The 72089-nt window shown below is 43.4% G+C and overlaps 1 protein-coding gene across 1 annotated transcript; it reads right to left on the minus strand.

Moving 5' to 3' along the window:
- Nucleotides 1-27556: 27556 nt before the first annotated feature.
- Nucleotides 27557-43080, minus strand: LOC133799598 (disease resistance protein SUMM2-like). The gene is made up of 2 exons (XM_062237601.1): nucleotides 42921-43080; nucleotides 27557-28506 (listed from the first exon to the last, which is right to left on the minus strand). Exons 1-2 carry the CDS (start codon nucleotides 43078-43080, stop codon nucleotides 27557-27559), a joined length of 1110 nt encoding a protein of 369 aa, XP_062093585.1.
- Between the last annotated feature and the right edge of the window lie 29009 nt (nucleotides 43081-72089).

Below are 72089 nucleotides of genomic sequence, written 5' to 3' on the forward strand. Positions count from 1 at the left end.
AAAGAGAGCTCAAGGGAAGGGACTCTTTTGGCTTTCGGTTAATTGAAGTTATACACTTACGAGAGAATTAGAGCTATTGTATTATGATTTTATTATTTATCCCTCTCAGGTTTGTGAAACTCAGAGAACCCTAGTTCTTTGATCACTCCTTTGAGATCTCATATCAATAATAACTTAAGTGGACGTAGGTCATTACCAGTTCTTGGGGCCGAACCACTATAATTTATTGTGTTCTTTACTGTTTTTGTCATTATATCCATTCCAACACACCTATCCACATCAAGCATTTTGACTCCGTGTCAGTTGACCAAAACGAGGGTCAACACCAATCAAAGCTTCAAACTCAAAAACTCAAAACTTAAAGCTTGGATTGCCTCCGATTAAGTTGTCTCCCAGATTAATCTTTCGTCTAACAAGCTTCTAATCTTCCCTAGAATTGTTATTACTCTAACCTTGTTTGAATCTGAGTCCTAAAACTCGAGTTTCCTTTGAAAATGCTATCGAACGTTAAATGAGAGAACATGAGAGAGAAAGAACTATACGTTCTCTTTTTATGTTTTTGACAAGTTACTTCGAGCTTAAGCAACCTCAAAAAAATCCCAATGCTCGGGGTCCCAAAAACGCCCCCGAGGATAAAATAGTTAAAGTCCCCAGAATTCCCTCATGATCTCACTAACTCCCAATATATCATCAAATAATAATTCCCATTACCCAATATCCCGGTAATGTACTAAATACCCAATATACCCCTTGACTCACACAGAGTAAAGTATGGGTCCCATTGTGACTTTCCCACTAGCATGTTCCCTAGGATCGTCTCGTGCCGAGTAACCCAAATATATCCACATTATAATGTTTTCCACACATATATCACATATATGCTAAATATACCCTTAACTGGCCAAATTACAAAAATTTCCCTTTTAATCAGAAATGGGCCCACATGCATATTTAATACACCTAAACATGCATATCAAGTTATATTATAATATAACTCACATAATCATATAATGATACACATAAATATCACATAATTTTCCATCTTGCCCCCTAATCAAGGCCCTAAGCCTTATTAGGTAATTTGGGACATTACAACTATCACCTCCCTACAGAAATTTCGTCCTCGAAATTTTATCTGAGCAGCTCGGGATATAGATCCCGCACATATGATTCTAGTTCCAAGGTCGCTCCCTCGACCTTACTGTTTCAGTGTAATACCTTATCCAAAGGTATAGTTTTGTTCCTTAAAACCTTGTTTTTTCCGTCTCATATCTAGGCTGGCTATTTCTCATAAGATAATTCTGCCTCTAGTTCCAGATCCTCATAACTTAACACATGAGTCTTATCTAAAAAATGTTTCCTCAACATGGAAATATGAAATACATTGTATATGGCCAACAGTTCTGAGGATAAGGCCAATCTATAGGCCACCTGACCGATCCTTTCTAGGATTTCCAGCAGTCCTGCTAAACTAGGGCTTAACTTGCCCTTTTTCCCAACTCTCACCCTTTTCCATCGTGATGCCCAAAGGAACAATATAGTATTCCACTTGGAACTCTACGTTCCTTCATTTCAGATCAACATAACTTTCCCACTTACTTTGAGAAGCGAGCATCTGAGCTCTAATCTTTTCAATAGCCTCAAGGATCCTCTAAACTACCTCAGTATCCAAATATAACATCTCACCCATCTCATCCCAATGAATGGGTGATATTCATTTCCTACCATACAACATCTCATAAGGTGCCCTTCCAATAACTGGATAACTCCCTCTAATTTACCATCAATTTGAGGATAATAAGTTGTACTGAACTCCAGCTGTATACTCATCACCTTCCGTAACCTTCCCCAAAACTTGGAAGTAAATACAAGGTCCCCATCTAATAAGATAGACCTCTAATTCCATGAAGGTGTACTATTTTTCTCACATAGATATCTGCATACTGGTCAACTGCATTGCTCATCCTCACTGATAAAAGTAAGCTGACTTTGTATACCAGTCCACAATGACTCGAACTGAATCATGCTGGCCCATCGTCCTGGGTAGCCCCACCGCAAAATCCATCACGATGTTCTCTTAGTTCCACTATGGAATACACAAAAGTTGTAATGGCCTTGCTGGTTTCTAATACTCTGCCTTGACCTGCTAACAGGTCAGACACTTTGCCACATATTCAATTACGTTCCTTTCCATCTCAGGCCACAAATATAAAGCTTTCCGATCTTGGTACATCTTCATGGTGCTTGGATATAGAGAATAAGGGGTAGTATAAGAATCATCCAGAATCTTCCGTCAAATCCAAGTGTCTATCGGATCCCAAGTCTGATCCTTATACCTCTATAAACTCATACTTGACACTTCATAGTCCTTAGCTAATACAGCTAACACATTCCCTTCAATACTTCCCATTTGTGGGTCACTCAACTATTTTTTTTCCTTTGATCCTCTCTTCAAGAGTAAACTCAAGGATAATGTTGGCCAACTAGCCCACTAGTAACCCTATTCCAGCTCTGGTCATATCATTCAACTGATGTGATGCATATGCAATCACCTTTTCTGTCAATCAAGTGACAATCCTCGAGAACTCTTCTACAAAACACCTGTAATATCCTACCAATCCAAGGTAACTCCTAATCTCTAAGGCGTTCCTTGGCCTTGGCCAATCTCTGACTGAGAGTATACCAAAGTATCATCAATAAAGACGATCATAAACCAATTCAACTAATCTTTGAACACCCTATTCATCTGATCCATAAAAACAACTGGGGCATTAATCAAACCAACAGACAGGACTAAAAACTCCTAATGCCCATATCTGATATAAAAGCCAGTCTTCTACTTATCCTTCTCCCTGATCTTCAGCTGGTAATGACCAGATCGAAGATCCACCTTGGAGAATACCATCTTACTCAATAACTGAACCTTTAGCTCCTACAGCTCTGCTAAACCTGTTCAATACAGTGCCCTAGACCTGGTTCCATCCTTGGCACCTACATAATCACCACTCTATCTCTTTGTATAAAGGTAACCCTGGAAAATCCCCTGAAACATAACCAGAAACTCACAGACTAATCCAGTCTATCCTGGTCCCACTGACACGAAGTAAGTGGTATCCACCACACTAGCTAAGAATCCTATGCATCCCTTCTGCAATAGACCTTTAGCTCTAAGTACATATTTCATAAGTATATGGGGTCCATGCACAGTGCCAACAAATACAAGGGTTTCTCACCCTCAAGCCCAAGGGTTACTATCCTTTCCTTGTAATCTATCATTGCCCCAAACTTGGCTAACCAATCCATATCAAGGATCATATCAAAGTCGGTCATAAAAAACTCTATCAAGTTAATTGATGAGTCCTTTGCCACCATAATCTAACTCATATCTTTGAATTACCAATAGGGTACCAAATTCTCATCAAAACATATCCATATAATCTACATATCAAGTCTATATCTCTCTCAAATGCAACAAAACAAAGAGCAACATGGCATCAAAACCAATCAACATAATATGAAAAATAAAACCAGGAAGCTGACCTGTCACTACTGAGGAACCAGCCTAAGTCTCAGTCTCAGTTTCTGACCCTGACTGCGTAAGAGTGAACACTCCAGCTGGAGTCGAGCTGTCCGTCCCCTTTGGCTCATCCTTCCTTAGCTCTGGGCAATTTCTCTTGAGGTGCCCAATCATCCTACATAAGAAACATGCCTTTGCTCAGCATCCCCCCAGATGACATCTCTTACACCGAGCGCATTTAGGGTTTAGTTTCCAATCCTCATCTTTGCACCGATGGCTTACTTGAGCACTTCGGAACCCATTTTTTAATCCAGAGGTATCGAATACATTGATAACTTTTCTTTCTTGATCATTGGGACCTCTACCCCTGCTTGATCTAATAAACGGAGGTATCACTGCTTGAGCTCCGCGCTCTTCGACACTCTCCCTCCAAATATCATTTCTTGTGCCCTCAACAATAAGGGCCCTACCTACTACCTGAGCATAGTTAGAGATCTCATGCACTAGGGTGACTCTAATGCCCTGAGCTATTCTGGAATTCAATCCCTGGATAAATTGCTTCTTTCGAGCCACATCTGGGGGTACCATATCAAAAGAAAACTTGGCCAACCCATCGAGTCTGCTAACATACTCTGTTACTATTGTATTTCCCTGAACCAGGTTCAGAAATTCATTTGTCTTAGCAGTCTTAACTACATCACAGTAATATCTTTCATTAAACAACTGCCTAAATTCTTCCCAATTCATTGTAGTTTTATCTCGTGTTTTGGATACCACTTCCCACCATGCCCGGGCATCTTCCCACAACATATATATAGCACAGATCACCCTATCGTGACCCACCACCCTCATACTGTCGAGGATGGAATTGATCATGCCCATCCATTGCTCAGCTCTGAATGGATCTAGACCTCCCTAAAAAATTGCAGGGTAATATTCTTAGAATCTTTCACAAAAGAAATTCCCATCTATTCTCAACCCTAGGCTAAGCCAATACTGGTGCCATTCTTGGAAAAGCAAAGGAAGATGTGTTCCCTGACAGAAACTGCTGTTTTAAACACATGATCTCTTCCTCTTGCCTCTATAATCTTAATTGCATATCTATAAACACCCGCTGCCAATTCTGAGGGGCAGGCGGAGGGCTCAGGCCCTGGCTGTAATTCCCAGCCTCAGTGTAACCACCACTAGGTCCCATTAACTGCCTTGGGTACATAACCTCTAATTAATTTTGTAGTCAATAACTTGACCCATTAAGCATGATGAGTAAATTAACAAGCCTTCCCCACGAAAATAATCACACAGCACCACATTCACATACCACTGTGGAACTAAAATACATGCCCACCACATTCATGCATCAATCAATAACCCCTGCTCTTACCAACAAAATCTCATGCTCTTAACTCTAGCATGCAGATAACACATTTATATATTCATTGAGCAGGTAATCACATAATCATATCAATAGTCAAGAGTTAGACCCTATCAGAATCTCATGCTTCCTAATAAGGCATGCAGGTAAAGCATTTATATCCTATTTAAGCAGTTAAACACATAACACATAAATAGTCACCATACCTTGAGTGGAGCTTGTCTTTAGTGATGAGTGCACATGCCCACCTTGTCTTCAAGAACCTTTAACCTTGGCTCGCTCTGATACCAAGTTGTAATGCCCTACTACCTAGGGACTGTTACACTGTGCATTTTAAATAGTGCTAAACACGCTAAACGAGTCATTTGGCCATAATCGTGTAACTAAATGTGGTTAACGGTTTAGGGTTAAATTTTTTGGTCAAAGATATAAACGTTTCACTAAAATGTTTACTGTATACATGGGATCCCAAAATACATTTTTGTTGTACCCTAATTTTAGCCCGAGTTCATTCACTCAGCTCGGGTACAGCTGGCAAATAAATATACGGAGAAATAACCAAGGGAATGATATCTGCTTATTATCCACATGGACAACTCCAGTTTCATATGGTCACGCGTGGTGTTAGACGTCCTAGGTTTAACCCGAGCTACAGACACGAAGGCTGTGAAGCGCGAGCTCAGAATATTAAAACAACTGTTGTAGCACAAGCTTGGAGGAGATATCCAACTCGTGGTAGTTCTAGTATATTGCATATCTGCAGATCCCCAGAGACTCGGGATCCTTTTATACATATATTTATGACCAAGCTGTCATATTTAATATCCCAGATATTAGGAGTACATTTACCTTGTGATCAGATCATATCCTAATATAAATGGGAATTATTTGTATTAAATGTAATAATTATGTAAATGCGTGATTGACTCACGTCTGTCCATGAAATTCCCTTATAAATATTGGGAATATTGGACAAGAAAGGAGACCATTTTTTTTTTTCTATAATATCGAAACTCTGCAAAAATAGAGATAGTGAAACAACAATAATATAGACTCGTGGACTAGGTGGATTTTAACCACTGAACCACGTAAAAGTTATGTGTTATTGAGTGAATTCATTTATTTTTCATTACGGTTTATTAAGCAGTAATCTACCTGTATTATTTCTTAATACACTGTTGGCAAAAAACTGCGTCAACAATTTGGTGCTTTCATTGAGAGGGAAATTAGTGCTTCATCAAGATCCCAGTCGATTCTCATCATGGTGCTCACTCGTTCAATGCACGATAATGAGATAGAACAGCCTGGTGGGCAGGAGGCCCATCATACTGCTGTTTCAAACGAACATGGCTCTGAGATCCAGCAGCGTTCAGGAAAACAACTGGCGGGTTATGGCGACACTGGGAATTCAGCGTCATTGCCACCAAATCCAAATCCAGACTATCTAACTACTATCAAATTGGAAAACATGCAATTGAGTAGCCATCTTGCTAAGGCAAACAGGAAGATTGAGGAAGTTTTGGCTCAGTTACCCCCTCTTGCTACCGACGTTAATGTTGGAAAGAGGGAAAGTGGGTCTCACAAGTCCCACAGAAATAATCAACCCAAACCAAGTCGATCAGTCAGGATTGCCACCCCAAGTTCTGTACTGACAGGGCATGATCGCCAGAATGCTTAACCTAGTGGCCATCATAGGGGTCATCAGCATGTCAGTCGGTCAATTAGAATCGCAACCCCAAGTTTGGTGCCTTTTTCACAGGTCCCTAGGAATACCCATGGCAATCCATGGGGAGGGGCTAGGACAGGCTCATAGAGTTAGAATGTTCTAGCAAATCCTCCCATGTTGCGATTGGAACATCAGGCCCAGAGAGCTAGAGATAATGGGGTAGAATAGAGGCGGGCTAATCTAGTTCACCCTGATGGGACCCAGATTTCCTCACCAATAAGGCATCCCCCATCACCTATAAGACATCTGATGCCACCTCATCCTACACGGGACATTCCAACTTATGGAGACAGTAGGAGAAATCCTCCCCCATCTGCCAATACTTACATCCCACGGACACGTGTTGAAAATCCAGATCCTTGGTCCCAACCGCGAGCTGTAAGCTTCACAAATGGGAGTTACTAGACCGAAATTTGTCGTAGTGGTAGGTCCGAGGGAGACCTAAAAAATCAGTTGAGTTCAGCACAAAGCCCTCGGTACGAATTGCAACACGATTTTCGAGATCGCTTGAATTTGAAGAGAAGGAATCCAACTCAAAATAAAGATGTTAGTTATACTCGACAAGAGCGAGGTCTGTCCATAGAACGTGATAATGGGAATGACCCACCAAACCAAGCTCGAGCTTGGAGGGACAATAACCCATCAAACACATACGATAGGATGAGAGCTATCAAACAACCCCCAGGTAACCTAGGGACCAGAGACCAAACCCGCGAGAGGCTAGCTATGATGGAAGAACAAATGAAGAGACTTTTACTGGAAAAGATAAAGACGATTGCGACTCAAAGGATGAGCTCGAGCCTTCCACTCCAAATATTACGGCGGCCACATATCTGGTAGGTTTCAGAATGCCACACTTGTCAAAATTTGATGGAGATGGAGACCTGTCAGACCACCTCGGAATGTTTAACACCATGATGATGGCCCATAATGTCAAACTCGATCTAAGGTGTATTGTATTCCCTGCAACTCTGGTCGGGCCAACTAGGTAGTGGTTTAAGCAGTACAAGAGACACTCCATAAGCTCATGGAAGAAGTTTTCCTCTGAGTTCAAAAAAGCATTATGAGCTTCACAAGTAGCTCGAGTTGAGGCTGATTCATTGGCCAATGTAAAGAAGCAACCTGGTGAAACATTGAAGGCATATCTAAGTCTGTTTTCCAATGTTGTTGCACGAGCTAGGGATGCTAATGATAGTTCTAAGCTCATGGCACTAAGGATAGGAATCCTCGTCGGGGGAGACATGTGGCAAGAAATCCAAAGGAAAGGAGTTAAGAGTGTGGACGAATTCTTGGCCTGAGCTCAAGAATGGATTAACCTAGAAGAGGCAAGAGCTTCCTTCGCAGAACCATCCAGCTCCCTGTCCAGCCCGTTGGAGTGGTAACAGACGTTGCAGCTACAACTGAAACCGTTACCCATAATAACCAAGGGGGGATAACAAAAGGAAGGGAAATGGTGAGGGCGACCAGAGTGGAACGAAGAAAAATAAGTCTGGGGGGAAATTCAAACTTGTTTATGCTACTTGTACCGACCTAACAAACACTAGGGAGCACATCTTCCTGGAAAATTCTACTCGCCTTCTGTGGAAGAAGCCAGAACCGTTGAAGAACCAGAGGGCGAAGAGAGTTTCTTCAAAGTTCTGCCGATTCCATAATGATATCAGTCATAACACTGATGACTGTCGACAGCTGAAGGATGAGATCGAAACTCTCATTAGAACGAGACCTTTGGCTCAGTACGCCCGAAATTGGATGGTCCCTAATCAGCTCGTTGGACCAAACCCTCCGCCAGTCCCCGAAGCTCCAGTAAGTCAAACCGGAGCTCAAGCGAATTAGGAAGACCCTCCTCTGGTAATAGGGGGAGATATAGCCACCATTTTGGGAGGACCTCTTCTGGCAGGCACGAGCAGCGGGGCCCAGAAAAGGTACATTAACGAACTGAAATCCCATAACGGAGTGGAGTTCATTCCGGAACAACGATTATCAAAACAACAATGATTGGAAAAATAACCAATCATTTTTACAGAAGAGGATGCTAGCCACGTCCAATTCCCACATAGTGATCCCTTGGTCATAACCATTCAGCTCGCCAACCGGAGGGTCCGGAGGACACTAGTAGATAAGGGGAGTTCTGTGATTCTACTTTTTAGGTCCACCTTGGAAAAAAAGGGTTGTCTGTAACAGAATTGAAGGCGGCCTCAATGACTTTGTATGAGTTTTATGGTGAAGGGTCAGCAGCCATCAGGTAACATTGGGAGAAGGCTCACGAACTATCTCCCAGTTACTTGAGTTCATGGTAATTGACTATCCAGCTGCATACAATGAGATTTTGTGCCGACCTGCGTTGAGGGCATTTGAAGCCATAACCTCTATCCGCCAGGTAGCAATAAAATTCCCCTCAGCTGCGGGAATATGCACCGTCAGAAGTGATTAGCTCACTACCAGAGAATGCTATAACATTTCTACGAAGGGAAAATTACAACTTGGGCAGCAAGCTATGGTCATAAATGACGGAGGCGAGGAGTCCTGGGAAGTAGAAGTTACTTTCGGGACGGAAGAACCTCAGCAAAAAGAGGACAGTAACAACACTCAACATGATGACATTGACCCACAGATAGGCGAAGATAGGTCAGAACTCCAAGCTCTAGAGGAGATCAAGGAGGTAAACATTGACCCCAATGAAGCTTCAAGAGTCGTAAAGATTGGGAAGAATCTTAATGATAAAAGGAAGAAGGAGCTGGTCAATTTCTTACAAGAGAATCTAGACGTTTTCACCTGGTCACATGAAGATATGGTGGGAATAAGCCCGGGTGTAATCATGCACACTTTAAATTTGGACAAGAACGTGCATATAAAATCCCAAAGATGGAGACGCTTGGGAATAGTCCGAGCTGAGGCCCTTGAGGAAGAAGTATCTCGACTACTAAAGTGTGGGTTTATCCATGAAGCAAAATACCCGATCTGGGTTGCCAATCTCGTTCTGGTCCCAAAGCCAAATCGGAAATGGAGAACCTGCATCGACTTCTCCGACCTGAACAAAGCTTGTCCTAAGGATTGTTTTCCACTACCAAGGATTTATAAGTTGGTAGATGCCACGGCAGGTCATGAGCTCATGTCCTTCATGGATGCATATCCTGGATATAACTAGATCACGATGAATCCTGCGGACTAAGAACATACTAGCTTCATGACCCCAAGTAACGTATATTGTTATAAAGTCATGCCCTTCGGGCTAAAGAATGTCGGAGCTTCATATCAACACTTAGTCAACAAAATGTTCGCTAATCAGATCAGGAAAAGTATGGAAGTGTATGTCAATGATATGCTTGTCAAATCAAAGATTTTCAATAACCATGTATCCGATCTAGAAGGATGTTTTGGAATCTTAAGGAGGTATGACATGAAGCTGAATCCTCAGAAGTGCATGTTCGGAGTGGCATCTGGAAAATTTCTGGGTTTCATAGTCAACATGAAGGGAATAGAGGCAAATCCTGAGAAAATCAGGTTGTTGTTAGAAATGCCCTCGCCCAGGTCGCGTAAAGAAGTTCAAAGCCTGACTAGAAAGGTGGCAGCTTTGAATCATTTTATTTCAAAATCTACTGACAAGTGCCTGCCATTCTACAACTTGCTCAGGGGAAACAAAAAATTTGAGTGGACTGAGGAGTGTGAACAAGCATTACTCGACCTAAAAACGCACCTAGCCGAGCCCCCAGTGTTATCTAGGCCCATGTTTGGAGAACCTCTGTTCCTTTATTTGGCCATGACAGAAAATGCAGTCAGTCCCGTGTTAGCTCAAGAAGAAGAATGTGCTAAAAAATCAACATATTATATAAGCAAGAGACTTCTGGGAGCTGAGTTACGATACCCACTGATAGAGAAGCTGGCATTCTGTCTGATATTGGCTTCCAGGAAGCTTCAGCCATATTTCTAGTCCCATTCAATCAACGTCGAGACCGACCAACCTTTAAGGCAGGTATTGCAAAAACCTGAAACGTCGGGACATCTTTTAAAATGGGCTATCGAGCTTAGCCAGTTTGAGATATTATACGTGCCACGGACCTCAATCAAAAGTCAGGCCCTTGCAGATTTTGTGGCTGAATGCACCAGATTTCAAGAGGAGCTCTTGAAGGAACCTGTGCAGAAGTTATGGAAAATCTTCATGAATGGATCATCAAAAGAGAACGGATCGGGAGTTGGGATCATCTTAATATCCTCAGAAGGGCATCGATTTCATACATCTCTAAGATTTAGATTCAAGGCATCAAACAACGAAGCTGAATATGAGGCTTTGCTATCTGGGCTGAGAATGGCAAGGGAGCTCAAGGAAAAAGTCGTCCAATGTTATAGTGATTCTCAGCTCGTGATCAATCAGGTATTGGGATAATACCAAGCTTGAGGTAAGAAGATGGTGGCCTACCTAGCTAAGGTGAAGGGAGAATTGTTTGAATTTGAGTATATTTTTGTTGAACAGATACCTCGCGAGAAAAATTCAAATGATAACACCTTGGCACAACTTCCCACCACAAAAGAAGCTGAGACATTGAATGTAGTGCCAGTAGAGTTCTTGAAGAATTCGAGTGTGATAGAAATGATAGAAGTAGAAATGATCAACACAAGACCGACCTGGATGACTCCCATAATGGAATACCTTACAACAGGAAGGCTACTTAGCGATAGAAAGGATGCAAGAAAAATAATTTATCATGCTCTGCGATATGTGATAGTGGATGGGACCTTGTACCGACGTGGTCATTCATTGCCTCTCCTACGATGTGTTCTGCCCAAGGAAGCTAAAACCATTTTGCAAGAAGTGTACGAAGGATTTTGTGGAGATCATGCTGGGGGGCAAAACCTAGCACTGAAAATACTAAGGCAAGGCTATTTTTAGCCCACTCTAACAAAAGACTCAATCTTGTATGTTCAGAAGTGCGAAAAATGCCAACGTTTTGCTAAAGTTGCTCGAGCTACTCTAGTTGAGCTAATGATGATCTCATCCCCATGACCATTCGCAGTATGGGGAATCGACCTAATAGGGTCCCTACCTATGGGAAAGGGAGGAGTTCGTTACGCGGTGGTGGCGATCGACTATTTCACGAAGTGGGTAGAAGCCGAACCTTTGCCAACCACCACTTCAAAAAGAGTCCTAGACTTCATGGTGAAGAGTATTATATGTAGATTTGGGCTTCCTAAAAAGATCGTGTCAGACAATGGGACACAATTCGACAGCGATCTCTTTACTGATTTCTGTGAAAAATATGGCATGATGAAGAGTTTCTCCTCTGTAGCATATCCGTAGGGAAACGGTTAGGTTGAGGCTGTGAACAAAACCTTAAAGGTAAGCCTGAATAAGAGGTTAGACAAAGCCAAAGGACTATGGCCCGAACAGATCCCGCAAGTATTGTGGGCCTATCGAACTTCTCACAGAACCTCCATGGGGCATACTCCTTTTTCCTTAACTTTTGGAAGCGAGGTCGTGCTTCCAGTCGGAGCCATGGTAGCCACTGACAGGAAAAGGACATTCAACCAAGAGAAGAATGATGGACTACTTAACGCATCCCTCGATCTGATTGAAGAAAAACGAGAAGAGTTGCAGTTACAGCTCGCCCATTATCAACAAAAAATCACTCGCTATTTTAATTCTAAAGTTAAGACGTGTAGATTTTGATTGGGCGATTTGGTTCTCCGAGGGGTATTTCTAGCAAATAAGGATCCCAAGGATGGTGTTTTAGGCCCAAATTGGGAGGGACCATATCAGGTCGTTGAGGTTTTGCGTGAAGGAACTTTCAAGATAGCTCAGCTGAATGGGGAAGTAGTCCCACAGACCTAGAATGCCCTACATTTGAAAAAATATTATCAGTAGTACCACCATCAATGTAAGGCTTATTTATAAAAGCCATTTGATTAAATAATAGATGGATTATTAAATAATTTCCTTTTTAGAATGTATTAGTTCGTGTTCTAATGTTTGTAAGAGAAACCAAGAAAGTTTCTACATTCTGGTCACTTGGGGGGCACATAACCGGAGGTTGGCAATATTAAGCCTGCTCGATAAGATTAACCAAGCTTGGAAAAATTGATTATTCGATGGCTCTTTAAGAGCTCGAGTTTTCAGTAAACCTAGCGCGAACTAAGTTTAAATCATTTAAAATCCTGGACATAACCAGGTCTGAAATTTAGAAGCTTGGAAATATTGATTATTCAATGGCTTTTTAAGGTTCGATTTTTCAATAAACTAGCGCGAACTAAATTTTAAATCATTTAAAATCCTGGACGTAACCAGGTCCAAAACATAGAAGTTTAGAAAAATTGATTATTCAACGGCTTCTTAAAGCTCGAGTTTCAATCAACCTAACGCGACTAAGTTTAAAACATTAAAAACCCTGGATATGACCAGTTTTGAGACCTGATTCTTGACAGGTAGGGTACAAATAACCAAACAAAACATGGATATAACCAAGCGCAAAACATGGATATAACCAAGCATGATAAAATCTATCCCGATCTAAATATCGATTCCTAAAATCTCGAATGTACAAGTCTAAGGATTCATAAACATGAAAGATAGTAAAGGAAAGATAAATGAATAAAAAAAATATGTATATTGAAATAAAGCAAGCAAATTATCACAATGAAAAACCTCGAACTGAGCCCGAAGGCAATTGTTTAATATAAAAAAAACTATTAAATAATTACAAAGAAAAATAAATACAAAGGAGATCAGTGGGTTCCATCAACTCGCCCCGAAGATTTGCCCTCCTTGCCATCTCCCTCCGCCATTTCGGATGCATCGCTAGTCCTCGATGGTTCTTGCAAGAGCCGAGCCTTAAATTTTGCAAGGTATGGATCCCATAGCCCGGGTCCCATGAAAGATAAGTTCCCATCCGGATTGAAGGCCCAGTAGTGGTACAGCATCTCTTCCATGGCCAACGATGAGGCCGCCTTTTCTTCTTTGACTGCGGCCTCGGCCTCGAGCAAATTTGCTTTAGCTTCATCAACGTCGGCCTAAATTTGTGCAGTTTGAGCACGGGAGGTAGAGAATGCAGTCTTTGCAGCCTATTCACTTTCTTTGGACGAGGCAAGAGCAGCCTTGGAAACAAGCTCATTCTTTTGAGCAGCCGCCAAGGCAGCTTTGGCGACATGCTCGCCTTCTTGAGCTGCAGTCATGGCGGTTTGGGCAGCGTTCAGTTCAGCTCAGAGCTCATCATTTCTAGCCCTGGCACAGGCTATGCTACAAAACTGGGCCAGGGCAGACTGCAAAAGAACAAAACAAGTCAGAGATATACAATTGGTCACAATAAAAAGAAAATTTTCACCAAGTAAGGAAAGAGAACTTACAGTGAGGTTCATCCCCATAGATGATTCCATGACATTCTTCGGGCTGCGCTCCTCGATGGTCCTCAGATCCCTTGAGCTGGCCTTATAGGCATGCCCTATCATATGGCTCATAGTTTCGTAAATGATACCATGAAAGGCTTCAGGGATCTTCTCCAGGTCCTGAGAATCTACTATTATTCAGACGGTGGGAGCTGGGATGGTGGGAGCTAGGGGCTCAGTTTGTATCACTTGAGCCTGGGGAGGCACGAAGTGAGGCGGAGGAGGAGGAAGTTACTCGGTAGTGACCATAGCCACCAGAGCTGACTCCTGAGTTGAGCTCATCTTCTTATTTTTGGCGGGAAATTTTGAGGTGTTTCCCGCTACAGAGGTGGCCTTCTTCATAAACTTGGGCTTCTTCACAATGGGGCCTGAGCCAGCTTTCTTAGTCTGGAAAGCAGTTCGGAGATCGGGGGCTCCTGGTTGTTCCTTCTCCTCGCTTGAAAAGAACAAAAAGAGTTAGTTCACAAAAATAATGTTTCAAAAAGCATTTATAAAGAAAGAAAGAAAACAATGATCCTACCCTCCAGGCTGGGGGAGGAGTCTATTATCTCCAGCTCGGGTGTTTTGGCTGGAATAGGCACGACTGCTAGCCTTGGAACTAATGGAGGAGAAGGGGAGTCTCCAGTTAATATTCCTGGGATCCTAAGGGGTTCAGGATTAGGTCCTTCCTCAGGGCTGGATTCATCTACATACTGTCTAAATCCAGGGGCAAATGCACCCTGGAGCAAAGAAGGCCAGGTCCTACTATTGGTCCCATACTCCTAAAAAATGGCGGATCTAAAGTTTAAAGTGTTATCAACTACGATTTTGCCCTTAGGATAACTGCTGTCATGGCGTACCACTAGGTGGTCTACGCACTGGAGCAGGGTTATATTTCGATATGGGTTATAGGGATGACGATGGAGGAGCTGGTTTGGATTAAAACGAACTAACCTAAAATCGGCAACAATCCTATCTAATTCCCTAAAGGGGTGTATGGGTTACCTTGGACGGAGGGGTTGGCTGCTGCCCCTGATGCAACTAGTTTTAGATCGGGTTCTCGGATAGCCTCGGGAGCCTGCCTTTTTCGCACTAGAGGCACCTCATCCTCTTCATCCTCCTCGTCCTCAATGACTGGCAGGGCCTCTTGAGAGGATGGAAGCTCGGGGATCACAAGAAGGGCAGCTCGATTCCTCAAGGCCAGTGTTTAACCTTCACCGATCAACTTGCAAGCCAGCATTGTGACGTCATTCACGACCTGGCGGTAGTCCTTCTCACTGGGGAGAAGCCCAGACAACTTCTCATTCTGACCCCTGAGAGTCACAGACTTTCCCGTCCTCGCAAATATGGCGGCATGAGAAACAAATTCAGTTAAGACAAATAAATATATCTTAAATGAAAATTCATGAGCTGAAGTCACAAGGATGGAAGAGTTACAAGGTCAGTTGAAGTAGCAATGTTCACAATTTTGGAATCCATTCGACATAAAGAACAAGTCTTTATAGTCGTTTGAACGACTGGGAAGCTTGATGATGGAGGATGAGTTAGGGAATCGCGTGAGGAAGTAGAATCTATCACAACATCCCCTCTGGTAGAGGCTTGCATTGAGGCAGAAGAAATACAAAATGTCTGCCAGAGTGGCCAGAGTGGGGACCTCCCACTCATGTTTCAAGAACAAATACTTCAACCCTACCAAAAGTCTATACGAATTTGGGGAGAGCTGAAATGGAGCCAGCTTCATGTAATTTAAAAAATCCGCGAAGTACTGTTCCAGAGGGAGGAAGGCCCCAGCCTTAACATGCTCGTCGCTCCAAGCCACAAAGTCGTCTTGGAGAGGGGAGCAGCTCCGTTCCCTTTCGAACGCAGGTCGAACGAGGAGAGTTACAGTTTCGACCTCTATACTGTGGCTCAACATGATCTTGTTCACTCTCCCCTGAGTCGTGAACTTTGAAATGATATGCTCAGCCTCGAAGTATGCATTGGGATCGACCACGATCTCCTTCTCCACCACCGGACCGAAGTGCGGGATGGGAGATTTTGGGGCGATCTACTTCCCTTTGTTCTTCTGTTGAGAGGACAAGTTCGAAGCATTCTTCTTTGGGGCGTTCTTCTTTTGAGGAGCCATCAGATCGCCTAACGACAGAATGACCTAGTTAGCAGGCGACCTAATAGGATCTAAAACTATGACGTGAAAGTATGAAGGGAATTCCATTATGATACACGAGCTAAGGTTAGCAACAGCCCCATCGCGTGACGCCACGCAATATCCTATGCTACGCGCCTCGGTTTCCTAACAAACCCCTGACATTTAGGGATTCGTGTGTCAGAATGTTATACTACTACTTTCCTTGGGAAGCGGTTTAGTGCAAAACCACCCAAGAAAATGTAACCTCTAAGCTATCTGGTTCTAAACCTAAAAACCCTTCATTTCCTTTACCCTGAATGGGTATTCTTTGAATTTATGCACCATTAGGATTACCCAAATTTACCCAGAAATTTCCCAGTTTTATGAACGTTTTATTTCTAAGACATTTTTGGACTCACCCATTGATACTAAGAACATTTAGAAATAGCCTACCAGTGACTACAATAAGTGTTGATGAACATGGTGAAGAACAGACATTCCATTTAAAAAAAAAAAAGAAAAAACTTTTCAAACCAAAGAATGAGATACTTACAAGAAGTGTGTTCGTCGACGGTAAGATGTAGACTCAACAACGGGATGCTCCTAGAAAGCTTCTGAGTGACTGGGCACAATGGACGACTTTTTGGGATTTTTTGGAGAGAAGAGAGGCTTGGAAGTGCAGAAAAGGAAAAGTTTTAAATGAAAGGTGGTGAAGTTTGAAATTTGGCCATCCTATTTGTATGTAAATTGTGTAGATTAATATGAGCCATCTGATTGGGTTAGTTCAAGATCCAAGGGCCAAACGTGGACTAAGTGGATTTTAACCACTGAACCACGTAAAAATTATGTGTTCTTGAGTGAATTCATTTATTTTTCATTGCAGTTTATTAAGCACTAATCTACCTGTATTATTTCTTAATACATTGTTGGCAAAAAACAGCGTCAACACATTCAAAAGGTTAATTACAATAACAGAGTTACAACCTACCAACCTAAGCAGTAAAATAGGTTTTGATCTTAGTTCCTCTTTAAACCCTCGGTCGTGGTGGTTGAGCAGCCGCATATGTACACATCATCACCTAAGCTCTCCAACTCAAGGATGGTCCAGCTTTCTTTTCCCTTTACCTACACCACATAGCACCCTTGAGCCGAGGCTCAGCAAGAAACTTAAAAATGCTCATAAGCAGTTAATAACATGTTACCAAATAATAATAAGCATGCCTAGCGGTAATAAACCTACTCATGCATGCATACGAGTACAAATAAATGATTATGGAGTCATTCTGGGGCTTGGAGCCCTAATCAGATGACCATAGAGTCAACTTGGGATCCTTTGCCCTGTCCTCTGTATAACCAGCTTTGGAGCTGATCTAGCGTACTCGACGCTAAGTATTCTCCAACCAATAGATCGGTCAAGCGTATGATATGCTCCTGGTTAAGCTAAACCATATGGACCAGTGCTCCACGCTATTGCCATGCTTGACTAACAAGTCAATGCCTTACGATCGACACTCAGAGTGCTATTGCCGTCCTTGACTATTAAGTCAATGTTTTACGACCAGCACTCACCGTGTTATGTCGCCCTTGACTAATAAGTCAATGCTAAGATATGGGACTAATAAGTCACCCCGGGTCCCTTAGCCCTATCCTCTGTATAAGCGTACCTGGCACTGACCAGCACTCCACGTGTTAATGTCGTCCTTGATAAATAAGTCAATGCTTTATGACCAACACTCACCATGCTAATGTCATCCTTGACTAATAAGTCAATCTTTACGACCAGCACTCACGTGCTAATGTCGTCCTTGACTAATAAGCCAATGCTAGGATATGGAACTAATAAGTCAACCTGGGACTATTACCCTATGCTTTGTATAACCAGCTTTGGAGCTGATCCAGAGTATCTGACACTGAGTTTTCTCCGACCAATAGATTGGTCAAGTGTATGATGCGCTCCTGATTAAGCATAACCATAACGACCAGCGCTCAATGCGCTATTGTCGTCCTTGACTAATAAGTCAAGCCTTCTCAATAAGATAATGCAAACAGACATATATCATATGTAAAATATCCAGATACAAAGCATTCAGCATGCTTAATCAATAATTATAAGTATAATCATAATCATGCACATACTCAGGCGCTCATGCCCTATTCAAGTTCCTGTTCAACGATTTAGAATCACAAGCATAATAATAATCATGCACATTCATAGAGACTCAAGCTCTGATCAATTCTATATTCAACATTTAGGCCATGTCATATTCACATGTAGCACATATTGGGTGCAGTTTTCTTACCTTTGGTCAAAGCATAGGTTACCAATGAACGACCCTCGAGCACGATCCTGTTTCCGAGCCCCTAATGATAACCTAGTCACAACCATGATACAGAATCCCGTCAATAGCAAGTAAACATAGGCTTTCGGACTGAGTCCTAGCCACTGGGACATTGAATGCTACTAAACTCGGTAGTAGGATCGATCCTGAGCCCTTAAGTTTGAATTCTCGCACTCAAAACCTCAGCAAGGCAAAAAATCCCTTAAGCGCCATGAACCCCAAACATTTGAGTCGCGACCCGTTCAAGTCAGAGGCCCGACCCTCTTCTCTGCCTGCACTAGCGCCATGGCGCCCACTCACAGGCGTCGCAGCTCAAAAGCCTCACAGCCACCTGCTTCTTGTTCAACCGATTTGAGCCACGGTGCCCCAAGAACAAGGGTGCAGCTCGACCTGCAAAACTCAGATTTTCTTCGTTTCTCTCATGCACAATCCCTCCATAAACCTATTCAAACATACCCAAATCTCAAAAACAAAGTTCCCAATTATCTCAATGGCCCAAAACCAATAAACCTAAGCTTCAAACAACTCAAAAACGCACCAAAACATAAAATCCAATCAAAGATTAAAAACTAAAAAACTCAAAACTTAAAGCTTGGATTACCTCTGATTGAGTTGTTTCCCAGTTAAATCCTCCACCTAACAAGCTTATAATCCTCCCTAGAATCATTATGACTCTAACCTTGTTTGAATCAGAGTCCTAAAACTCGAGTTTCCTTCGAAAATGCTATTGAACGTTAAATGAGAGAACATGAGAGAGAAGGAACCGTACATTCTCTTTTTATGTTTCTGACAGGTTACTTCGAGCTTAAGTAACCTCAAACAAATCCCAATGCTTGGGGTCCCAAAAATACCCCCGAGGGTAAAATAGTTAAAATCCCCATAATTCCCTCTTGATCTCACTAACTCCCATTATATCATCATATAAGCATTCCCATTACCCAACATCCCGGTAATGTACTACATATCCAATCTACCCCTTGACTCACACTGAGTAAAGTATGGGTCCTGTTGTGACTTTCCCAGAAGCTTGCTCCCTAGGATAGTCTCATGCCAAGTAACCTAAATATATCCACATAATAGCGTTGTCCCACACATATATCACATATATGCTAAATATACCCATAACGGGCCAAATTATGATAATTGCCATTTTAATCAGATATGGGCCCATATGCATATTTAATACACCTAAACATGCATATCAAGTCATATTATAATATAACTCACATAATCATATAATGATACACACATATATATATATATATCACATAATCACACAACTTCTATAATTTTCCATCATTTCCCCCTAATCAAGCCCCTAAGCCTTTATAGGTAATTTGGAGCGTTACAAAAACTCATTTTCTTACAAATTAAAATTAATAAATAAATAAAACAACTAACAATTAAATTCACATAATTCCTACCAAACAATTAAAATAATTTATAACACTTAACAATTATTAATAAAACAAAGCACAAAATTAATTAATCTAAAAAAATATATATTTTGGTGCACTATAATTCAAGTTTAGATTTTACCTGTGTCTTACCAGATTTCAAATCTGTCTCAACAGGTGGTGTCCAACCAGTCAATAATGATCTCCAAGCCTTTTCATCGAGGGATTTGATAAAAAGTTGTCATCCTTACTTTCTAGTATGGATAGTTTGTATCATTCAGCAATGGAGGGCGAGTGATAGATCCACCTTCTGCAAAGAAAGACATTTCACAAGAAACAAAACAAACGGAAAACCATAAAATCTCACTAAGAGTTTAGTGACCTGCTCTGATACAAATTGAAATTTCGTATTTTAATGTTTACCAGGTGATTAAAATAAACAACTTAATAGATTATTGAATAGTGATTAAGTTGTTTTGACAGAATCAGAATCTGATCTAAGCCAACTGTTTGAATAGATTATTACAGAAATAAAAAAAAACGAGTATAAAAATATCCACACCAGAGATTTTTACGTGGTTTGGAAAACCTAGTCTACGGGGCCACGCCCAGAGATGAAAATGATTAGTAAGGTATCACAAAGTACAAAATCACAATTGACTTATACATAAATAGACTCCTATACTTATGCCGCAAGATTTTGTACACCCTTCAAAAGTCCAATTTCTTGATGAAAACACCAACACTCTTGTTAATGAATGCTTTCTTCCTCCTGAAGAAAATCTTAGCAAAATCTTCTCTCGAAGATTGTTGAACTCGTTATTAATAGATAACACCTGTTTCTACACGAAATAGATGAATACAAAAGTAAGCTACACTGCTCCTAGATACTAGATTAAGATATCCACTCTTAATCTCACAAAAAGAACTCTCTCAAAAATACAAATAATATTAAAAAATGAGAAGTGAAAGAGCTAAAGATTTGTAGCTTCTTAGTCCTTTATTTATAGCTGAAATGGTCTTTCAAAGCAGTCCACGAAATTTGCAAAACTCAATTAAAGAATCATACAAATTGTTTAAATAGAAAATTATGTTTGTCTGCTAGATTTTGTTTCGACAGATTAGGAAACTGTCTTGACAACTTGAATGTACCTAGACAATTAAAATGACCATATTCATTGTGGGACAAGAAACTTTCCCAAAAAAATTGAATTGAAACTCATAAGTTGCTAGGCGTGCGTAGAATCCTCTCTTCTCTCCCGCGATGAAGAAGAAGAAGGTTACTCGAAAGCCTGTATCTCGAGCTCGAATTGAGGAGCCCCCTTCAAACCAGGAATCCACGATTGTGAATGAATCTCAAAATAAGGAACAAGAGCGGATTGTGCATTCAGAGTTAGACTTGCTAACACAAATGATTGAAGAAAAGGATCTGGTGTAAAACCCATTATCGAAGATGAATGAGAGCTATGTCTGTGGTAGTGGTCAAAAGAGCTCTGAGGAAGAATTGCTGAAGACGAATTGGGCTAAGGAAACTGCGAAGGAAGACTTTCAATCTTCAGCTCAACCTCATTGGGCGAAACTCAAAGAAAACACATCAGATTAGTGTGGTGGCCAAGCTTCATTATGAGGAACCGATAATGAAAAATGGAAAGCGATTTGCTCAAATTGATATGGCAGAGGTTGCAGAGCAAGCACAAAATTGGAGCTCTGCGGTGATATGTATGGTGATGGGAGCTAATCCCCCATTTGTAGTTTTTGAAGGCTTTGTTAAACGTATCTGGGGACACCTTGGCATTGAACGAGTTGTGTGGATGAATATGGGACTCACCATTGTCAAATTCAAGGATGAGGCTACTCGAGATTTAGTGCTGGAAACTGGAATTGTGCAGTTTGACAAGAAATCGGTTATAATGAGACCCTAGACTCAAGATTTAGACACAGTGAGGTTAGTTCATTCTGTGCCTCTTTGGATCAGATTTCCTAATCTAGGACTTCAATATTGGGGCCAAAAATGCCTTAGTGCCTTAGTTAGCACTATAGGAAAACCAATTATGGTGGACAAGTTCACTAAGGAAAGATCTATGATTAGATTTGCTAGAGTTTTGGTTGAAATGGAGATAACAGATGATCCCCCGTTTGTCATTTACTTTGTGAATGAGAAAGGCCAAGTGCAAGAACAGTTTGTTGAGTATGAATGGCTCCCCATCAAATGCAACAATTACAAGGGATTTGGCCATAACATGGCAGAATGCAAGAACAATGGTCCAAAGATTTGGGCAAAGAAGAGTGTGATTGAAAAGAAGACTGCTGAAACTAATGTTGTAACTGAGATTAAGGCAACTGCTGAAATATCAGGAGATTCAGCTGGGGATCCTATGGCTACTAAGGAATCTGGAGAGAAACAAGATGAGGCAGGGGTAGAGATTCAAAGGGTAACTAAGGAAGGGGGAAATACACAGGAAAATCTCTTAACTCCTGAGCAAGATAGAAAAGAAAATTGGGAGATTCCTAAGAGAGTTAGGAACTCAAAGAGTATAGGGCAGTGAGTGATGACTGATATAGATAAAAGACAAAATGCTTTCAATGTTCTTCAGGGATAGAGGAAAGGAGAGAAAAAAGGGAAATTAACCCACTCAGAGGTTGATGGACTGCTCCAATATAATTAGTTGGAATGTAAGGGGTATGAATAAGAGGGATAAGTAGTATGCTATCCTGAGTCTCTTGAAGATGAATAAAGTTGGAATTGGTGCCTTATTAGAGAATAAATTGAAGAAGGATAAAGTTGATGATATGATGGCTAAGTTGTTCCTTGGCTGGGATTATTATAGCAGTAATGTCACAAAAGGAAGAATTTTAGTTATTTCGCAGAAGTCTTTTATCAAAGTTCAGGTCCTGATGGAACACCAACAGTTTATTCACTGCTTGGTTAAACTAACAGGTATGCAGACGGTTTTTTTGGTCACATTTGGCTATGGCCTTAACACCATGGATGAGAGATTGGAGATGTGGAAGGGTCTTTCTTTTACACCTTTACCTGAAAAACCTTGGTTGATTGTTGGAGATTTCAATGCTATTTTTAACTTTGATGACAGAGCTGGTGGGAAGACAATAAGTGCTGCTGAGATTCTTGACTCTATTGCCTGGCTAGCTCAAATTCAGATGGCTGCTCTCAAGAGTATTGGCTCTAATTATACCTGGCCCAATAAGCAGGATGGATTGGATAGGGTATACTCGAAGATTGATCATGCTTTTATTAATGAAGATTGAGTGGATGAATTGCCTAACGCTATTGCTGAATTCCAATGGGATGTTAACTCGGATCACTGTTATTGCCTTATCAAAACTCACAAACATGAAAATTTGGGCACAAAACCATTTATATTTTTTAATCTTTGGATTGCTCACAGAGGGTTCAAGGAGGTTGTTAAGGGTAACTGGAACAAACCTATGGTAGTGAGGGGATTACAGGGTGTGATTAAAAAACTGCTTCGGCTCAAGCATGTTTTGAAAGCATTCAACAGGGATGAAATTGGAGATGTAGAGCAGGGATATCATCAAGCTAAAGGTGAATATCAACTGGCACTAAATAGTGCTCAAGCTTCCCCAACAGATATCTTAGTTCAGGAGGCTGAAAAGCTTGCAGCAGCCAGATATCAACATCAATCTGCTATGTATAGAAGCTTTTTGATTCAACGTAGCAAAGTAACTTGGCTACAGAAGGGTGATGACAAAAACTCGTACTTTCATGCTTGCATTAAAAAAAGGAGAGAGGTGAATCGAATTGTTTCATTTAAGAATGATCAGGGGGTTGTAATTGATGATTACAACGAAGTTGTTCACCATTTCCTGAACCATTTCAGAGGATATATGGGAAGCACCAGTTCAGCAATGAGTACTATTAATTCTCAATGCATTGATCTTGGTCCTTGTCTGGATATTGAGATGCAGCTGAGACTTATTAGGAAGTTTAGAAAATCTTATGTTAAAAAGGCTTTGTTTAGCATTCCGGGCACAAAAAGTCCAGGGCCTGATGGCTATGGCTCTGAGTTTTACAAGGCAATGTGGCAGGACATAGGTGATGAAATCTCTGAGGCAATTCTTGAGTTCTTTAACACTGGGAAGATCCCTGCAGAGCTTAATGAAACAGTGGTAGCTCTGGTTCCAAAAATTTATATGCCTAGCAGTGCGGTTGACTACAAACCTATAGCGTGCTGCAACACTTTATATAAGTGCATTTCAAAAATGATTTGTCGTAGGCTCTCGGAAGTTCTACCTAACCTAGTTAGTCAGAATCAAGGTGCTTTTGTAAAAGGGAGATCTCTAGCTCATAATATTCTATTCTTTCAAGATTTGATCAAGAATTACAATAGGAGGAATACTTCCCTGAGGTGTGCTTTGAAGATAGACTTAAGCAAAGCCTATGATACAGTTGACTGGTGCTTTTTGGAGAGGCTGTTGATCTGTCTGAGATTTCCTACCAGGTTCATTAATTGGGCTATGGTGTGTCTCCGTGGCACTTCTTATGTTCTCATGATGAATGGAAGATTGCAGGGGGGTTTTCAGGGTGTTAAGGGTCTTTGCCAAGGAGACCCTATCTCCCCATTACTGTTTGTACTGGTTATGGAATACCTCACTCGATTGCTTCAGCTAGGGGCTACGCAAAATGATTTCAGGTTTCATCCTTTGTGTAAAAGCCTCAAGATTATCAACCTATGTGTTGCCGATGATTTAATTATCTTCTGTAAAGCTAACAGAGGCTCAGTTCAGTGTGTTAAACAGATATTTGAGGACTTCTGCAGCAGTACAAGGTTGAAGGCTAACCTAAGAAAATCACAAGTTTACTTTGGAGGTGTTTCGATTGCAGACAAGGTCAGTTTGCTTCAGGTATTAAAGTTTGAAGAGGGAACATTTCCTCTTAAATACCTTGGGGTTCCTATGAGGCCAACAAAATGGAAAGCGGATGATTGTGGAGTGATTCTCAAAACAATTAAGCTAAGGCTTCACACTTGGGCTAGTAGGCATCTCTCTTATACAGGGAGGACCCAACTCATAACTTCTGTCCTGTTGGGTTTGCGGAACTACTGGATGAATATCTTCTTGCTCCCTCAAAGTATAGTCAAAGAGGTTGACAAATTATGCTTGTGGTTTCTGTGGGTAACAATGGTACCAGAAGTAACTTCCATCTTACCTCCTGATCCAAAGTTTGCTTGCCAAAAGCTTTTTGGGGTTTGGGTTTCGGTGAAGGAGCTAAGTGGAACAAGGCAATGCTTGCTAAATATGTTTGGGCCATTAGTCACCAACAAGAGACTTTGTGGGTGAAGTGGATAAATATTGTCTACTTAAAAGGCCAATGTTTCTGGCAATACCAACTTAAGTCAGATTCAAGTTGGTATTGGCGCAAACTATGCCACATTCAAGATGTCTTTACTCAAAGGGAAATAGACGATGCTGGCAGTCTAGGGAGGTTCAAAATTGGTATGCTCTATAAGATTTTTATCCACCAAGATCAAATCAAGTACCAACACTTTGTGTGGAATAGGATGAGTGTGCCAAAGCATCGTTTTATAATTTGGCAAGCGGTGAATGACAATTTGTTAACCCGGGATCACTTGCAAAGGATGCTTATGCATCTAGACTGCTACCTTTGCCCGGTTTGTGGACAAACTGAAGAGAATCATGACCATTTATTTTTTTAATTGTGATTTCTCTCAGCAGGTTATGCACCAGATCCAAGCTTGGATTGGCTGCAATTGGTCTTTACGGTTCAGCGATTGGACCCGATGGATTGAAGATATGAGAAATGGTGTTAAGGCAGCGATTGTGGCAGCAGTGTTTTCAGCAACAATTTATTATATTTGGCAAAATAGGAATACTTGTGATTTTTAATAGTTACTCTCATAGAGTGAATGTTATTGTAGAAATGATAAAAAGAGATATAGTTCATAGAGTTAGTTGCTTTACTCAAAAGAAAATGAAAGAAAATGAGAGGATCTTTGTGAGGAAAGTGTGTTCCTTGTAATGTTGCTGGTGTCATCTCCTTGAGGGAGGTTGATTAATTGTATTTGGGCTTGTGATTAATGAAGTCATTCTTTCTTGATAAAAAAAAAAACTTTCCCAAAATAAATCAAATTATGTAGTAATTCGTTCAGAGATGCACAAAATAAAATATCTCACAAATATTATTTTATTTCACCAAAAAGTCTTCTTTTCCAAACAAGGAAAGATATATTTTATTTAAAGAAATATTTCTATAAATAAAAATAATCATTTCAGCTAGAAAAACCCTTGTATGATCGAATTGCCAAAAGAAAGAATCACAAGCAAATTTTACAATTTTATTCTTTAAAAAAAAATCTTTTCTTTATTACACAAAGTTTCCTTTTTCAAAAAAAGAAACTAAATTTTTTGAATCTTTCTTTTCAAAGCCATCCATTACCACGAAATTTGTCAATAAAAATATCACAAAATATTATTTAATCAGTTGACAAAAATTCTAAAAGTCTAAAATGGGAAAAGTGTGTTTTATTTAAAGAAAAATATTCTCATAAATAAAATAATATTTTCTCAGTGAATATCAACATATATGGATAGAATTTCAAGTCATAATTTTTTCATAAACATATATGATGATTTATCGAGAATTAAGACTTAGAAAAACAAATATGGAAAAAACAAGTTGCCGCAACAGATCATAAACATGTCGAGACAAGTGCTTCAAACTTGTCAAAAAATACTTTTGAGTTATAAAATATATCGTCTATTTAAGATAACCAATTTAGGGTTTTACATTCATAGAGACATGTCACAGATCACATCATGCATCTTTACATGCGATTCATTGACCTTTTCTAATAAGCATTCATAAAGAAGTGAGCCATTGATGTTAGAGTATTTATTTAAATGGTATATAAAATCAATTTGTTACAAATAATTGATTTACTATATTAAAGTCAATATTTAATTTATTGACAAAATATTCTAATTAATGGTCAACATTATTTGTTACCTGATTTTGTTGTTACCCGATTTTTCATATCCCAACTAATTGAGAGAATATCTCAATCTGTGGCAGAGACTCTGATGGTAGGTCTCACTCTATAAATATAGAGTACCGGCCCCCAAGCTCACTGCTCATTCTGACTTTCAGTAACTCCATCTAAAAGAGTTAGTGAGAGCTTGGAAGCCCGTGTACTCATTCTAACTTCTGTTTCTTTTCTTTTGTAGATCTAAAGCTAGATCGAGGTTATCAATTGCAATGGCTGGAGGTATACAATATTCGATCCTCTTTTTGTATATGTTCATTCTATATATTAATTCCGCCTAAATGTATATAGGATTGTTCATATGCCTACATTAATTTTAATCTAACAATTGATAGAATATCCTAGGCGTTCCAGACTGTCAAAAATAGTATACTCATCTAGGAACCCCTCACACATCCAATAATATATCGATTCATCTCTATTTATTTCCCTATCTTCTGGAAATAATGCACAATTCAAAAAATAAGATCTAACTTTCTCGCTAGATATATTATCGTAACTGAATTTTAAAAGAGGAAATACGTCATCTCTCATGCCTGAAAATTTGGAGGTTGAGTCTTGTATGATCTGAATTGCATATTTCTAATCTTGAGGTGTTCTGTTACAAGCCATGGCTCAACCAATGCTTATTAGTGTTAGTGGTAAACCATCACATTCTTTCGCAACTATTTAAGCTAACTCAAGAATTTATGGATGGACATTAAGAGCTTCTTTGCCAACCTTTTCTTCAAATAACTTCAATGATTTTTCCCATGACAAGCACTTCACTTCAACTTGTTTTTCAGGGGTCATACGACAACAAACACCCTTGGAACAAGTTGTGAATACAAGCTTGGAGTTGGAACCATTTTGTCTGCTAGGCAAAGGGATCCCAAATTTAACAAGATTAATTCTCTTCCATATGTCATCCAAAACCAAAACAAATTTCTTTTTGCTCAGCATTTTTAAAATGTCTTCATATTTTTGTTGACATGTTTTGTTCTTCCACGTGACACCAGAGCACCCAATTTTGTCTCCAATGTCATTTTGTACCTTCTCAATAGTATGATCTTTAGACATAACTACCCATATAACATTATAGTTTTTTTTTGAGTTGATACTTTTCAAAAGAGTGGTTTCGCCCACCCCTCCCATTCTATACAACCCCATAATACTAACATTTTCATCATTGATGTCCCTCCAAACCTCTTCAAGTTGTAATTTCGAGCCCACACTTGGCTCGGCTGGCAATTCAACCACCAGAGCTACTGGTTCTCTTTCAGCCACCAACTCAAAGGCCCGTTTGCTCTGCAAATCAATCACTTGAGCAAGCATTCCATGCACTATTTTCCCAAACTTGTAGCTGGATCTGTAGTTCTTTGAGCAGCAACCACAAAGGCAAAGTCTATTAATTTCTTCAGAGCTTGTTAGCATCAGTTCATCAACTTTAGTTTCCATGGCTTCAACCAATGAAATCCATCTTTGGGCCTCATCCAAGCGTTTCATGTGTGGCTCTTCCTCAGCCACAATTACTCTCCTCAGCACGTCATTGTTCTTATTTTTTAAGTGATCTAAAGCTTTCTTAAGAGCTTCAAGGTTTTCTTCAAGCTCACACACATACTTGGCCTCTCTAGCAGTGAGTTCGAAACAAGATGATACTGAAAAGTTAATTATTGAACCACAATCCAAAGAGATGCAGTTACCTATAATGAGATGAAAATTTTGGTGTTTGTGAACTAAAAATTAAGAAAGCGACAAAGGGATGGAGAATAATAATAAGCAAGAAAAAAATGGGAGAAGAAGATAATAAAGTTTAATAAAGGTAGTGATTAAAAAAAAAAAGTTTGATAAAGGCACAGAATAAATCAAGTTTGATAGTAAAAAGAACACACATCTCCTCTTTGTGGTCATAAATTTTGATGACTTGGTAAAACATTTTGAAAAACTCTCTAAGAAAAAATTCAACCATTAAGTTTCTTATTAAAGAATACAAGTTCATATTTTAGCTTAGCTAAAAGAATATGCAATTATTTTATATATTTATTTATGTATTATATAAATTATTTAAAATATTTGAAATAAATGTTAAAGATACTTTATTTTGTTCTAAAAAAATATATAATTTTTATATTTATTAAATATTTTACAATATGCTTTATTTTAGTAATTTTGTATCCATAATTTACTCTCTATAAAATGTACTTTTGTTGGAACAATTGATCCAAGGACAAATAACCCTCTTGCCCCCTCATTTTTTGCAAGAAGTTGTCATTTAGCCCATATTATTTGTCTTTATGTCCATTTGTTCCATAACTTACAAATGTAGTTCTAATTTGTCCCATTTCTCTATTCTAAAACTAAATTTACTACTTATTATATAAATGGGGTAAAAACAAACAATTATTTATTGAATATACTCCTTATAACTTTTTAGTAATACACATATAAAATAAAAATAGACATATAAAAAATTAAATTTGAGGCATAAATACCTATGAAGTTTGTTTTGGCAGCAAAAATACATATTGTTACTCTTGTAGTGTGAACATTGGTATCTAGGCCGTTAAGTGTGTCAAGCGGCACATGGCAGGACCCAATTGGCGGTAAAATTCTCTTTTGAAAAATGTGTGGTATAAATACCTAAATAATTCGTTTTGTTATACTTTAATGCCTAAGTAAAATTTTTGTAGGTAAAAATTAAATTAAATAATTTATTTACCTCAAAAAATTACAAAAATCTAATTAACAAATTATTGAAATGTTAATGAAAACAAAAACAATTAAAAGTTCATCTTAAAAAACTAAGAATTTTTAAATTCTTAGACATTAAATTATTAGTTTTTAAAAATTCATCTTAAAGTTTTTTTTTTAAATTCATTTTAAAAAAATATTAAATTTTTAGTTTTTTTAAGATGAATTTTTAGTTATTCTTGTTTTAATTAATATTTTAATAATTTGTAAATTAGATTTTAGTAATTTTACAACATTTAAGTGTAACAAAATGGACTACATATGTATTTATGCCACAATTTTCTCTTTTTTTTTTATATGTTTATTTCCTTTTATATGTGTATTACTAAAAAATTATCAAGAGATATTCAATAAATAATTTTTTTTTACCTCATTTATATAATAAATAGTAAATTTAGTTTTAGAATAGAGGAATGGAGCTAATTAGAATCATATTTGTAAATTATGGGGTAGATGGACATAAAGACAAATGATATATGATAAATGACAACTTCTTGCAAAAGTGAGAGAGCAACAGGGATATACGTCCTTGATCCAATAATTTTGCATTTCATTTTTATAATAAAAATTTAGGAAAATTATGTAGTGGGGGTGCCAATTTAGCCCCTATCGGTAGGAGCTTTTCTGTTTTTGGCACATAGATAAATTATAACCTAATTTTTTTATATGACGGTGTATATTGTAGTTATACCAGGCATCCTACCAGTTTTCAAAAAATTCCGAATAATTTACAATGCCAAAAACAAGAATCAAAACAGTCAATTGCACGGGTGTTTTTTTTTTTATATATATACGCGTGCAACTAACCATTTTGAACTTTAGTTTTTGGCATTGTAAATTATTCGAAATTTTCCGAAAACTGGTGAGGTGTCTGCTATAACTACAATATACATTGTCATATAAAAAAATTATGTTATAATTTCTAAATGTGCTAAAAACATAGATGCAACTACTAGTAGAGGCTAAACTAACACCCTATTATAGAATTCTAGGCATAAAGCACCAGTTAAAAAATTGTTTAAAACATTGATATTTTTTCATTAAATTATATATATATATAAATATATAATAGGATCGATGAAAAAAAATCAATCTTATAAAAAAAAAAAGTAGAAGCAAGTAAAAACAAAATATACTACGCTACTATAAATCTGATTTTTGAAATCAATCATTCAATAAAAATGCCAAAAATCTAAAAAGTAAAAAAAAACAAAGAAAAGAAAAGAAATCATTCACGTTTTTTGTTTTTTTTTTTCCATGAAGTGAGCCTTGCTAAACACAAGATTCTTTGAGTAATAGAAAATAACGAAACAACAAACCAAAGAGTTCCCTTAAACGGAACGACCTAAGATGCAACAGACCACACAACAGGTGGTAAAGGATTCACAAAAACAATGATACAAGAAGAAACAAATGTATGGGCTTCTAATGCAGCTGATCCTAACAACCAGACCTAGAAAAACAGAACACACAACAAGAACCAGACACCACCTCTAACAAACGAGGCCAGAAATGGTAAAGGAGAAATCGAAAACAAAGAAAACTAATAAAAAACTGAACAGATTTATAGCAGACAAACAACGATAGTGGACTACATCACACTAGTTTAAGGTAGGAACCAAGCCCTGTAGTTGTTGATGACATCACCACTGCAGGATCTCCAATAAATATCCCCTTCAATGTCATAGTGGAGAGCATACTTCGCCACGTTGTGAGCCATATAGTTAGCTTCTCTGTTGATCTTTGACAGCTCCCAATGGTGTAATCGTGAGCACAGTAGAAGGAATTTCTTTCTTGTATCTTCTAGGCATGTAATTTTTGATGGGTTCCGTTTGGCCAGAGCTTTAATAGCCAGGGTACAATCGCTCTAAAATAAGAGCGAATGATCGGACTGTTGTCCTGCCAATTAAGCTTGTTGACGCAGTTTTTCGCTAACGGTGTATTAAGAAATAATATGATTGATTAGTGCTTAGTAACAAACCGAAAGATGAAATGAATTCACAAGAACACAAATCTTTTACGTGGTTCAGTGATTAAAATCCACGAGTTTATATTATTGTTTTTTCTCTCTCTATTTTGGCAGTTTTTTTATTACAGAATAATCGTCCATCTCCCTGTTTAATATTTCCAATATTTATAGAGAAATTTCATGGACAAGTTTGGCTAACCGCGTGAGTCAATCACAGATTTACATATTTATTACATTTAATATAAACTATTCTCATTTATACCAGGATATGATTTGATCACAAAGTAAATGGTCTCCTAATATCTGAGACATTAAATATGACAGGTTGGCCATAAATAATCATATAAAAGTACCCGAGTCTTTGGGGATCTGCGGGTACGCAATATATTTGAGTTACCACGAGCTGGATATTTCTCTGAGCTCGTACTTCGACAACCATTTGAATTTCATGAGCTCGCGCTTCACAACCTCTGTATCCCTATCTCGTATGACCAATGTGCAAACTGAGCTGCCCACGTGGATAATAAATGGATTCCTCGGTTATTCTTTCCATATATTTATTTGTCAGTTGTACCCGAGCTGAGTGAAGGACTCGTGCTGAAATGAGGGTACAACATTTTCCCCCCAAGTTTCTGCTCGTAGTTCATGTCGTCACCTTCTGACCTACACAGTAGAGACTTTTAGAATTATGCTGCATTAAACCATGTCTGCCCACTACTCGAGTACTAGACACGTGGTATACCACAATTGGCGTTTGCTCGGGTTTCGAGGCCTGCAATAATTGTCTAGTCATCTTTTTGCCGTTGTTTTGTCTTTTTAACCCTGGCCCTTAGATCTTGTACTAACTAAATCGGATGACCCAAATTAATTTACGTTGTTTACGTATAAATAAGGTAGGCAATTTTCAGATTTCACCACCTTTCATTTGAAATTTTTCTATATTTTCTCTCTTCTGCATTTCCGAATCCTTCTTCTTTCTCAGAAAACCCAAAAGTCGTTCGTTGCACCCAGTTAGTCAGAAGTCTTCCAGGAACTTTCCCCTGCAAAGTCTACTTCTTGTTATCGAAGAACATACTGTAAGTACCTCGTCTTTTGGTTTTGAAGAAATTTTTCTTTTTTCTGGTCTTTTTTGCTCTTCACCATGCTCATCCGCACTTCACCATAGTCAATATTAGGCTATTTTCCAAATGTTTTTAGCGAATAGGCTTCGACTTAGGTTTAATGGGTAGGTCCTAAAATATCTTTAGAACTACGACATTCATAAAACTAGGTAATTTATGGGTAAAGTTGGGTAATCCATGGCGAATTCAGAAAATACCCATTCAGGATATAGGAGATGAAAAGTTTTTAGGGTTCAAACTAGGTTTCTATGGGGTCACGCTTCTTGGGTGGTTTTGCACTAAATCACCTCCCAAATAAAATAGTGGTCTGATATTCTGACACACGGATCCCTAAATATCAGGGGTTTGTTAGGAAACCGAGGCGCATAGCTTAGGGTAGGGCATGGCATCACGCGACGGGGCTGAGGCCAACTCAGCTCGTATATCAAAAATAAACATTCCCCTCCGTTCTTCCGCATCGAAACCTTTAAATTCTCCTAGGTCGCCTACTAATTAGGTCGTTCTGTTCGTTAGGCGATCTGATGGCTCCCAAGAAGAAGGCATCCAGCTCATCTGCTCTGCAAAAGAACAAAGGGAAGGAGGTCACCTCAGAATCTCCCATTCCCCACATCAGTCTATTGGTGGAGAAGGAGGTGGTGGTTGACCCCAATGCCTACTTCGAGGTGGAAAGAATCATATCCAAGATTATGACGCAGGGGAGGGTAAACAAAATCATGCTAAGCCATAACATTGAGGTTGGGACCGGAGTTCTCATTGCCCGACCTACTTTTGAAGGGGAACGGAGTTGCTCCCCTCTCCCAGACGATTTCGCGGCCTAGAGTGACTAACACCTGAAGGCAGGAGCCTTCCTCCCCTTGGACAAATACTTCGCAAACTTTCTGAATTTCGTGAAGTTGGCTCCATTTCAGCTCCCCCCAAATTATTTTAGGCTTTTGACGAGGCAAAAATACTTGTTTTTGAAGCATGAGTGGGAGGTCCGAACTCCGGCAGATATATTATATTTGTTCTGCCTCAAAGCCAGCCCAGAACAGAGATGTCGAGGTGACAGGTTCTACTATCTCACCAGATTCCCCAACTCTGCTCCCATCATCGAGCTCCCAAGCCATCCCAACGACTATAAAGACTTGTTCTTAATGTCGAACGAGTTTTGAAACTGTGAACACAGATACTTCAATCGTCCTCGTAAGTTTTTTTAATCTCTGACTTCAGCTCGTGAAATTTTATTCTTTCCAAGATATTTTCCTTGTACATGTATTAACTGAGTTTATTTCTCGTGCAGCCATATTTGCGAGGACAGTGAAGATCGTGACCCTCGGGGGTCAATACGAGACATTGTCTGGGCTCCCACCCAGCAAGAAGGACTACCGCTAGGTCATGAATGATGTCACAATGTTGGTGTGTCAGTTGATTGGTGAAGGCCAGACGTTGGCCTTAAGGATCCAGGCTACCCTCCCAGTAATCCACGAGCTCCCGTCCTCTCAAGAAGAGGCCTTGCTGACCATCGAAGACGAGGAGGAGGAAGAGGATGAGGTGCCTCTTGTGAAAAAGAGGCGGGTTCCCGAGGCTATTCGGGAACCCGATTTAGAACGAGCTGCGTAAGGGGCATTAGCCGGTCACTCTGGCCAAGGTAACCCATACCCTTATAGGGAACTAGATAGAGTTGTTGCCGATTTTAGGTTAGTTAGATTTAACCCAAATCAGCTCGTCCACCATCATCCTCACAACCCAGACCGTAATATAACCCTGCTCCAGTGTGTAGACCACTTGGTGGTGCGTCATGACCATAGTTACCCTAAGGGCACCATTGTTTTCGACAATACCTTAAATTTTAGGTCTGCCATCTTTGAGGAGTACGGGACCACCTGTAGGACCTAGCCATCTCTGCTCCAGGGCGCCTTTGCCCCTAGATTTAGGTAGTACGTAGATGAGTCCAGCCCCGAGGTAGAACCTGAGCCTGAACCTCCTAGGATCCAAGAAATACTAGTCGTAGACTCTCCCTCTCCTCCAGTAGTCCCAAGGCCGAAGGTTGTGATTATAGACTCCTCCCCCATCCCATAGGGTAGGATCTTTATTTATTTTCTTTGTGTTTTTGACAACTTTAGTCGTGAGCTAATGCCCTTTTGTTCTTTTCAGGCGAAGATATGGAACAAACTGGAGCTCCTGACCTCCGTACGGCCTTCCAGGCCGGGAAAACCAGCTCGGGCCCCGTCATGAAGAGGCCTAGATTTACGAAGAAGGCCCTCCGACAACAGGAAATGCCTAAAAATCCCCTGCTAAGGGGAAAGGCACGAGCTCGAAAGCTCCGGTGTCTTCTGTTACTGATAGGAGGGTTCCTCCTCCCCCTCCTCTGCCCTGATTCGCGCCTCCCCAAGCTGCTCAAGTGATACAAAGTGATCCTCCAGCTCCCCTTGTCCCAACTGCAACCGTCCAAATACCAGTAGATCCCCAGGATCTAGAAGAAATCCCTAAAGCCTTTCGAGGAATCATTTACGAGATGGCGAGCCATATGGTGGGGGACGCCTATAGGGCCATCTCGAGGGACCGGAGGACTATAGTGGAGCGAAGCCCGGAGAATGTCATGGAGTCTGCCTCACTGTAAGTTATCTTCCCTTGGTGAAAATCTTGTTGTCTTTCTCTTTTTTTTTTTTTACCAAGGATATCTCTGACTTGTTCTTTTTTATGTTGCAGTCTGCCCTGGTTCAATATCGCAGCATAGCCCGTGCTAGGGATAGAAATGATGAGCTCAGGGCTGAGCTTAACGCTGCCAATACAGCCCTGGCAGCCACTCAAGAAGCCGAGCAAACCGCTCAAAAGATCGCACATGATGCCAAGGCAGCCCTCACCTCGTCCCAAGAAAATGAGCAGGCTGCAAAGGTTGCCCTGACTGCCCTCCAGGATCAATTGGTTTAACTCTAGACCGAGGTGGGTGAGATCAAAGCTAAACTGCTCGAGGTAGTGGCTGCAGTCAAAGAAGAGATGGCGGCCTCATTGTTGTCCATGGAGGATATGTTGTACCATTGCTGAGCATTTAACCAGGATGGGAACTTTTCTTTCATGGATCCCGAGCTGTGGGATCCGTACCTTGAAAAATTCAAGGCTAGGATTTTGCAAGAATCGTCTGAAACGGGGGAGACTTCTGCAGCAGGCGAGGAAGTTACATCCTCAGAGGGGTCTGGAGGAACTCAGTGACCCTTTTTCCTTTTGGGTGTTTTTTATTTTTTATTTTTTTTGTAAACAATTGCCTTTGGGCTCAATTCGAGGTTTTCTCCTCAGGATACTTTTATTTTCAATTTATATATCTAAATTTTTATATGTTTATCTTTCCTTTATTATCTCTCATATTTATGACTCCTTAGACTTGTACATTCGAGATTGGGAATCGATTTTTAGACCGGGATAGATATTTTGAGCTCGGTTATATCCAAACTTTATGTGTTGATTTATATCATACCTGTTAAGAATCAGGCCTTGGACCTGGTTATATCTGGGATTTTAAATATTTTAAACTTAGTTCTTGTTAGGTTTATTGATAACTCGAGCTTTAAAAAGCCCTTAATTTTAAACAATTTTCACAACTTCCCAAGTTTTGTACCTGGTTGTATCCAGGGTTTTAAATGATCAAAATTGAGTTTAAACTAGGTTTATTGACATCTCAAGCTCTTAAAAAGCCATCAAATATTCAATTTTCCAAGCTTCTAAGTTTTGGACCTGGTTGTATCCAGGGTTTCAAGTAATTTAAACTTAGTTTGTGCTATGTTTATTGACATCTTGAGCTCTTAAAAAGCTGTCGAATAATTAATTTTCCAAGATTCTAAGTTTTGGACCTGGTTGTATCTAGGGTTTCAAGTAATTTAAACTTAGTTCGTGGTAGGTCTATTGACATCTCGAGCTCTTAAAAAGCTGTCGAATAATTAATTTTCCAAGATTCTAAGTTTTGGACCTGGTTGTATCTAGGGTTTCAAGTAATTTAAACTTAGTTCGTGGTAGGTCTATTGACATCTCGAGCTCTTAAAAAGTCGTCGAATAATCAATTTTCCAAGCTTCTAAGTTTTGGACCTGGTTGTATCCAAGGTTTCAAGTAATTCAAACTTATCCAGCGATCTTATTCTAATCCACCTCGGGTTATATGCCCCCCAAGTAACCAGATTGTAGAGACTTTCTTGGTTGCTTTTACAAAAATTAATACACGAGCTAATACAACCTTAACAGGAAAAATTATTTAAAACCACCATAACAAGAAAAATTATTAAATAATCCATCTGTTATTTAATTAAATGCGTTTATAATTAATCCTTACATGGATGATTGTACTACTGATAATACTTTTTTAAATTCATGGTGTTCCAGGTTCGTGGGACTATTTCTCCATTCAGCCAGGCTATCTTGAAAGTTCCTTCACGCAAAACTTCCACAATCTGATAGGGTCCTTCCCAGTTCAGGCCTAAAACACCGTCCTTGGGATCCTTATTCGCTAGAAAGATCCTTCGGAGAACAAGGTTGCCAAATCCAAAACTACGTCTCTTGACTTTAGAATTAAAGAAACGAGTGATTTTTTATTGATAATGGGTGAGTTGTAACTGTGAATCCTCTCGTTTTTCATCAATCATGTCAAGAGATGCATTAAGTAATTCATCATTCCGTTCCTTACTAAATGTCCTTTTCCTGTGGGTGGGTACCATAGCTTCGACTGGAAGGATGGCCTCGCTTCCAAAAGTTAAGGAGAAAGAAGTGTGTCCTGTGGAGGTCCTGTGAGAAGTTCGGTATGCCCAAAGTACTTGCGGGAGTTGTTCGGGCCATAATCCTTTGGCCTCATCTAACCCTTCTTAAGGCTCACCTTTAGGGTTTTATTCACAGCCTCGACCTGTCCATAGGCCTGTGGATGCGCTACCGAGGAGAAACTCTTAATAACGCCGTATTTTTCACAGAAGTTAGTGAAAAGATCACTGTCGAATTGGGTCCCATTGTCTGACACGATCTTTTTAGGAGGCCCAAATAGACATACAATGCTCTTCACCACAAAGTCCAGGACTCTCTTAGAAGTGATGGTTGCCAAGGGCTCGACCTCTACCCACTTCGTGAAATAATCGACTGCCACCATCGCGTAACGAACTCCTCCCTTGCCCATTGGTAGGGACCCTATTAGGTCGATTCCCCACACTGCAAATGGCCACGGGGATGAGATCATCGTTAGCTGGACTGGAGCAGCTCAGGCAACTGTGGCGAAGTGGTGGCATTTGTCGCATTTCTGAACATATGAGATGGAGTATTTCGTTAAAGTGGGCCAAAAATAGCCCTGCCTCAATATTTTCAATGCTAGGTTTTTCCCCCTAGACAGATCTCCACATAATCCTTCATGCACTTCTTCCATAATGGTTTTAGAGGCAATGAACGACCACATCGATATAATGTCTCATCCACTATCACATACCTCAGAGCTTGATAGAGTATTTTTCTTACATCCTTTCTTTCCTCAGGTAGCCTTCCCGTTGTGAGGTATTCCATAATGGGGGTCATCCATGTCGGTCTTGTGTCGATCATCTTGACCTTTACCATTTTTTTTGTCACGCTCGAACTCTCCAAGAACTCTATTGGCACTACATTCAAGGTCTCAACTTCCTTGGTGGTGGCAAGCCTTGCCAAAGCGTCAACATTAGAGTTCTGCTCGCGAGGTATCTGTTCAACAGTACTGTACTTAAATTCGGATAGCTCCCCCTTCACCTTAGCTAGGTAAGTTGCCATCTTGGTGCCTCGAGCTTGATACTCCCCCAATACTTGATTAACCACGAGCTGAGAATCGCTATAACACTGGATGACCTTTACTTTGAGCTCCTTCGCCACTCTCAATTCAGCTAGTAAGACCTCATGTTCGGCTTCGTTGTTAGACGCTTCGAATTTGAATCTTAGAGTTGTATGGAATCGATGCCCTTCTGGGGAGATTAATTTGATCCCAGCTCCTGATCCGTTCTCGTTCGATGATCCATCTATGAATATTTTCCACAACTCTTTTACCGGTTCCTTCAAAAGTTCCTCTTGAAATCTGGTGCATTTAGTCACAAAATTAGCATGGGCCAGACTTTTGAATGAGGTGTGTGGCACATACAATACCTCGAACTGACTGAGTTCAACTACCCATTTTAAAAGACGTCCTGAAATTTCAGGTTTTTGTAATACCTGCCTTAAAGGTTGGTCGGTCATGACGTTGATTAAATGGGACTAGAAATATGGTCGAAGCTTCCTCGAAGCCAATATTAGACAGAATGCCATCTTCTCTATCAGTGGATACCGTGATTCAACTCTGAGTAATCTCTTGCTTATATAATACACATGTTTTTTAGCATGGTCTTCTTCTCAAACTAACACGGCGCTGACTGAATTTTCTATCACGGCCAAATAAGGGAACAGAGGTTCTCCAGACAGAGGCTTAGACAATACTGGGGGCTCGGCCAAGTGTGTTTATAGGTCGAGGAATGCCTACTCGCACTCCTCAGTCCATTTAAATTTCTTGTTTCCTCTTAGCAAGTTGTAGAATGGCAAGCACTTGTCAGTGGATTTTAAAATAAAACGGTTCAGAGCTGCCACCTTTCCAGTCAGGCTTTGAACTTCTTTACGGGACCTAGGCGGGGGCATTTCTATCAATGATCTGATTTTATCAGGATTCCCCTCTATCCCCCTTGTATTGACTATGAATCCCATAAATTTTCCCGATGCTACTCCGAAAGTACACTTCTGGGGATTCAGCCTCATATCATACCTCCTTAAGATCTCAAAACATTCTTTCAGATTGGATACATGGTTTCTGACAATCTTGGATTTGACAAGCATATCGTCAACATTCAACAAACATTTTGTTGACTAATCGCTGATAGGTAGCTCCTACATTCTTTAGCCCGAAGGGCATGACTTTATAACAATATACATTAGTTGGGGTCATAAAGCTAGTATGTTCTTGGTCCACAAGATTCATCGCGATCTGATTATATCCAGAATACGCATCCATAAAGGACATGAGCTCGTGACCCGCCGTGGCATCTACTAACTGATCAATCCTTGGCAGTGGAAAGCAATCCTTTGGACAAGCTTTGTTCAGGTCGGCGAAATCGATGCAGGTCCTCCATCTTTCATTTGGCTTTGGGACCAACACGGGATTGGCAACCCAGATCGGGTATTTTGCTTCATGAATAAACTCGCATTTTAACAGTCGAGCTACTTCTTCCTCCAGTGCTTCAGCTCAGACTATTCCCCAACGCCTCTGCTTTTGGGATTTTGCAGGCACGTTCTTGTCCAATTTTAGAGTGTGCATGATTACACTCGGGCTTATTCCCACCATATCTTCATGTGACCAGGCGAAAACATCCAGATTCTCTTGTAAGAAATTAATCAGCTCCTTCTTCCTTTCATCACCAAGATTTTTTCCAATCTTAACAACTCTTGAAGCTTCTTTGGGATCTATGCTTACTTCTTCGAGCTCCTCAATAGCTTAGAGCTCTGACTTGCCTTCGCCCATTCATGGGTCAATGTCATCATTTGGGGTGATGTCACTATCCTTTTTTTCTTGAGGTTCTTCCATTCCACAAGCAACTTCCACTTCCTGGGACTCCTCACCTCCGTCACTTATGGTCATAGCCTGCTGCCCGGGTTGTGATTTTCCCTTCATAAAAATGCTATAGCATTCCCTGGCAGCGAGATAATCGCCTCTGACGGTGCATATTCCCTCCGATGAGGGGAACTTGATTGCTAGGTGGAGGATAGAGGTTATGGCTTCAAATTCCATCAACGCAGGACGACCCAAAATTGCATTGTATGTGGTTGGACAATTGATGACCACGAACTCAAGAAACTTGGAGACAATTCGTGAACCTTCTCCCAATGTTACCACTAATTCGATCATTCCGATAGCAGCCGACCCTTCACCAGAAAACCCATATAGAATCATTGAGGTTGCCTCTAGCTCGGTTACAGACAACCCCATTTTTTCCAAGGTAGACCTAAAAAGTAGATTCATAGAACTCCCATTTTCTACTAGCGTCCTTTGTACTCTCCAGTTGGCGAGTCGAACGGTTATGACCAAAGGATCATTATGTGGGAACTGAACATGGCTTGCATCTTCTTCTGTAAAAATGATTGGTTGTTTTTCCAATCGCTATTGTTTTGCTAACTGCTGTTCCGGGGCGAACTCCACTCTGTTATGGGATTTAAATTTGTTAATGTACCTTTTCTGGGCACCTCTGCTCATGCTTGCCAGATGAGGTCCTCTTGAAATGGTGGCTATATCTCCCCCTATTATCGGAGGAGGGTCGTCCTGATTCGCTTGAGCTCCGCCTTGATTCACTGAAGCTTCATGAGCTAACAGAGGGTTTTGTCTAGCGGGCTGATTGGGGATCACCCGATTTCGAGTGTATTGGGCCATAGGTCTCACCCTGATGAGAGTCTCGATCTCATCCTTCAGCTGTCTACAATCATCAATATTATGACCGATATCATTGTGGAATCAGCAGAACTTCAAAGGATCTATCTTCACTCTTTGGTTTTTAATGGTTCTGGCTTCTTCCATGGAAGGCGAGTAGAATTGGCTAAGAAGATGCGCTCTCTAGTATCCATGAGGTCGGTATAAGTTACGTATACAGGTTTAAATTTCTCCCCATAATTATTTCTCTTTGTTCTGCTCTAGTCGCCCTCACCATTTCCCTTCCTCTTATTATTTCCCCCTTGGTTATTTTGGGCAACGGTTTGGGCCATAGCTGTAACATCTGTTACCACTCCAACGGGCTGGATAGGGATTTGGCTGGTTCCTGTGATAGAAGCTCGCGCCTCTTCCAGGTTGACCCATCTCTGAGCTCGTGCCAAGAACTCATCCACACTATTAACTCATTTTCTCTATAATTCTTGCTACAGGTCGCCTCCAACAAGGATTCATGTCCTCATTTCCATGAGCTTGGAGCTATCGTCAACATCTCTATCTCGCACAGCAGCATTGGCAAACCTACTTAGATATGCCTTCAAGGTTTGCCAGTTGTTGCTTTACATTAGCCAATGAATCTGCCTTAATCCGAGCTGTCTGGGAAGCCCTGAATGCTCTCTTGAAATCAATAGAAAACTTCTTCCACGAGCTAATTAGATGTTGCTTGTACTGTTTAAACCACTACCTGACTGGCCCAATTAGAGTTGAGGGGAATAAAATGCACCTTAGATCGGGTCCGACGTTGTGGGCCATCATCATGGTGTTAAACATCCCAAGGTGATCAGACGGATCCCCATCTCCGTCAAACTTTGACAAGTGTGGCATTCTAAAGTCCACTGAATATGTGGCCGCTGTAATATTTGGAGCGAAAAGCTCGAGCTCATCCTCTGAGTCACACTCGTCTTTATCTTTTTCAGATATAAGCTTCTTCATTTGCTCCTCCATCTGAGCTAGCCTCTCGAGGGTTTTGTCCCTGGTCCCTAGGTTATTTTGGGGTTGTTCAACAGCTCTCATCCTATCATACGCGTTCGATGGGTTGTTGTCCCTCCAAGCTCGAGCTTGGTTTTTGGGGGCATTCCCATTATCACGTACTTCGGAAGGACCTCCCTCTTGATGAGTATAACTAACACCGTCTCAAGCTGAATTTATTCTTTGCGAATTTAGGCGATCACGCAGATCAGGCTGTGGATCGTATCGAGGGCTTTGTGCCAAACATAGATGATTTCTTAGATTTCCCACTGATCTACCACTTCGATGAATTTTAGTCCAATAACTTCCATTCGCGAAGCTACAGCTCACAATTGAGGCCGAGGATCTGGATTCTCAACACATGTCCGTGGAACATAGGTATGGACAGATGGAGGAGGATTTCTCCTACTCTCTCCATAAGCAAGAATGTCCTACGTGGCCTGAGGTGGTGTTGGATGTCTAATGGGTGATGGGGGATGCCTTACTGGCGAGGCAATCCTCATCCCGTCAGGATGAACTAAATTAGCCTGCCTCTGTTCTGCCCCACTATTTCTAGCTCTCTGCGCCTGACGACCTGATCGTGACACATGGGGTTTGCTGGAACATTCCTAGGCGCTTGTGAAGGAGGCACCGAACTTGGGGTTGCGGTCTTAACTGATCGAATGACTTGTTGATGACCTCTCCGAGGGCCACTAGGTTGAGCATTTTGGCGATCTCGCGCTGTAGGCACAGAACTTGGGGTGGCAGTTCTAACTGACTGACTTGGCTTGGATTGGTTATTCCTTTGGGACTTATGAGACGCACTTTGCCTCTTTTCGACATTAACGTCGGTTGCAAGAAGGGGTAACTGAGCCAAAAAATCCTTAATTTGCCTATTTGCCTTAGCAAGATGGCTTCTTAACTGCATATTCTCCAACTCAACTGCAGTTAAGTAGTCTGGGTTTGGATTTGGTGGCAATGACATCGAACTCCCAGTATCACCATGACCCACCGGTTGCTTTCCCGAACGTGGTTGGACTTCAAGGACATGCTCATTTGAAACAACAATATGATGGGCCTCCTACCCACCAGGCTGTTCCATCTCATTATCGTGCATTGAGCGAGTGAGCACCATGATGAGATATGAATGAAATTTTTCATGAAAGCATTAATTTCCCTCTCAATGAAAGCACCAAACTGTTGACGCGGTTTTTCACCAACAATGTATTAAGAAATTATATGGTTGATTAATGCTTAGTAACAAACCGAAAGATGAAATGAATTCACAAGAACACAAATCTGTTACGTGGTTCAGTGGTTAAAATCCACCGAGTCCACGAGTCTATATTATTGCTATTTCTCTCTCTATTTTGGCAGAGTTTTTGTATTACAGAATAATTGTCTCTCTCCCTGTCCAATATTTTCAATATTTATAGAGAAATTCTATGGACATGTTTGGGTAATCGCGTGAATCAATCACCTATTTACATATTTATTACCTTTAATATAAACTACCTGTTATCCAGATTTCCGGATAGCGTTTAGATTGATGTCCTCGGGGAAGCAGAATTATCGATGTCTTTCACGGTAGGTGACCAGAGCTCGCGGATGGACAGAAAGGCTTCGCCTCTCCTGTGTAGTATCCGGATTACTCTTCCAAGCAAGCACAACACGGAAGCCCGTCGACTCTCCCGCACTCCCGAAGGATACCCCTCGGGGAGGCCCCTTCCAGGAGAGGCTCTTCGAGTGGTCTCCGCGGAAACAGTTCCGTGCCTCGCACAGAACAAAACCGAACGGTCGAGTCCGGGAGAAGGCATATTTGGAACGATATCCGTCTGACACAGGATCCCGCCTGACACGCCCGTCAGGTCAAAGCCGCACACATCCCAGCACGCCTAAGGGTACCTTTTCGCCTACTGTTCCGCTGATAACTTGGAAAAGACGGCTGACTTTGTGTGTTCCCCATACTTTCACGTAAATATACCCACATAGAGTCTTGTAGCCATGCTACTACAGTAATTGTATCCCCTATTTATGGCTGGTGTAATTAAGACTCAGGTACGTAGAGAAAAACCCTAATCCGAAACCCTAGCTATAAAGACCCCTTCATTTTACAAGAAGGGGGACGACCAACAAATCACATAGCAAAAACTCTACTAAAATCTCTCTAGCTTCATCTTCTTCAAGAGAACCCGAGAGAAACACTGTGAGTGTGTGAAGTTCTTGTGCACCAGCCATCTTACTGTAACCTTTTCCAAGTATAATAACATCGACTCGTGGACTAGGGCTTGTTAACGCCTGAACCACGTAAAAACACTGTTTGTTTAGTTACATTTCAGCATTTCTACAGTTCTTATCTTTTTATTATTCTGTTTATATTCGTTTCCGAAAAACTCGGTAAACATTTTGGTGCTTTCATTGAGAGCTGTAGGAAGTTGTTAGTCGGCCTTTTCTCTGTGTCCGTTTTTTGTATTCACTTCGTGCTAAAGAGATGGTGACTACGAGAAAATCCGCTGTTGACAAAAACGCTACGGTCAACCCCGATACCGTGATGGAAGATGTGGTGCAAAGCGAACCCTTGGACTACCAAGGTGAAGACCCGACATCCCGCCAGGATCGGGTCAGTACCGAAGATACAACATACTTAGAAGACGAAGAAGAGTATGTCCAAGACGGTTATTACAAGGACGACTGCTACTATGAGAAGGACCCAGAACTGGTCCAAGTAGCCGAAGAACTGGTGGCCACCAAGGCCAAGCTTGCTGAGTAGGAGCGCGTCTCCGAAAGAATGCAACGCAAGATGGAGCGCCTCCAAAGTAAGTTCGGAGACCTAGGCGACTCGGACGAGGATGCCTATGTTTTAGGTGGTGCTGATGCCCCCATGCCGGATCCAGCCGCCGCTGGACCATCCAAAGCCGCCCCTAACAAGGGCAAAGAAAAAGTTGGAGAGCCTGTGCGCGCTGACGCCCCTGCACCTCCTAAAGGCGTGAATCACCAGGCCGACTGCCCCCCCCGCGCGCAGAAGGTCTCTGGCGCTCCTAAGCCCAGACGTCCTTCAGCCCCAAGGGGGCACTCTGTGCCTAAAGGGCCCGGTGCTAAGGCACCCAGGCCTAGGGGAAGGAACAACCGCCCCAGTGATTCCGTCAACCAGGACGGTCGGGCTGCGAACTCGCACTCCGAGGATAGCTGGTCCACGATGGACCTAAGAAGAAGGTTGGAGGCCAAGTATGAAAAGGCCAAAGGAGAAAAGGCCCGGCCTCGCGGAGATGACCTCCGAAATCATATTAATGACAAGCTCCGGGGACGTGACCTCCCGGAGAGTGATACGAAGAGGCTCGAGGAACAGATTACTGCCTTGACCAAGCTGGTCCGGAAGCAAAGTGGGGCCCTGTCAGACTCTGAGGATGAAGACCCGGAACCATGTATTCGGAGGATCGCGGAAACGTCCCTCCCGGATAACTTCAAAATGCCTCACATAGAATTATATGATGGGAGGACAGACCCGCGTACCCACCTAGCTAAATACAATAAAATGATGCAAGTGCGCGTGTCAGTGAGGACGCCAAATGCATGTGCTTCTCACTCACCCTTACCAAGTCCGCGGAGGACTGGTGGAAAAGATTAGCTCCCGGATCGATCCACAGTTGGAAGGAGCTACAGTCCGCGTTTAGGAGGCAGTTTATCGCTGCCCGCGACCACGACATGGAGGTTGGTTCCTTAACCAACATCAAGCAGCAACCCACTGAGAACCTCAAAGCTTTCATTCAGAGAATGATGGAAGCTGCTGCAAAAACCAAGGTCAGCGATGACATGAAGCTGATCGCCCTTCAATCGGGCCTTACTGTCGGCTCCCTGCTATGGGGGGAAATGCAAAGGAGGCGGGCAGAAACGCTGTCCGAATTCATGTCAAAAGCTCAGGGAATCATCAACCTTGAGGATGCCTACCAGCAGGCCTTTGGAGTTCCCCCGGCTCCAACGCCTTCCGTGACTGCGCCGAGCTTTGCTTCGCAAGCTCCCGCACCAGCCCTCACGCTTCCAGGAGCCCGATTCACTCCAAGTGTGTATGGGCCTTCCGCGTCTGCTCAGACGCCGAGTCAAACCCATTTCTCTGGGTACGGAGCAGTACAAACCGGATGTAGTATCGCTCCTGGCATGCCGCAGCCGCAAGCGGAAGCCCCAGAACGAAATTTGAGCCAATCGCGGAGCAAACGAAGCGGAAGAAACTCCAACCAGGGAGACCATTCAAAGAAACCCCAGAAGGACTATGAGCCCAAGTTCATGGAATATACTAGTTTGATAGACTCGCGAGAGAATGTCTATCGGGCGACCTGTAATATGGTCAACTACAGGAAGCCCCCGAAAGTGTCTCACGGAGGAAGGCGTCCGCGAGACTCCGATAAGAGGTGTGAGTTTCACGGAGACGTGGGGCACACCACGAATGAGTGCCTTCAGCTGAAGGATGAGATCGAGTCCCTGGCAAGAGCGGGACACCTCGGTTAGTGGGTGAGGATACCCATTATCTATCCCGGACAGGGGGTAGTTCACGGAGCTGCATATTCCCCGGGACAGAGGGGGGGCCGCTAGCGCTCCTGGAGCCGGTCACCCCCAAGCTCCCGGGTCTCAGTTCCCAGCACTTCCTGCTCCACCCGCTCCGGCGCCCATTGCCTTGTTGGCTCCAGGACCAAGCAACCCATATCCGCCCGGCCTTGCTCCGCCACCCGTTGACGGACACGTCGCCACCATTTCCGGAGGACCACACCTTGCCGGAAGTACCCGCAACTCCCAGAAGAGGTACTTGAGGGAGTTAGAGCACGCCGAGGAGATGTGCACCTTGGTCCAATCACCTGCTCAACGTCCCCGAATGATGGGTCTTCCCATCACCTTCACGGAGGACGATGCTCGACATGTGCACTTCCCCCACAACGATCCCCTCGTGGTGGAAGCCCAGATTGCCAATAAGAAGGTCTCACGGATCTTGATCGATAACGGAAGCTCCGTGAACATCCTCTTCAAAGCGGCCTTCCACGCGATCGGATTGACCGAGACAGACCTGGCCCCATGCCCCATCCAGCTTCAAGGTTTCAATGGGGACGCACTCATGCCATTAGGCAAAATTCAACTTCCAGTCACCCTCAGAGGAGAAAGTGACGCTTGTGCCTTCAAGCATAGCACATTCGTGGTGGTCGACTGCCCCACGGCGTATAATGCCATCTTAGGCCGACCGGTCCTGATCGATTGTGGGGCCATAACCTCAATACGCCACTTATGTTTGAAGTTTCCATGCGACGATGGGCGTATTGGCACCCTCCGAGGAGACCAAAGAAGTGCACGGAGCTGTTATAACGTCTCCGTCCGATCCGTCTACACGGTCCGAGAGACGTTTGCTGCCATTCCTTTGGCGGAAGAATTACCAGAAACTGGGGGTGCTCAGGAGGCATACTTTGACGAACTCGACCCAAGAGTGGGAATCGAGAAAGCAATAGAGCCGATGGAGGAAGTCGAAGAGGTGATCCTCAACCCGGGAGAACCCACCAAAGTCATTCAGGTGGGGAAAAACCTGCCGTCGGCCATTCGAGATAAGATCGTGGCCACTGTGAAGGATAATCAGGACATCCTGGCATGGTGCCATGCTGATATGACAGGGATTAATCCCAATGTTGCGTGCCACGCACTCAACATAGACCCATCTGCAACTCCAATTCGCCAAAAGAGGAGGCCGCTGGACACAGTGAGAGCCGAAGCCGTCAAAGCTCAAGTAGACAAATTGATGTCCATAGGCTTTCTCCAGGAGTCGCACTATCCCATGTGGTTGGCCAACCCAGTTCTGGTCCCAAAACCCGATGGGTCTTGGAGAATGTGCATTGACTTCACAGACCTAAACAAGGCCTGCCCAAAAGATTGTTTCCCTCTTCCGCGAATCGATCAGATGGTAGACGCTACTTCCGGGTACGAACTCTTATCCTTCATGGATGCGTACTCCGGATACAACCAGATCAAGATGCATGTCGCGGACTAGGAACACACCAGCTTCCTCACGGACAAGGGTGTCTACTGTTACGTGGTCATGCCTTTCGGTTTGAAGAATGCTGGGGCGACGTACCAGCGTCTGGTAAACAGAATGTTCAAGGACCAACTGGGGAGGAACATGGAGGTGTATGTGGACGACATGTTGGTAAAGTCCAAGACCTCCGAGGACCACAGTGACGACCTTGAGGAAGCTTTCGACGTGATCCGAAAGTACGGGATGAAACTAAATCCAAAGAAATGTACTTTCGGGGTCTCGTCTGGGAAGTTCCTCGGTTTCATTGTCAGCTCCCGCGGAGTGGAAGCCAACCCTGAGAAAATAAAGGCGTTCATAGATATGCCTTCCCCCCGGAAGCATAAGGATGTCCAGAGCGTTACCGGAAGGATAGCTGCTCTCAGCCGCTTCGTATCCAAGGCCACTGACAAGTGTATCCCCTTCTTCAATGTGTTGCGAGGAAACAAGAAGTTCGAGTGGACCCCCGAATGCGAAGCAGCCTTCCAACGCCTCAAAGAACATTTAACCCAAGCTCCCATTCTGTCCAAACCTGTCGAAGGAGAGGCGTTGTTCTTATACTTAGCTGTGACTGAGCACGCAGTGAGTGCCGCTCTCGTCCGGGAAGATGGCCGTATCCAGCTCCCTGTGTATTACGTAAGCAAGAGGTTATTGGACGCTGAGTCCAGATATTCAATGATCGAGAAACTCTCCCTCTGCTTGCTGATCGCTTCACGGAAGCTGAGGCCATATTTCCAGGCGCACACCATCAAAGTACTCACCAACCACCCTCTCCGACAAGTCCTGCAGAAGCCCGAGTCTTCTGGCAGATTGCTTAAGTGGGCCATGGAACTGAGCCAGTTCGACGTCCACTACCAACCACGTGTTTCCATAAAAGGTCAAGCTCTCGCGGACTTTATTGTGGAATGCTCAGGAATGAATGACCTCCCGGAAGATCCTGTCCCGGAACTTCCCACCTGGAAGGTCTATGTAGACGGAGCCTCAAATGAAAAAGGAGCTGGAGCAGGGGTCATCCTAATATCTCCCCAAGGGCACCAGCTCCAGAGCGCCATCCGCTTCGCGTTCCCAGCATCCAACAACGAGGCAGAACACGAAGCCATGATAGCTGGATTACGACTGGCCAGAGAAGTCGGAGCCCAAAAAATCGAAGTATACAGCGACTCCCTACTTGTGGTAAACCAAATATCCGGGGAATACCAGACGAAAGGCGAAAGGATGGCTGCCTACGTGTCTCTCTCCCGCGACCTACTGCAGCATTTCAAAGGCTACCAAATCTGCCAGGTCCCCCGGGACCAGAACTCACTCGCGGACACGCTAGCCAAGCTTGCAACGGACCCGGAGATTGAACAGTATGGCTTAGTCCCCATCGGGCACTTAGAAGCCCCCAGTACTGAGACACGAAGGATAAACGCCATCATCGACCATTCCCACTCCTGGATAGGACCCATCCTCAGATTTCTCACCACCGGAGAGCTCCCCACTGATAAAGCTGACGCAAGGAAGCTCCAATATCAAGCTCCCCGATACGTGGTTATGGATGGAAAGCTTTACCGCAGGGGGTTGTCCATACCCTTCCTTAGGTGTGTTGCCGGAACCGAAGTCAGCACCATCATACATGAGATTCACGGAGGCTTCTGTGGCGATCATACCTCCGGGCTGAGCCTCTCCAAAAAGATCCTTCGACAAGGATACTTCTGGCCCACCATGAAGAAGGATTGTGTGGATTATGTCAGGAAATGTGAGCAGTGCCAGAGGTACGCCAAGGTTCCGCGAGCGCCGCCTACAGAAATTACCCTAATGACCAGCCCCTGGCCGTTCGCCGTTTGGGGCATTGACCTAGTAGGTTCCCTCCCAACTGGAAAGGGTGGAGTGAAGTACGCCATAGTCGCGGTAGACTACTTCACCAAATGGGCTGAAGCTGAACCTATGAACACGGTCACATCTAAAAAAGCACTGGACTTTGTCATCAGGAATATAGTGTGTCGTTTTGGGCTTCCACGAAAAATTGTGTCCGACAACGGAAAGCAGTTTGACAGTGAACACTTCACGAACTTCTGTGCTTCGCATGGAATTATCAAAAGCTTTTCCGCAGTCGCCAGACCCCAGGCTAATGGGCAAGTGGAAGCTGTAAACAAAATATTAAAGACCACGTTGAAGAAAAAACTCCAAGCCTGCAAGGCTCACTGGCCGGAAGAACTTCCGCGAGTACTTTGGGCCTATCGCACAACAGAGAGAACTTCGACGGGGCACACGCCTTATTCCATGACCTTCAGTTGCGAGGCCGTCATCCCAGTAGAAACTATGATCCCCTCTCACAGGCAAGATACCTACGATCCTACCCGGAACCATGCTCTTCTCCAGGAGTCCTTGGACATGATCGAAGAGCTCCGGGAGCAGTCGCAGGTCCAACTAAAAATGTACCAAGGCAAGATAGCCCGACACTTTAACACGAGAGTCCAGAGCCGCACATTCAAAGTTGGGGATCTTGTCCTACGGAGAGTATTTCCTGCTACGCAGGATCCGGGAGTAGGAGTCCTCGGACCCAACTGGGAAGGCCCCTACGAAGTCCAAGAAAAAGTGGGCCATGGGACGTATCACTTAAAGAGACTCGACGGATCTAAAGTCCCGCGCGCCTGGAACGCGGAGCACCTCCGCCGTTACTACCAGTAGGCCCCGGACCATCCAGTCGGAAGTCCTTGGTGAAATTAGCAAAAGTGAAAAATGTGGAAATAATCCTCCCTGTTGTAAAACTCAGGCCTAGCAGGCTAATTTAATGAAACACAGAGAGATTCACTCCGCTTTTACTGCACTTTTTATCCCTGTGTTCAAAGCTGCGTTTTAACAAGTGACCACGCGGTCCGGAGACGTCCGGACCCCACGCTCACTTGGGGGGTATACATGGCTAAGGCATAGCCATACGCCCCTTGAACAAAACGTACACAGAACACCACTTATGTGCTAGCATTGTGTTTGAAATTTTTAAATTGTTTGAAATGTTTAAATTGTTAAGCTTAGGTTTATTTGTTGCCATGAACATGCTTGCATTACGTGTCATATGTGCATTATGTGCTTATGTGAAAATTTCCATGGAAATGCCTGCCATTATGTATCATGAGAATTATCTCCTGTGTAGCCCAGCGATGGACGGGACTGGGGGTTGAGGCACGTTCATAGAGCTACGCCAAAACACCCCCAACTCCCTGACAAGTCCTTTCCAGAATTCTCCGCGATCGCTGTAGATCTTTGCTTCGCAAACTCCAGCTCCGGGTCTCGGAAGGCGAAAGACGGCAAGATCCGCGAGCACTGTAGAGCTTTGCTTCGCAAGCTCCACCTCCGGGTCCCGCAAGGCGAAAGATGGCAAGATCCGCGAAGCGCTGTAGAGCTTTGCTTCGCAAGCTCCAGCTCCGGGTCCCGCAAGGCGAAAGATGGCAAGATCCGCGAGCGCTGTAGAGCTTTGCTTCGCAAGCTCCAGCTCCGGGTCCCGCAAGGCGAAAGATGGCAAGATCCGCGAGCGCTGTAGAGCTTTGCTTCGCAAGCTCCAGCTCCGGGTCCCGCAAGGCGAAAGATGGCAAGATCCGCGAGGGCTGTAGAGCTTTGCTTCGCAAGCTCCAGCTCCGGGTCCCGCAAGGCGAAAGATGGCAAGATGCGCGAGCGCTGTAGAGCTTTGCTTCGCAAGCTCCAGCCCCGGGTCCCGCAAGGCGAAAGATGGCTAGACCCGTGATCGCTGTAAAGCTCTGCATCGCAAGCTCCAGCTTCGGGTCCAGCGAGGCGAAAGATGGCAAGATCCGCGACCGTTGTAAGCCTTGCTTCGCAGGCTCCAACTCCGGATCTCACAAAATAATGCATGACAAGCTCCATGGCCATTGCAAGTTTCAGCTCCAGAAGCAGACATGCTCGATCCCCCACTCACAGCCGGCCTTGCTTCGCAATGCCCCTGCTCCAGGATCACACCTGGTGGGCGTGGCGATTTCCCCGACAGCAATGAGCCTTGCCTCGCAGGGCTCCATGCCAGGTCCCTGAAGTCAGCCACCATGAGGTTCGCAACAACAGTCAGTGTTGCTTCGCAAATATCTAACCTTAAGTCTAGCGACGCTCACCAAAAGAACTCCCGTTCCAAACAATGGAACGACTCACCTTAGCAATCCCAGCGAACAGTATAACTACAAGTCCCGGGATTGGCTATTTGCCTCAGGAAAGCTAAAATACGGTGAAAGGAGCCTGGCTGTTGGAACCAGGAAACCTTCGTAACCTAGAAACTACGTGGGAAAAGACATCATCCGTTAAAGCTTCAAGTGGGAAGTGCATAGGTTTTGGCCGTTGGAACCAAAACCCCATACGCCCCTACAACAGTTTCTACCGTATAAATGTCTACCCTAAGCGCAAAGATAAATAAAGAACTCGGCAAAAAAGAAAGGAGAATGCTATGATTATGGCAAAAAAGGTCCACAATGAAAAACTCAAAATGAAAAATAATTAAAGATAAAACCCCTTCAAGCATTGGGGGTAACTACAACTTCCACGACCGCAGCTTCGGGGGCATCAGTTTCAACTGAGGCTGGCGGAGTCGGCTCATTGGAAGGCAGAACTATGTCATGAGAAGGTTCAGAGGTCCCCGCCTCTCCGGGATCTCCCACCTCAGGGGCTCCAGCACGTTCGTCAATGTTGTAAGTTTGGACGTACGCCTCTGGGCCCTGATCCCACACGAGTAGCTTCTCCCTCATGGCTTCGGCATCATCTCCCAGATAGCCTAATACCTCCGGGTTCACTTTCCAGAGTTGATGCATGAGGACCACATGCGATATATTAATCGTCCTGTTCAGTATCACCTCAGCATCCTCCTTCTCCTTCAAGCGCTCCGCCTCGGAGGTTGCCAGCTGTGCCTCCGCGACAGTTAGTTGAGCCCTCAATTTTTCCATTTCGGCCTTGGAGGCATCCCGCTCCCCCTTAAGAGAATCAATCTCCTTGCGCTGCTCCCTATTTTGGTTCAGCACGGATTGCTTCTCGGTCACATGCCCCCTGGCAGTGAATTGCAAGGCCCCGATCTCTTTATTCTTCTCGGCGAGCCCCAACTGCAGCATAGACACGAGATCCCTGCTCCTCTTACGGAGTTGCTCCTCCTCGTGTAGCTTACTCTGAAGAGTGGAATATTCCTCTTGCCGCTTAAGGAGGAGATCATTTTTTGATTGCAAGCGAGCTTCCAGGGTATCCTTCTCCACCTTGGCTTGGGACAGCTCTTCCCGGAGCTTGGAGTTTTCGGCCTTCATCCCATCCGACCGCTGTCTAAACTCATTCTCTGCCTTGGCCCGGTACTCTTGATATTTGGCAAGATATTTCTTCTCCGCCTCTTCTTCAGCCGTGCGCCGGGCCTGATCAATCTTCTCCGAAACCCCCAAGGCCTGTTGGGTCAGTTTCTGTTTCTCCGCCTCCAAGGCCTGGCGAGCCAGTTGGCTCTCCTCCAGCTGAACCAGAGCTGCACCAACCTCCCGGAACGAGCGTTCCGCGATCATAGAGGCCTGCAAGGAAAGACAACAGAATGAGCTAAAGCCGGACCAAAAGACAGGTGATCCCAAAAAATAACAACTGACGGCTTACCCCGGACAGTTGCTGCTTCACAGCGTGTGTCAGCAACAGCGGATCCTTGCTGCTACTGATGGCCCATTTCTCAGAATTGAGCTCGCATAAGCTCAGGGCCATGTCCTCCATCATCTCAGCTCCGAACGGCGCCAGTGCACGTCCGAGCCTAGGCACCAGCCTCTTCTCCAAGGCTGGACCATCCAGAACCGCTCCAGCCGGGTGAAGAGATCTCACCCCCTCGGCCAGCTCAGCTCTCTTCATGGCAGACAATTTATCTGCCCTTCCCTGAGTAACAGCCTTCTCCGCCTCTAACCGCCTCTTCAAAAAACTATCGGCCCGTCTTACACCCTCCAGGAGGGCAGCGGGGAAACTGGTTGGCTTCCGTGGGAAGTGGAACTTCAGGCCAGGCAGAGGAAGGTTGGTTGTCTGAGAAGAAGGAGACCCCGGAAGGGTGGGCCCCCTTTGAGCTGGGGGAGGAGGCAGACGGGGTATTAAGGCCCCGGTCTGTTGCTTTTGCTGCTGCGGCAGCAGAAGTAATTGCCCTTGTTGCTGCTGCTGGTTTGGATGTTGTGGTTGCTGCAACTGTGACGTTGGTGATGGTCTCTGTTGTTCTTGTTGCTGCTGTTGTTGTAGTTGTGCTTGCTGTCGTTGCTGTTGTTGTTGCCTTCGACCAGGAGAAGAGTGTCTAAGGCGTTTCTTCTTAGCACCCTCAGCATCTTCTCCGGGACGCTTGCTCACCCCAGTTGTCTTCACGGGGAACACAAGCCCTTCCCCGTCACTGCTGCTACTCGAGACCGTCATGGTCTCGGAAGGCCCGTCAGCAGGAGACTTCTCTGCACTCGGAGACACTTGCGCCTCGCCACTCATCTTCTTGGGGGAGGCAGTTTTACCTCCCCTACCAGCCTTGGTCTTCCGTCCTTTCCCCGTGGCCGGATCTTGGCTAGTGGCAGCCTTCTTAATGAGCAAAGTCACTCTCCCCAACATCTTGGCTTCTGGATACTCTGCAAGAAACGTACAAAGCAAGGTTAACGAACCAACAAGCAATGAGAAAGAAAATAAGTAAGAAGCGGCAATCAACAAAAAAGCACAAGCAAGCGCGCCAGCAGGGAACAAGAAACGAGAAAAAGAAAAGTTTGAAAGGGACGACCATGCACGAGAAACGTGGATGGCCCTCCCCGAGAAAAACAAAACATCGCTTCCTGCTCCAGGAAACTCCCGTACTCCTTGAAGTCCGGGAATGACATGCTGAGGGAAGAAGGGTCAACCATGATGACACCTTCTGGCAGACTACCGTCACTCGGACACCAGAGGAGCTCATCTACCCTATCGCAATACCTGTCGAAGGGTATCCTACGCGGATCTAGCCTAAGGAAGCGGGGATCAAACCCCATCTGAGAGGTCCGGGAAACCTCAGACAGGCTGGGGGTGTGGATCAATCGAAAACTAGTCTTACCTCTCCCGGAGGTACTAGCCCCCGGAGCCCCTTCGTTAGGGTAAGCCGCGGCGTGGCGAGCCTCGATCTCCTCTTCCTCCGGCTGGGGGTCGGGGAACCTCTCCGCCCAACTAGGAGATAAAGCATTTTCGTCCCGAGCTGCTTGGGTGATCACCTTAGACAGCTCCAGGGCAATCTGCTCCCGGATGTCAGCTGACACCTGAGTTTGCCCCCTGCCACTCACTGGCTCGATGTTTTGGAAGGAGGCAAGTAACCCATACTCCCTCAACGATTCGGAGGTCACAAGTCCCTCCACTTTCAACTCTTCCTCAGAAAGCCCTTCGTAGAACTTGGACCTCCTTATCATCTCCGCGCAGCGAGGTGTTCGCGGAACGACTTCTGCAAAAATCAAATACAAGCGTTAGAGATCCTCCCAAAAGGCAAATCAAACGCAAAGAAACAAAGTTGAAAAGAAGAGGAAGGAGCACTTACCAGGGATTTTGAAGTCCAAAGATAGGGCTGGCACCCTCTTCAGCGGGAAGCCAGTCGTCAGGAACCAGTATTCCCGGAGGTCCGGAACCCTCGCGGTATGAAAAGTGGGGCACATCACGTCCGGGTGCCTTTCTAGCCTGTTAAACCCCACCTTGTCTGAATGACCTCTCATAGGCTGAGACTTCAACCCGTAAAAGTACAGCACCTCCTCTGGGGTAGGAGCTTCCAGTCTCCGGGACTTGCAAAAGATGAACCACCCCGCTAGGAGTTTGTAGCTGGGAGGAATCAACTGGAAGGGGGCAATCCCCGCCTTCACACAGAAATTGGCGAAGTAACTCCTTAGGGGCAAGTGCGCCCCCACACACTATGTGTGCCCAGCTCCAGGCACCAAAGCCCTCGTGACTCTGGCTAGCTGACTCGCCCAGCACCGACAGACGGTGCCACATCAGACCTGGGATGTTCTTCAGGCCTGCCTCAGAGGAATACAGCTCCAGCATGCCATAATTCCTGAAAAGGTTCGGCTTTTGGTCCATCTCCCAGATAGAACTATTGGAGGTCGGTGGGCTAGCCGCGACCACTTTCGCCTTTCCTTTCCCCTTTCCACCAGCGACAGGAGAGCCCTTATCTTGGGCAGAATCAACCTCCCCCACAGCAAGGAGTTGTTCCTTTGAGATGTTCGTCACTGGACAAAAGAAAGAAAGAAGAAAACACTCTAAGCAGTCAGCACCCTTGTCATACCCTAGTGGTATCAAAGGCGTCGGGGAGACCCTCCCCGAAAACTGCTTGGAGAGGCTCCCACCGAGCTTACCGAGGGATTGGCACCATGCCACCCGAAGGGCAGCAAGGAACCAGACTCAGACTCCGAGCCTAAGCCCACCAAAAGAAGTGCTTTTCCAGAGAAAGACACCCTAAAGGCGTTCATGCTTATGCCTTAAAACAGCAAAACAAGGGACGACTTTCCAAACGCAAGTCGCCAAAGCATGCAGAAAAGGCTACTTATCGACTCACATCAATCACATGCCTACCAAAGCCCTACTCACGCATGCACATAAGCGATAATGGCAGAAACCTCTACTCTAACAACTACCAACAACCTAAGGTCTTGGAAGGAAGAGCAAAGCAGAAATACTTACTGATATTCGGGTAGTTGGAGGTTGAAGGAGTAACTGGATCACTGCCCAGCACGATCGCGAGAAGTAAAAGCTGCAAAGACGAACGACGATTCAAACCAGGAACTTCGGCGAATAAACCAACTGCCAAATCAAAAGAAAAAGTTTCCAGATCCTTACCAAAAGAAGTGGCAAGTTCGGAGGAGCGGAAGCTGGGAAGCCTGAGAGTTCGAAGGTTTAGAAATCTGAAAATCCGAAAGATAGAGGATTTGAAAGCGTAAAGAGGAAGAAAGGTCCTTTCCCTCGTTTTTATAGCAGGGAAGAAGTCGTTTCGAATTCCTCAAATGGGCGGTCCCGATCTTCCCATTCCGTGTGCATCGGATCCAACGGCTGGAGATGATGCGACGATCCTATTTATGACTCCTCGGATGGGAATAAAGTATTTATTTCCCATCATTACACCACCTCGGGCCTGGAGTACCATTAAAAACCGTCAAATCATTACTCGGATGACTGACGCACGCATACTCAACTAGTCGCCTCACGCACACGTCTTGGTCGCAGAACCATTCCCAGAATGACACGTGGTCCTTGCCGCATTTGAGTACTTGAGTTCAAACAGAAGAAATTCCCTTTCTTTTTCATACTAACGCTCAGGCGGGAAAAAGGAACTCTTCCGGGAACACAGAAGGTGGCCCCTCGCCTAATCTAAGAGACCGAAATACCCGGAGGACTGTACAAGCTCCCAGATCTCTCAAAGCTCCGTGACCTTGGGGGGTAAATGTTATCCAGATTTCCGGATAGCGTTTAGATTGATGTCCTCCGGGAAGCAGAATTATCGATGTCTTTCATGGTAGGTGACCAGAGCTCGCGGATGGACAGAAAGGCTTCGCCTCTCCTGTGTAGTATCTGGATTACTCTTCCAAGCAAGCACAACACGGAAGCCCGTCGACTCTCCCACACTCCCGAAGGATACCCCTCGGGGAGGCCCCTTCCAGGAGAGGCTCTTTGAGTGGTCTCCGCGGAAACAGTTCCGTGCCTCGCACAGAACAAAACCGAACGGTCGAGTCCGGGAGAAGGCATATTTGGAACGATATCCGTCTGACACAGGATCCCGCCTGACACGCCCGTCAGGTCAAAGCCGCACACATCCCAGCACGCCTAAGGGTACCTTTTCGCCTACTGTTCCGCTGACAACTTGGAAAAGAAGGCTGACTTTGTGTGTTCCCCATACTTTCACGTAAATATACCCACATAGAGTCTTGTAACCATGCTACTACAGTAATTGTATCCCCTATTTATGGCTGGTGTAATTAAGACTCAGGTACGTAGAGAAAAACCCTAATCCGAAACCGTAGCTATAAAGACCCCTTCATTTTACAAGAAGGGGGACGACCAACAAATCACATAGCAAAAACTCTACTAAAATCTCTCTAGCTTCATCTTCTTCAAGAGAACCCGAGAGAAAAACTGTGAGTGTGTGAAGTTCTTGTGCACCAGCCATCTTACTGTAACCTTTTCCAAGTATAATAACATCGACTCATGGACTAGGGCTTGTTAACGCCTGAACCACGTAAAAACACTGTTTGTTTAGTTACATTTCAGCATTTCTACAGTTCTTATCTTTTTATTATTCTGTTTATATTCGTTTCCGAAAAACTCGGTAAACACTACCCATTTATACCAGGATACGATTTGATCACAAAGTAAATGGTCTCCTAATATCTGGGACATTAAATATGACAGGCTGGCCATAAATAATCGTATAAAAGTACCCGAGTCTTTGGGGATTCGCGGGTACGCAATATATTTGAGTTACCACGAGCTAGATATTTCTCCGAGCTCGTACTTCGACAACCATTTGAATATCATGAGCTCGCACTTCACAACCTCTCTATCCCTAGCTCGTATGACCAATGTGCAAATTGAGCTTCCCACGTGGATAATAAATGGATTCCTTGATTATTCTTTCCATATATTTATTTTCCAGCTGTACCCGAGCTGAGTGAAGGACTCGTATTGAGATTAGGGTACAACAAAGCTACTAGTACCAAAGCAAATCCTTCGCCCAGTAGAGGGTCTGAGATAAGCACCTTTTCAATAGTGATAGAGGTAATTTCCCCTGATTTTTCATGGCTTACATCAGATAAAATGGAACTTGTGTGTGATATTGCAATATATGTTATGATACTATGCCATCCCAGAGGAGACGAGAGCCATTTAGGATCCTCGAAGGCAGTTGGCTGAGAAGACAACCTTTTTTCAATAAGTCTCTCATTGAATAGATAACAGATGGTAGGAAATGACTTGGTTGGTTGACCATGGACGATCCCGTTCCTTTCTCACCACATTATCTCAATAAAAGTTGAGGCTTTAAGGAGGAAGTCCTCCACTGATAAGTGTTTTGGGATGTTATTGAAGGAGGTAAAGAGAGCGAACATGTTCCTCCAGTTGTCTAGGCGAGTTACTTCTGTTCTCAGCCCACAAAGGTTGATGTACCACAATCTTGAAGCCCACTCGCATGTCCAAAAAATGTGGAAGGAGGTTTCCTCTTCTAGACTGCAAAAGTAGCAAGCCATGTTGTCTAGTTCCACTTTCCCACTGAGTTTAGATTTTGTGGGAAGGATGTCGTCCAAAATCTTCCACCAGAAGGATCTCAGTGTTTTATCAACCTAATCATAAATTGTGCTCGACACGAGACTAGATACAACCACATAGGAGACAAGGGAAGACCCTACAGATTGAACCAACATTGTGCGGCCAACTTTAGATAAAATTTTAGCCTTCCACGCTTGGACCCTTGCATGAATTCTATCTAGAACAAAGGAAAGGCCTTTGGATCTTAATCTTGGTGCAGCAGGGGTAGACCAAGGTGGACCGGATTGATTCTTTCTCTAGGAATTTGGAGGAAATATGTTAGCTCTAGTCTTCTGGCATTAGGGACCCCATTCAAAAAGTGAACAAAGGACTTAGGCTTGCTAATTTTCTGCCCAGACCATAGACATAATTTATCCATACTGTTCACTCCGTTTTTCGTCAACTTAATTTTGAAGAGCACTAAACAATATTTAAGAAAGAATAGAAGAACACAAGAATTTTTACATGGTTCAACAGTTAAAATCTTCCTAGTCCATGAGTCAATATTATTGATCTTGACACTCTCTCAAAGCTTTTTCAAAGCAATTTGGCAGAGTATTCTCAGTACAATTTCTGTGTGTGTCTACAAATGAAAAATACCAAGCTATTTATAGACCTAGTTAGGAGAATATCTTCTACTGATTAAGGGAAGTTACAATCAATTACTCAAATTTGAAATAAATGTAAATCAATACATTAATTACATAATAACCCACGATAATTGGGATTTAATATTTGATAACAGCAAACCCTTAAAGAATAGGGATTTCCTAACAGCTACTGTGTGCAAAACGCGTTGCTGATCTCGAATGCAAGGTCAACGCACTTTCGAGATCAACCAAGACTTCGAGCTCATTATTCCAGTCAGCCTCCTCTTAACCTAGCAGTTTTGTCGAACTGATTCTTTGGAGACCAATGCCTTCGAGCCTAGAACTAAGGCTCGAATAATACTCACATGCTTTGGAGAAGATTCTGTCTTTCGAGCTTGAAACTTAAGATCGAGCCTTTCAACTTATGATCGATTGCCAACAACAACAGATCAGGAATCATGCCTATTTATACTAGTGTTCAGCAAATTCTTGTTATTTTCGAGCTTACGCTTTTCGATCCTATATTTCGAGGCTCATTTATTCATCCTTGAAATTTGGGTGTAACATTTTGCCCCCTCAAAAGTGTTGGTTCGAATCATATGAGAATGAAACTTTTGAACTTCACTTTCGAACAACGTGCCCGCCTAACTCACTCGAGTGCGGACACGTGTTGTTACTGGATTGCATACTGAGTGTACTCGAGTACCTCCCTATTCTACACACATCCTTTCCTAGGACCATTTTGTCGCCAGTTTCCATAATTACATATGATCCTTTGGATCCTCTTTTAATCCAAATCAATGGCCCAGATCCTTTCGACCATTGATATCCCCACTGGGGCATATATATAAACACCCTCCTCATCTTCATCACTCCCATTTTCACTCCTCAGAAAGCATGAACCAGAGAGAAAAAAGAAAAAACCAAGGTTTTCTTTGCATGTTCTCAAAACCGAAGAAGCATAGCAATACCATTACCTTCGGCTCCGTGGGACATTCCTTCTTCCCCTTCTCTAGTTGACGATCTCCTTGCTCCCGTCAACAAATTTGTGTAAGCTTTCCAATCATTATATATATAAATATAAGTGTTTCATCTATCCCGGATAATAGCTTTTTGGTTTCTACAAGATTTTTAAGGATTTTCTTTGCATTAGGGAAATTTTTTATTTGGGTAGATTTGGAATGATAAAAAACACGGTTTAGATCGAATCTTTTTGGAAAAACATGTAAAAATGGAGTTTTTCAAGTAATGCGATATTTAGGTATGGGGTTTCGTGTATCTAAAGATATAGGGTTTTGGATTAGGGTTATAATGCACATATCCCAAAAATATCGCCTTTTCAGGTAACAAATTTGGGAATCTTTCAAACTAGTAGTAGTAGCAGCAACAGCAGCAGCAGTAGTAGTAGTAGTAGCAGCAGTAGCAGCAGCAGTAGTAATAACAATAGGAGTAGCAGTAGCAGTAGCAGTAGCAGTAGTAGTACTAGTAGCAGTGGCAGTAGTAGTGGCAGTAGCTGTAGTAGTAGTAGTAGTAGAAGTAGCAGTAGCAGTAGCAGTAGCAGTAGCAGTAGCAGCATGAGTAGAAGTAGCAGTAGCAGTAGTAGAAGTAGCAGTAGCAGTAGCAGAAGTAGTAGTAGGAGGAGTAGCAGTAGTAGTCGTAGCAGTAGCAATAGTAGTAGCAGTAGCAGTAGCAGTATGAGTAGAAGTAGCAGTAGCAGTAGTAGTAGCAGTAGCAGTAGCAGTAGCAGTAGCAGTAGTAGTAGTAGAAGTAGTATTAGTAGTAGTAGTTGTAGTAGCAGTAGTAGCATCAGTAGTAGTAGCAGCAGAAGTAGCAATAGTAGTAATAGTAGTAGTAGTAGTGGTAGTCGTAGCAGTAGCAGTAGCAGTAGCAATAGCAATAGCAGTAGCAATTGCAATAGCAGTAGCAATAGCAGTAGTAGTAGTAATAGTAGTAGTTGCAGTAGCAGAAGTACTCGTAGTAGAAGTAGTAGTAGTAGTTGTTATAGTAGTAGCAGCAGTAGCAGTAGTAGTTGTTATAGTAGTAGCAGCAGTAGCAGTAGCAGTAGTAGTAGTAGTAGCGGTAGCAGTAGCAGTAGCAGTAGTAGCAGCAGAAGTAGCAGCAGTAGTAGCATGAGCAGTAGCAGGAGCAGTAGTAGCAGCAGCAGCAGCAGTAGTAGTAGTAGTAGTAGTAGTAGTAGTAGTAGCAGTAGTAGTAGCATGAGCAGTAGCAGGAGCAGTAGTAGCAGCAGTAGCAGCAGCAGCAGTAGTAGTAGTAGTAGTAGTAGTAGTAGTAGTAATAGTAGTAGTAGTAGCATGAGCAGTAGCAGTAGCAGTAGTAGTAGTAGTACTAGTAGTAGCATGAGCAGAAGCAGAAGCAGTAGCAGTAGCAGCAACAGCAGCAGAAGCAGTAGTAGTAGTAGTAGTACTAGTAGCAATAGCAGTAGTAGTTGCAGCGGCAGCAGCAGCAGTAGTAGTAGTAGTAGCAGTAGTAGCAGTAGTAAGAGTAGTAGTAGCAGTACCTGCAGTAGCAGTAGCAGTCGCAAGAAAGTAGTAGCAGAAGTAGTAGTAGTAGTCGTAGTAGTAGTAGTAGTAGTAGTAGCAGTAGTAGAAGGAATAGTAGAAGCAATAGTAGTAACAATAGCAGTAGTTGTAGCAATAGTAGTAGTGGTAGAAGTGGTAGTAGTGGTAGCCGTGGTAGTATAGGTAGTGGCAGTAGTGGCAGTAGTGGCAGTAGTAGCAGTAGTAGAAGTAGTAGCAGCAGCAGCAGCAGCAGCAGCAGTAGCAGTAGTGGTAGTATAGTGGTAGTAGTGGTAGTAGTGGTAGTAGCGGTAGTAGCGGTAGTAGTGGTAGTAGTAGTAGTAGTAGTAGTAGTAGTAGTAGTAGTAGTAGTAGTAGTAGTAGTAGCAGTAGTAGAAGCAATAGTAGAAGCAATAGTAGTAGCAATAGCAGTAGCTGTAGCAATAGAAGTAGTGGTAGTAGTTGTAGTAGTGGTAGTCGTGGTAGTAGAGGTAGTGGCAGTAGTGGTAGTAGTGGCAGTAGTGGCAGTAGTGGCAGTAGTAGCAGTAGTAGCAGTAGTAAAAGTAGTAGAAGTAATAGCAGTAGTAGCAGCAGCAGCAGGAACAATAGTGGAAGTAGGGGTAGTAGTAGTGGTAGTAGTGGTTGGAGTGGTAGTAGTAGTAGTAGTAGCAGCAGTAGCAGCAGAAGTAGTAGTAGTAGTAGTAGCAGCAGCAGCAGCAGCAGGAGCAGCAGCACAAGCAACAGCAGCAGCAGCAGCAGCAGAAGTAGAAGTAGTAGTAGTAGTAGTAGTAGTAGTGGTAGTAGTAGTAGTAGTAGTAGTAGTAGCAGTAGTAGTAGCAGTAGTAGAAGCAATAGTAGAAGCAATAGTAGAAGCAATAGCAGTAGCTGTAGCAATAGTAGTAGTCGTAGTAGTGGTAGTCGTGGTAGTGCCAGTAGTGGCAGTAGTGGCAGTAGTAGCAGTAGTAGAAGTAGTAGAAGTAGTAGCAGCAGCAACAGGAACAGTAGTGGTAGTAGTGGTAGTAATAGTGGGAGTAGTGGTAGTAGTGGTTGTAGGGGTAGTAGTAGTAGTAGTAGTAGAAGTAGTAGTATTAGTAGCAGCAGTAGAAGAAGTAGCAGCAGTAGCAGCAGTAGCAGCAGTTGCTGGAGGAGCAGCAGTAGCAGCAGCAGCAGTAGCAGCAGCAGCAGCAGTAGCAGCAGTTGCTGCAGCAGCAGTTGCTGCAGCTGCAGTTGCTGCACAGCAGCAGTAGCTGCAGCAGCAGCAGCAACAGTAGTGCTAGTATAGTAGTAGTAGCAGTAGTAGCGGTAGTAATGGTAGTAGTAGTAGTAGTAGTAGTGGTAGTAGTAGTAGTAGTAGTAGTAGTAGTAGTGGTAGTAGTGGTAGTAATAGTAGTAGCAGCAGTAGCAGCAGTAGCAGCAGTAGGAGCAGTAACAGCAGCAGCAGCAGTAGTAGGAACAGTAGTGGCAGTAGTAGCAGTAGTAGCAGTAGCAGAAGTAGTAGAAGTAGTAGCAGTAGTAGCAGCAACAGCAGAAACAGTAGTGGTAGTAGTGGTTGTAGTGGTAGTAGTAGTAGTAGCAGCAGTAGCAGAAGTAGTAGTATTAGCAGCAGTAGCACAAGTAGCAGCAGTAGCAGCAGTAGCAGCAGTAGCAACTGTAGCAGCAGTAGCAGCAGCAGTAGTAGTAGCAGTTGCAGTAGTACTAGTAGTAGTAGTAGTAGCAGCAAGAGCAGTAGTAGTAGTAGTAGTAGTAGTAGCAGTATCAGTAGGAGCAGCAGGAGCAGTAGCAGCAGGAGCAGCAGGAGCAGCATGAGCAACAGCAGCAGCAGCAGTAGCAGTAGCAGCATCAGCAGCAGGAGCAGCAGGAGGAGTAGTAATAGTAGTAGTAGTAGTAGTAGTAGTAGTAGTAGCAGTAGTAGCAGCAGTAGCAGTAGTAGTAGCAGTCGTAGGAGCAGTAGTAACAGTAGTAGTTGCAGTAGTAGCAGCAGTAGCAGCAGTAGTAGAAGTCGTAGCAGCACTAGTAGCAGTACAGTAATAGCAGTAGTATCAGTAGTAGCAGTAGCAGTCGCATCAGTAGTAGCAATAGTAGAAGTAGTAGAAGTAGTAGCAATAGTAGCAGTAGCAGGAGCAGCAGCAGCAGCAGTAGCAATAGTAGTAGCAAGAGTAGAAGCAATAGTAGAAGCAATAGCAGTAGCTGTAGCAATAGTAGTAGCCGTAGTAGTGGCAGTAGTGGCAGTAGTGGCAGTAGTAGCAGTAGTAGCAGTAGTAGAAGTAGTAGAAGTAGTAGCAGTAGTAGCTGCAGCAGCAGGAACAGTAGTGGTAGTAGTGGTAGTAGTAGTGGTTGTAGTGGTAGTAGTAGTAGTAGTAGTAGTAGTAGTAGCAGCAGTAGAAAAAGTAGAAGTAGTAGAAGTAGTAGCAGTAGTAGCTGCAGCAGCAGGAACAGTAGTGGTAGTAGTGGTAGTAGTGGTGGTAGTTGTGGTTGTAGTGGTAGTAGTAGTAGTAGTAGTAGTAGTAGCAGCAGTAGAAAAAGTAGCAGCAATAGCAGTAGTAGCAGCAGCAGCAGCAGCGGCAGCAGTAGTAGTAGTAGCAATAGTAGAAGCAATAGTAAAAGCAATAGCAGTAGCTGTAGCAATAGTAGTAGTCGTAGTAGTGGCAGTAGTGGCAGTAATGGCAGTTGTAGCAGTTGTAGCAGTAGTAGCAGTAGTAGAAGTTGTAGCAGTAGTAGCAGCAGCAGCAGGAACAGTAGTGGTAGTAGTGGTAGTAGTGGTAGTAGTAGTGGTAGTAGTGGTAGTAGTGGTTGTAGTAGTAGTAGCAGTAGTAGCAGCAGTAGCAGCAGTTGCTGCAGTAGCAGCAGTAGCAGCAGCAGCAGCAGCAGTAGTGGTAGTATAGTGGTAGTAGTGGTAATAGCGGTAGTAGCGGTAGTAGTGGTAGTAGTAGTTGTAGTAGTAGTAGTGGTAGTAGTAGTGGTAGTAGTTGTGGTTGTAGTGGTAGTAGTGGTAGTAATAGTAGTTGTAGTAGTAGTAGTAGTAGTAGTAGTAGTAGTAGTAGTAGTGGTAGTAGTGGTAGTAGCGGTAGTAGCAGCAGTAGTAGGAACAGTAGAGGCAGTAGTAGCAGTAGTAGCTATAGTACAGTAGTAGAAGTAGTAGAAGTAGTAGCAGTAGTAGCAGCAGCACCAGGAGTAGTAGTAGAAGTAGTAGTAGTAGTAGTAGTAGTAGTAGTAGTAGTAGTAGTAGTAGTAGTTGTAGTAGTAGCATGAGCAGTAGCAGTAGCAGTAGCAGTAGCAACAGCAGTAGCAGTAGCAGTAGCAGCAGTAGTAGTAGTAGTAGCATGAGCAGTAGCAGTAGTAGTAGTAGTAGTAGTACTAGTAGTAGCATGAGCAGAAGCAGCAGCAGCAGCTGCAGCAGCAGTACAAGTAGCAATAGCAATAGCAGTAGTAGTTGCAGCAGCAGCAGCATCAGCAATAGTAGTAGTAGTAGTAGCAGTAGTAAGAACAGTAGTAGCAGTAGCTACAGTAGCAGTAGCAGTAGCAAGAGTAGAAGTAGCAGGAGTAGTAGTAGTAGTCGTAGTAGTAGAAGAAGTAGTAGCTGTAGTAGAAGCAATAGTAGAAGCAAGAGCAGTAGCTGTAGCAATAGTAGTAGTGGTAGTAGTGCTAGTCGTGGTAGTAAAGGTAGTGGCAGTGGAGGTAGTGGCAGTAGTGGCAGTAGTAGCAGTAGTAGCAGTAGTAGCAGTAGTAGAAGTAGTAGAAGTTGTAGCAGCAGCCGCAGCATCAGCAGCAGTGGTAGTATAGTGGTAGTAGAGGTTGTAGTGGTAGTAGGGGTAGTAGCGGAAGTAGTGGTAGTAGTAGTAGTAGTGGTAGTAGTAGCAGTAGTAGTAGTAGTAGCAGTAGTAGTAGTAGTAGAAGCAATAGTAGAAGAAATAGTAGTAGCAATAGCAGTAGCTGTAGCAATAGTAGTAGTGGTAGTAGTGGTAGTCGTGGTAGTAGAGGTAGTGGCAGTAGTGGTAGTAGTGGCAGTAGTGGCAGTAGTGGCAGTAGTGGCAGTAGTAGCAGTAGTAGAAGTAGTAGAAGTAGTAGCAGTAGTAGCAGCAGTAGCAGGAACAATAGTGGTAGTAGTGGTAGTAGTGGTAGTAGTAGTGGTAGTAGTAGTAGTAGTGGTTGTAGTGGTAGTAGTAGTAGTAGTAGCAGAAGTAGTAGCAGCAGTAGCAGCTGTAGCAGCAGTAGGAGCAGTAGCAGCATTACTAGTAGTAGTAGTAGTAGCAGCAGCAGCAGCAGCTGCAGCGGCAGTAGTAGTAGTGGTAGTAGTAGTAGTAGAAGCAATAGTAGAAGCAATAGTGGTAGTAGTGGTAGTAGTGGTTGTCGTGGTAGTGGCAGTAGTGGCAGTAGTGGCAGTAGTGGCAGTGGTAGTAGTAGTAGCAGTAGTAGAAGTAGTAGAAGTAGTAACAGTCGTAGCAGCAACAGCAGGAACAGTAATGGTAGTAGTGGTAGTAGTGGTAGTAGTAGTGGTAGTAGTGGTAGTAGTGGTTGTAGTGGTAGTAGTAGTAGTAAAAGTAGTAGTAGTAGTGGTAGTAGTGGTTGTAGTGGTAGTAGTAATAGTAGTAGTAGTAGTAGTAGTAGTGGTAGTAGTAGCTGCAGTAGAAGAAGTAGCAGCAGTAGCAGCAGTAGCTGCAGTAGGAGCAGTAGCAGCAGTAGCAGAAGTCGCAGCAGCAGCAGCAGCAGCAGCAGTAGTAGTGTTAGTGGTAGTAGTGGTAGTAGCGGTAGTAGCGGTAGTAGTGGTAGTAGTGGTAGTAGTAGTTGTAGTAGTAGTGGTAGTAGTAGTGGTAGTAGTGGTAGTAGTGGTTGTAGTGGTTGTAGTAGTAGTAGTAGTAGTAGTAGTAGTAGTAGAAGTGGAAGTAGTGGTAGTAGTGGTAGTAGCAGCAGTAGCAGCAGTAGCAGTAGTAGTGGGAACAGTAGTGGCAGTAGTGGCAGTAGTAGCAGTAGTAGCAGTAGTAGAAGTAGTAGCAGTAGTAGCAGCAGCAGCAGGAACAGTAGTGGTAGTAGTGGTAGTAATAGTGGTAGTAGTGGTTGTAGTGGTAGTAGTACTAGTATTAGTGTTAGCAGTAGTAGCAAAAGTAGCAGCAGTAGCAGCAGTAGCAGAAGCAGTAGTAGTTGCTGCAGAAGTAGTAGTAGTAGTAGTAGTAGTAGTAGTAGTAGTAGTAGTAGCAGTAGCAGTAGGAGCAGCAGCAGCAGTAGTAGTAGTAGCAGTAGCAGAAGGAGCAGCAGCAGCAGCAGGAGCAGTACCAACAGGAGCAACAGGAGCAGCATGAGAAGCAGAAGCAGCAGTAGCAGCAGGAGCAGCAGCAACAGTAGAAGCAGTAGCAGCAGCAGCAGTAGCAGCAGCTGCAGCAGTAGTAGCAGCAGCAGCAGGAGCAGTAGTAGCAGTAGTAGTAGTAGTAGTAGTAGTAGTAGTAGCAGCAGTAGCAATAGTAGGAGCAGTAGTAGCAGTAGTAGCAGTAGTAGCAGCAGTAGCAGCAGCAGTAGGAGCTGTAGTAGCAGTAGTAGCAGTACAGTAATAGCAGTAGTAGCAGTAGTAACATAGCAGTCGCAGCAGTAGTTGCAGTGGTAGAATTAGTAGAAGTCGTAGTAGTAGTAGCAGTAGCAGGAGCAGTAGCAGCTGTAGTAGCAGTAGTAGTAGCAATAGTAGAAGCAATAGTAGAAGCAGTAGCAGTAGCTGTAGCAATAGCAGTAGTCGTAGTAGTGGCAGTAGTGGCAGTAGTAGCAGTAGTAGCAGTAGTAGAAGTAGAAGAAGTAGTTGCAGCAGTCGCAGCATCAGCAGTAGTGGTAGTATAGTGGTAGTAGAGGTTGTAGCGGTAGTAGCGGAAGTAGTGGTAGTAGTAGTAGTAGTAGTAGTAGTAGTAGTACAAGCAATAGTAGAAGAAATAGTAGTAGCAATAGCAGTAGCTGTAGCAATAGTAGTAGTGGTAGTAGGGGTAGTCGTGGTAGTAGAGATAGTGGCAGTAGTGGCAGTAGTGGCAGTAGTGGCAGTAGTAGCAGTAGTAGCAGTAGTAGAAGTAGTAGAAGTAGTAGCAGTAGTAGCAGCAGCAGCAGGAACAGTAGTGGTAGTAGTGTTAGTAGTAGTGGTAGTAGTGGTTGTAGTGGTAGTAGTAGTAGTAGTAGTAGAAGTAGTAGCAGCAGTAGCAGCTGTAGCAGCAGTAGGAGAAGTAGCAGCAGTACTAGTAGTAGTAGTAGTAGTAGCAGCAGCAGCAGCAGTAGTACAAGTAGTAGTAGTGGTAGTTGTAGTAGTAGTAGTAGTAGAAGCAATAGTAATAGCAATAGTAGAAGCAAAGCAATAGCAGTAGCAATAGTAGTAGTCGTTGTAGTCGTAGTAGTGGTAGTAGTGGTTGTCGTGGTAGTGGTAGTAGTGGCAGTAGTGGCAGTAGTAGCAGTAGTAGATGCAGTAGCAGTCGTAGCAGCAACAGCAGGAACAGTAGTGGTAGTAGTGGTAGTAGTGGTAGTAGTAGTGGTAGTAGTGGTAGTAGTGGTTATAGAGGTAGTAGTAGTAGTAATAGTAGTAGTAGTAGTGGTAGTAGTGGTTGTAGTGGTAGTAGTAATAGTAGTAGTAGTAGTAGTAGTAGTGGTAGAAGTAGTAGCAGTAGAAGAAGTAGCAGCAGTAATAGCAGTAGCAGAAGTTGCTGCAGTAGCAGGAGCAGCAGCAGCTGTAGTAGCGGTAGTAGCGATAGTAGCGGTAGTAGCGGTAGTAGAGGTAGTAGTAGTAGTAGTAGTAGTAGTAGTAGTAGTAGTAGTAGTAGTGGTAGTAGTAGTTTAAGTAGTGGTAGTAGTGGTAGTAGTAGTATTAGTAGTGGTAGTAGAAGTGGCAGAAGTGGAAGTAGTGGAAGTAGTGGTAGTAGAAGTAGTAGCAGCAGTAGTAGGAACAGTAGTGGAAGTAGTAGCAGTAGCAGCAGTAGTAGAAGTTGTAGCAGTAGTAGCAGCGGCAGCAAGAACAGTAGTGGTAGTAGTAGTAGTAGTGGTAGTAATAATGGTAGTAGTGGTAGTAGTGGTTGTAGTGGTAGTAGTACTAGTATTAGTAGTTGCAGCAGTAGCATAAGTAGCAGCAGTAGCAGAAGCAGTAGTAGTAGCAGTAGAAGTAGTAGTCGTAGTAGTAGTAGCAGCAGGAGCAGTAGCAACAGGAGCAGCAGGAGTAGCATGAGCAGCAGTAGCAGCAGGAGTAGCAGTAGCAGTAGAAGCAGTAGCAGCAGCAGCAGCAGCAGCATTAGTAGTAGTAGTAGAAGTAGTAGCAGTAGTAGGAGCAGTAGTAGCAGTAGTAGCAGTAGTAGCAGCAGTAGCAGCAGTAGCAGCAGCAGTAGTAGCTGTAGTAGCAGTACAGTAATAGCACTAGTAGCAGTAGTAGCAGTAGCAGTCGCAGCAGTAGTAGCAGTGGTAGAAGTAGTAGTAGTAGTAGCAGTAGTCGTAGTAGCAAGAGCAGTAGCAGCAGCAGCAGCAGTAGTAGCAGTAGTAGTAGCAATAGTAGAAGCAATAGTAGAAGCAGTAGCAGTAGCTGTATCAATAGTAGTAGTCGTAGTAGTGGCAATAGTGGCAATAGTGGCAGTAGTGGCAGTAATAGCAGTAGTGGAAGTAGTGGAAGTAGTAGCAGTAGTAGTAGCAGCAGCAGGAACAGTAGTGGTAGTAGTTGTAGTAGTGGTAGTAGTAGTGGTAGTAGTGGTAGTAGTGGTTGTAGTGGTAGTAGTAGTAGTAGTAGTAGTAGTAGTAGTAGTAGTAGCAGCAGTAGAAGAAGTAGCAGCAGCAGCAGCAGTAGTGGTAGTAGTGGTAGTAGCGGTAGTAGCAGTAGTAGTGGTAGTAGTGGTAGTTGTAGTAGTAGTAGTAGTAGTAATAGTAGTAGTGGTAGTACTGGTAGTAGTGGTGGTAGTAGCAGTGGTAGCAGTAATTGGAGCAATAGTAGCAGTAGTAGCAGTAGCTGTGGCAGTAGTAGTAGTGGCAGTAGTGGCAGTAGTAGCAGAAGTACTAGTAGTAGAAGTAGTAGCAGTAGTAGCAGCAGCAGCAGGAACAGTAGTTGTATTAGTGGTAGTAGTGGTAGTAGTAGTGGTAGTAGTAGTAGTAGTAGTAGTAGTAGTAGTAGCAGCAGTATCAGCAGTTGCTGCCGTAGCAGCAGTAGCAGCAGTAGTAGGAGCAGCAGCAGCAGCAGCAGCAGTAGTAGTGGTAGTAGTGGTAGTATTGGTAGTAGCGGTAGTAGCAGTAGTAGTGGTAGTAGTGGTAGTAGTCGTAGTAGTAGTAGTAGTGGTAGTTGTAGTGGTAGTAGTAGTGGTAGTAGTCGTAGTAGTAGTAGTAGTAGTGGTGGTTGTAGGGGTAGTAGTGGTAGCAGTAGTAGTAGCAGTAGTAGGAGCAATAGTAGCAGTAGTAGCAGTAGCTGTGGCAGTAGTAGTAGTCGTAGTTGTGGCAGTAGTGGCAGTAGTGGCAGTAGTAGCAGTAGTACTAGTTGTAGAAGTAGTAGAAGTAGTAGTAGCAGCAGCAGGAACAGTAGTTGTAGTAGTGGTAGTGGTGGTAGTAGTTGTTGTAGTGGTAGTAGCAGTAGTAGTAGTAGTAGTAGCAGCAGTAGAAGAAGTAGCAGCAGTAGCAGCAGTAGTAGGGGCAGCAGCAGCAGCAGCAATAGTGGTAGTATAGTGGTAGTGTTAGTAGTGGTAGTAGTAGTGGTAGTAGAGGTAGTAGTTGTAGTGGTAGTAGTAGATGTAGTGGTAGTAGTAGTGTTAGTAGTGGTACTAGTGGTAGTAATAGTAGTAGTTGTAGTAGTAGTAGTAGTAGTAGTAGTAGTGGTAGTAGTGGTGGTAGTAGTGGTAGTAGTGGTAGTTGTAGTAGTAGTAGTAGTAGTAATAGTAGTAGTGGTAGTAGTGGTGGTAGTAGTGGTAGTACTGGTAGTAGTGGTGGTAGTAGCAGTGGTGGCAGTAATAGGAGCAATAGTAGCAGTAGTAGCAGTAGCTGTGGCAGTAGTAGTAGTGGCAGTAGTGGCAGTAGTAGCAGAAGTACTAGTAGTAGAAGTAGTAGCAGTAGTAGCAGCAGCAGCAGGAACAATAGTTGTATTAGTGGTAGTAGTGGTAGTAGTAGTGGTAGTAGTAGTAGTAGTAGTAGTAGTAGTAGTAGTAGCAGCAGTATCAGCAGTTGCTGCCGTAGCAGCAGTAGCAGCAGTAGTAGGAGCAGCAGCAGCAGCAGCAGCAGTAGTAGTGGTAGTAGTGGTAGTATTGGTAGTAGCGGTAGTAGCAGTAGTAGTGGTAGTAGTGGTAGTAGTCGTAGTAGTAGTAGTAGTGGTAGTTGTAGTGGTAGTAGTAGTGGTAGTAGTCGTAGTAGTAGTAGTAGTAGTGGTGGTTGTTGGGGTAGTAGTGGTAGCAGTAGTAGTAGCAGTAGTAGGAGCAATAGTAGCAGTAGTAGCAGTAGCTGTGGCAGTAGTAGTAGTCGTAGTTGTAGCAGTAGTGGCAGTAGTGGCAGTAGTAGCAGTAGTACTAGTAGTAGAAGTAGTAGAAGTAGTAGTAGCAGCAGCAGGAACAGTAGTTGTAGTAGTGGTAGTGGTGGTAGTAGTTGTTGTAGTGGTAGTAGCAGTAGTAGTAGTAGTAGCAGCAGTAGAAGAAGTAGCAGC

This window comes from Humulus lupulus, chromosome 9, assembly GCF_963169125.1.
Source record: "Humulus lupulus chromosome 9, drHumLupu1.1, whole genome shotgun sequence".
In the NCBI taxonomy this organism is placed as follows: Eukaryota; Viridiplantae; Streptophyta; class Magnoliopsida; order Rosales; family Cannabaceae; genus Humulus; species Humulus lupulus.

Excerpts from the sequence above, each read along its gene's own strand:
- LOC133799598 (XM_062237601.1), bottom strand. The coding sequence starts at position 43,080 with ATGTCATTGCCACCAAATCCAAACCCAGACTACTTAACTGCAGTTGAG. Across the intron at positions 28,507-42,920 it reads TAATGTCGAAAAGAGGCAAA|TATCATCTTGTTTCGAACTC; the intron begins GTGCGTCTCATA and ends TTAACTTTTCAG.